Source organism: Carassius gibelio, chromosome A17, assembly GCF_023724105.1.
Source record: "Carassius gibelio isolate Cgi1373 ecotype wild population from Czech Republic chromosome A17, carGib1.2-hapl.c, whole genome shotgun sequence".
Taxonomy (NCBI): domain Eukaryota; kingdom Metazoa; phylum Chordata; class Actinopteri; order Cypriniformes; family Cyprinidae; genus Carassius; species Carassius gibelio.
This window is the reverse complement of record NC_068387.1, coordinates 9,303,877-9,368,512: the sequence shown is the minus strand read 5'-3', so window position 1 is coordinate 9,368,512 and position 64,636 is coordinate 9,303,877. Positions and strand designations below refer to the sequence as shown.

Sequence of the window (64,636 nt, the reverse complement as noted above, 5' to 3'; positions counted from 1 at the left end):
CATCATCCATTCATCTATCCATCTATCCATCAAGCTAGTCATCATTTTGTCTATCCATCCATCCATTCCTACAGGAGGACCTGAATTCTTCTTAAATCTCCCTGCTCTTCACCACCAGCTGTCTGCTCCGAAGCCCCATCTGCACAGGAACCCATCCTCCTGAAGCAGAACTCTTCTGTTGTGCCCGAAGAGGAGGAAAGCCCCGTCCCAGATGAGGACAAAACTCCTGCAGACATGATCCCTGGCTGTCGCGATCTAACCCTCACTCCAGACGGAGCCACAGAGGTGCTGTCCATCAACAGTCTGAGCAGGGAAAGTGTGGGTGAGACTGTTGACTGCTAAATCAAAATGTTTTTTAGTCATGATTCTGTAATATGGAGCCTGTTTTTGTCAAGGGATTAAATGTTTAAAGGTAACTAAGAAACGTTATTCCATAATTGAGATTAAAAAGAAACTCAGAAATCTGACATGTTTTTCCTCACAAAACCCTCTTTTTTTTTTCCTCACAAAAAAAGTTTACATTACACATTTTTTTTTACAATTCTGAAACTACATTGAGCAATTCTTTTTTTTTGTCTCTAAATTAATCAGTTTACATCTCATAATTGTCTTTTTTTCTCACAATTCTGTGTGACTGTTCTCCCAATCTACATCTACTTCTTTAAATTCTGAGTTTAGATCATGCAATTCGGACTTTCTTCTCTAAGTTCATGCCGTTCTGACTTTTTATCTCGCAATTCTCGGTTTAGATAATGCAATTGTCTTTTCTTCCTGCAATTCTTTAGTTTAAATCAAACAATTCTTATTTTTTTATATAAATTATTTACATCCTGTAATTCAGACTTTTTTTCTCACAATTTACTGTACATCTCGCAATTCTGACTGTTCTCGCAATTTATGTAAGGCAATTCTGCTTTTTTTTTCTTTTACAACCGCAATTCTGTGTTTTTATGTCTATAACATAATATCAAAAATTAATTGTGAGTTTTGCAGTCTTCTTTCTCGCAATTGCGTGTTTATATCTCACAATTCCGACTTCTTAGAATTAAATGTATACAGTATCTCTCAGTTGCAATTTAACATCTTTCAGTTCTCAGATTATATCTTGCAAGATAGAGAAAAAGACAGAGCTGTGAGATAAAAAGTGTATATCTTACAATTCAGAATTGAGTAGGTTTTTTTTTATTTTTTTTTATCTTGTGGTGGAAACAGCCTTCTATGGTGTTATGATGCTCAACATTAATAACACATCTTTTATAAAGTTATAGAGAAGATTTTCCCTAGTGTGGAAGCTGGAGTCATCTCACGCTCAGTAGAAGCTCCACATGCAGAGAAGAGGTGAGCCACTATTCATCTGACAGCAAACTCTCTGAAAACAAGCTCTCTGTTTTTATAGAACCCGAGCAGATGGATTTCTAAACAAATATATACATTATCTTGAATGAAATGTTGTCACTGGCGATAAAAATGTTACATGTGAAATTTTACATGATAGCTAAAATGGTCAGAAAATCATAATAGATATTCATTTTGTCATTCTGTCATGTTGGGATGATTTCATGTTACTAGATTTCTCATTCAAAAAATGATTTTTAGAATCAGGCTGAGGGTTTTGATGATGATGTGTTATCTTGCCGTCTTAGACTCTTAAGCACACTTAACATTCACCCTAACTGCTACAGTAATGACGACAATCAGTCAGTGTGCTCACTTCCCGAGATCCCGGCGGAGAGTCATAACTTTTTATCACCCAGTCATGGTAAATCAATAACATTTATGACTGTTAGTTTTCTAATTAGTGGAGTTTTTCATCATAATTTAGAATCTAGTTAAAGGACAGTTTAATCACAGTAGAGATAACTCTTGATGATTTCTGCATTCACAGCAGTGAGATTAAAATTGAGAGCAAATGGAGACTTTTTCTTCTTCAGAATCTGAGATTTTTCTCCTTTTTTTTAAAAAAAAACACCCCCACTAACCTCTTCTGTATGACATGCTACAGTATGAAAGAACAACATCGAAGCAGGACAACTGTCCTCTAGGATTGTTTACTAGAAGTGCCTCATTGAGCATGTGGAATGACACTGATCACTATTTTTTCTTCCCCCAAAGAGAAATTTACTTACAATAAAACTGTGGATGATGCTTTTAGCATTAAACCCAGGAATCTGACTGAGACTGAAGAGTGGATCATTTCACTCAATCAGCTATCTGTCTGTCTGTCTATCTATATACTTACTGTAAATAACTAAACACATGTAAACAAAGCCTTTGACGGTTGTTCTTGTGTCAAGCGGGCGTTGTCTCCCTCACAGGTGGAGGAATGCCAGTAAGATTTCTTCCATAACCCTGAAGATGCCGTTGACCAGCCAGAAATCCTCACTTCCTGCACCATCACGGATACCATGCACAACCTCTTGGCTCATCTCCAACATGCCGACGTGTTATTAGATGATCGAGAACCATACCAGGCCTCTTCCTTAAGTGCCCTTAAAAGCTCCATCGTGGATATGGATCTCAGCTTCATCCATGTCTCCCAGCGATCCCGTCAGCTCCAGAATCCTCCTGGCTCCCAATCCTGCCCCGTCCACACCCAGCAGCTCAGTCTCTCTCAGCAGTCCAGACACCGGTCCTCCAGTGAGTCCAGGATCACCTGCACAAAAGAAGCGGTGTGTTTCCGGACCACCTCAGACCGGGTGGGTCACTGTAAGCTGGGCAGCTGGTGGAACTGGAAACAGCGCTGGAAATTCGAAGGGCTTCAACCGGGCTGCTTCCTGCTTTAGAGCAGGTTTCTCCTGTCACACAAGGTATAATCTACTGTGGCCTGAAAAAGAGAAACTTTAAAGAATCAAGTATCTACTTTTATTTACTGTAAAGAATCTATTTCTCTTTCTCTCTTTCTCTCTTTCTCTCTTTCTCTCTCTCTCTCTCACACACACACACACACAAACAAATCAATAAAACATTTTATAAAAAGTTTGTTTGGTTTTTTAAATAATTAAACATTGCATATGCTGTAAAAAAAAAAAAAAAAAAAAAAAAAAGACAAAAAGTATTTAGACACGTTTAGTTGCCAAATTTAATGGAACATTCCACTAAATGTAAAACAAGTTATTGTGATGAACAAGTGCCACAAAAAATAAGATGAAGGAATATATATATATATATATATATATATATATATATATATATATATATATATATATATATATATATATATATATATATATATATATATATATAAATATATATATATATATATATATATATATATATATATATATATATATATATATATACAAACAAACAAAAAGTTATATACAAGTTTAATAATTTATACAACATATAATAAATCATTATTAATGGAATTTTTTTTCTAAATAATAAATGAACACTTTAAAGCATTATTTTGCTTTATTATTTGAATGATTTTAAACATAATATGTTTGTTTGAATGTATTAAATTTATGAATTAATTCAATTTTTTAATTGACAGTTGATTCCTCCTTTTATTTTTTAAGTGGTACTCATTCCTTGTCCTTGATATTATCTGACATGTGTGCCTAAATAAAACCACTTATTTAATAACCAACCCTACTAGCTTCCTCTACAGAAAAACGGACATCCCCTGTCCTACAACATCCCCGACATCATGGGCTTGGACGCTTCTTAGATTCTCCATCCAATCCAAGAGTGGAAAAAGAGAGGTCAAACAGGAATGACATGCTCATTTACCTCTGATTTGTATAACAGGCATTTCATTGAATTTACAGAAGATGTCCCAGACTTCTGACCACACAGTGGCAGTATAACATCAAGAAAGTGAGCTGATCTTTGCATCGCAGGTATGCATTTCATAAACATTCAACACCATCAATTGATTTCTAAAAGCTGCCCCTTTGTAATTTAGACCGCTAAAAATGTAGAGGCTTTTCATATAAACTTGGTCTAAATGGTTTGCCACTACACAGTGATAGTTGGTGAGAGTTTTACCAATCAGTTTCACAATCTCATTTTATGAAGATTAATTGGTGATACATTCTATTCTCTATGGTTACGATGCAACTTCCAACATGCTCTCAGTTTCTGTTAGAGTCGATATTTTATTCTATATAATCTGTCCACAAAGCAGCTTTTTTTTTAATACAGTGTATAACTTTTCAGTATTTCAGTGACCATACAATGATTCCATCATTAATCGTGGCCAAGCCAGCACTTATATCTGATTTATTAATGGACAGTGATTATTATTCTAGGAACTGCATGTACAGTATGAAAGTTATGCCAAATGATAAATAACTTTTTTCTTCCAACTGGACCATTTCCTGAAAATGCATTCTTCGCCTTTATCTCTGTGTGTGTTTTCCCCCTATTAGAGCATGCACCGATTAAGGCATGAAGATATTGGTTCTCTCATTTTATTCACATAAACTCAAAGGAAATTAAGAGAAACAGGATAACAGCCCCATTTGATTTAATTAGATGCTGTTTGGTGTTCAGACAGTGAAAGATGAGGTAACAGGCCGGAGAGGATCTCTTAAAGTGACCATTGATCAGATTGATCATGGAGCAACCTCACATCAAGCCATCTAAAAAATGAGGAAACAAATCAAAAGAGCTTAAATCATAATAATAAATAAATAAATAAATAACAAATGCCATTTGCATATGTAGGAGAGAGAATGAGTGTTGTAACATGGTGAGTTGTAATCATCAGTTCAACATATTATACATTAATTAAAGGGGTGAACTCTTTGTCATATGTAAAAATTTAGTTGATCAAAAAATCACAATAAAGTCATTTAAAAAACTTAAACTGATGGGGGGGGGGGGGGGTATATACTTGCATAATAGCATAAATGGACCCACATACTGTAATTTCCTCAGCTTGTTGCTGTTCCGCAAGAATGGTTTCTTGGCTGCTCTGCGCCTTACAAAACCAATTCATAAAAGATAGCTGGAGCGTGTAGAGTAGGCTATGTGGTGCGAGTGACTTCCAAATGCTGAGAAAGCAGCTGAGTGGATTTCCTTTTGCACTTTAGAAAGCTTTATGTACAGTATGTACTGTTACGCAGTACATTATTCATGCCTTGGATAAGATATTACACTTATTGTTATTATTATTATTATTATTGTTGTTGTTGTTGTTAAACCATAGCATAGGCTGCATTTTCTGACAACATAACAATTAAATAAGTGAAGTGAATTGGTGCCGTCAGAATGAGATTCCAAACAGCTGATAAAAACAAACCAATAATCCACAATCAATCCACACAACTCCAGTGCATCAATTTAACATCCTGTAAAGTGAAAATCTGCATGCTTGTAAGACACAAATCCATCATTACGGTGTTTTTAACCTCAAACCGTTGCTTTTGGCTATAATACGAGTCCTGTCTTTCGACAATTGATATTTATAGAAATAGTAAAGCTGATTATCAATAATTTTGTATTTTTGATTAACATAGAAGCAAGAAGTGTACTATTAGCAGAGTTTGTCATGTCAAAAGGAACATCTGCACTAACAAACAGGTCTTTGGAGAGTGCATAGCTTGAATTTTGGTCTGTTGGTGTGTAGATTATTTTTTTTATATACTTTTTTATTTTTGTAGTATTATATTGTATATTTTTGTCGTAGTATTTCATTGTTATTTTTGAAAAGTCAATTTTATTATTCAATGTATTAAACAATTAAAATGTTTATTCAATTTTTATTATTACTGCAAAGCTGTAAAACATCCGTAGGCCTAAAAGCCCTACGCAAAAATAAATCAAACTTGACTATATTCTCCCCATTGCACTGATGTTTTAATGTTTGCTAATGAACTGTATTAAAAGTGTTACTCGCTTTCGCGCATTTCTGTGAATTAGCCCTCCATAAAACGAACAAAGAAGTGTTATGGGGTTCTGATGAGGATACATTGAGCTGTATGCTGCTCTGCTGCAAAGTGCGAGTGCGCAGCTGCAGCGCGCGCGACAGCTCGAACCGCGCTGACAGCACAGCTCTGACCAAAATGCCCATGGATAATTTCATATTCGCGCAATGCATCCTTTATTTTTTAGCCTTCGTCTTTAGCTTCATAGTTATAGTACCTCTGTCGGAGAACACGGAGGATTTTCGCGGGAAATGTCTGCTTTTCACGCGGGGGATGTGGCAGAACGAGAACATCACGGTGTCTAAGCAGCGCTTCATCATTGAGGAATGGGGACCACAGTCTTCCTGCAGCTTCATCACCGCCGTCGGCATCGCGTCGCTCGTCCTGTCCGCCGTGCAAGCCTGGAGGCTGCTGTGCTTCATCTGCAAAGGCCACGATGAGTGAGTGATTGTTGCTTTCATCGAATTGCTTGTGAATTTGATGTCTCATCTGTACTTGACCCGTGCCAGAGAGCTGTGGCTGGGATGCACTGACGCAGTTATGTCACATAGCAAGCACAGAGGAGCTACATTCGTATCATATTTCATTTTAAATACGATCTTATGCGAAACATGTTTAGTAACAATAAACTGACACATTTGTGATAGTTGCATTGTTTTAAAGAAGAATGTGTGGCCTGACATAAAGATCAAAAGCTGGTATAATGGTTATACTGTGGCCTCAAGTCATGAGATTGATTAGTGATAATTGCTATATGATTCCAGTCTGAAACCAAAAGGTCAGTTTACATTTAATAGACATAAACACTAGATATTCTTCTTTTTTAATATTTTGAATATAAATAAACAACACATAATTCTCAGGTTAAGTCACTACAAAAATAATCATAAGCAGTTATTATTTTGTTACTTCTGTTATAAAACTACTTTTATTTTTCCCCCCAATAAAATGAAAATTCCATACAATGAAAAAAGTTACATACATGGTAAATAAATAAATACATACATAGAAATACTCTATGCATGCCAAAATATTAAAGTTGTAAAGTTATAGTAAATTAAGGTTTCACTTAACCCAGCCTTTCAGGGTATAAACAGTATGTGAATCACTGTCACATTTAATGGAAAAGAGCAGCTCAGCATTCTCCAAAATATCTTCCACTGAAGAAAAACAATAGGATGGGTTTTGAATAGAATACATCTCTCTTTTACCTTCCTTTACACAGCTCGATCTTCAGTGCCTTCCTGAACCTGCTCATCAGCACGTTCGTAGTGTTTGCTGTGTTCCTGTCCAGTACAATAGTCAGTGTGGGATTCAATCTATGGTGTGATGCCATCACAGAAGGAGGCAGTATGCCCAGCAGGTAAGCATGACGCTCAGGTAACCCACTATGTTCTGCTTCTGCAATGTTTAAATGAACACTACGATGTATATAAAACATGTAAAAATGACTGCCTTTATAGCTTGAAAAGAGCCAGATTGAGATTAGCTCAGTTCAGTCACGTTTTCGTGTCCACATTGAATGTAAACCTTGAATGTGTCATACAAGCAGCTTTGTTCTTCAAGTTTTTATGTGCAATGTTTATTTGATAAATGTCGATTCTTCAAGTGTTTGTGAATCATTTCTAACACTGACTACTGTTCATTTCTAGCTGTGAGGATCTACAGGACACTGATCTTGAACTAGGGTTGGACAACTCTGCTTTTTATGACCAGTTTGCCATTGCACAGGTTGGTCAGTTAAAAAAAAAAAAATTAACTGTGTATGATAACCACACGAGTGCTTTATATAAATAAGGGGTCATTATGTTGGCAGTTCAACCAAAAAATGAAAATTCTGTCATCATTTATTCACTCTCTTGCTCACACTTAAGCTCACACAGAAGAAATAAATTCATACAGGTTTAAAGTGAGTAAATATAATATTCATTTTTGAGTGAACTATCCTTTTAACAAAATTAAGTTTGAGAATATTAGTAAATATTCACCCTAGCAACTAATTAAGACTCCTTTCAAAACTGAGATTTCTTCTTAGATCAGACTGTTTAGATATTCTAACTAACCTTCACAAATCTCAAAGAGTGCTGTAGTGATCAATCTGAAGGTTAGCATCACGCTTGTTCCCTCGACAAAACCCCAAAGTGTTCTTCCATTGGCTCTTGCATTATCGCAGAAAATAAGCTCTTGTGACCAACATGAGTTTAGAATTCGAACACGTTTTGTTCATCATGGTACTCTCCACAATTGAACACAACGAGCCTAAATATAATCGCCAGAATTAAAAAAAAAAGATAAATAGGCAATAAATGAACTACACCACAGTGACTACTGCCAAAAATCACAAAGTAATGTACTGATGTGTTTTATGTCTTTGAATAAAACGTAAAAATGTCTTGAGTTTTGCATTCACCACCGACCTTATTCAAGCAGTTATCCAGACACCCAATGACTTTGGGATGATGGAGTTGGAAGTACTAAAATGCTGACCTTCACATTGTTATTTATGAATCTTCACATTGCTGCAGACTTCCAGCAATCAGAATTTGTCTTGCCGACGTTTCCTTTTTTAGGTTTTCTTTCACACTGCTCATTACCAGGTTTTCTCATGAATATAACAGTCCATCCTCCTCTGCTTCCTCTAGTTTGGGTTGTGGGCGGCCTGGCTGGCTTGGCTTGGCATCACCGTCGTGGCCTTTCTGAAGGTCTATCATAACTACCGTCAAGAGGATCTGGTCGACAGCTTGATCCACGAGAGAGAGTTCTTACTCGGACGCTTGTCACGCCGGCGCTCTGATGTGGTAGATGAGAAATGTGCCATGATATGACCAGCTTTGAAATGTACTGTCAAGTAAAATGTTTTCATAAGCTTCTAAATTTGGCTCATTAGGTGTTTCGCATTTTTTGATTGACCTTAGTTGAGCTTAACTGAGCCAAATGCTTCTGAATTATATTTTATTTGACAATTGATAATGACATTAATGTGCACTCAGTGGTTCGGACAGAGGTCACACATCATTCATCACAACATTCTTTGATGTTGAGCTTGAAACACAAGACCCTGGACAAAATAAACATTGAACATCAAAAGCTTAAAGGGATAGTTCAAGAAAAGTTCACTTCTTTTATGAATTACTTCATGATATCCCAAACTTGTAAGACTTTCAATCCTCTTCAAACCACAAAATGAAGATATTTTCAATGAAACCAGAGAGATTTCCACGGAAACCTGTTTCCACCACAGAAAAAAAAAAAAAAAAATATATCTCACAATTCAGACTTTTTTCTTACAGTTGCAAGTTTATTTCTCACAATTCAGACTTCTCAGAATTGCGAGTTTATATCTAGCAAATTCTATGACTTTTTTTCTTAGAATTTAAAAACTCATAACTCAGAAATGCGACTTTATATCTCGCAATCCAGAGTTTATAGGCTTTCTTGCATCTCTGACTTTATTTCTCACAATACTGAGTTTATATATTGCAATTCAAACTTTTTTTCTTAAAACTGCGATATAAACGCGCAATTGTGAGTTTCTGTACAAAATTGCGAGATACAAAGTCACAATTCTTTTAAAATAATATTTATTTATTTTAAACAAGCTTCCTTAGATGTATGCCCCTTCAATGAAAGTCAGTTCGACAAAAGCTTTAAAAAGTTCATACCATTGTAAATAATCCTTAAGAATGGAGCAATTTAATCCATGACTTCTGGAGAGACATGGTAACATTATATGTGAAGAAAAGACTAAAATACATCTGCTCATACAGACATTGATCAATGCAGAGAGCACTTTAAATATGATAACCATGCTTGAGTCCCATGCAAGAACAAAGCTCATTGGTTCTCGCGCATTAAACAAGCATTCACTTTCATTGGAGGGATAGAAATTTGGAATGGCATGAGGGTGAGTAATTGATGAAATAATATTCAACTATGTCTTTAAGGAAGTGTGCTTAAATAATGTTTCTTATAAATCCTGTGTGACATACAATCAACGTCTTATTGCCAGTTATGTTTTTACTCAACCAAATGATTCTTTCCTTCTAAAACCTATTTAAAGCAGTGCTAGAAATGAGCAGCAGTTTCTAGTCAGTCTCTATGCTCTACATTAGCTGAGGAGTTGGACTATACATGTACATACACTGTAGCTCAGGCAATTCTAGTTTTACACACTATTTGAAGTGTGTTTGATCCATGTCTGGTTTTCTTTACTAAATGATCATTCCCTTCCAGTACTGCCTCTATCCAGTATGTAAGCCATATATACTTATGTTTATGACTGTGGTAGTATCCTCCAAATGTAAAGGGATTGCTATTGAAAACATGCTTGCATGTACACATATATTAATTCAGACAGATGAAGAGGAAGTCTAGGCTCTTTAAAGCTATTGAAGTGACAAATCTTCAAGTCTTCAGGAAATGACATCATAATTTGATGAGATATGTGCTATTTGGAGGGATAGTTTAATGATTTGCTATATCTACAAAGTTTGTGTAATTACACTCTATGTTTTGAAATATTGTCGCGCATGTTGCAATACAATTTAATGTATGCCTGTTTTGGTTTGAGCATCTTTTGATAACAAGTTCTCCTGACTCTATTTCAGTTTTGCTAGTTTATGAGCATGAGTCGTGATTCCCCATAACTCTGTAACACACTCAGGCCCATGTTTCCGAGTATAAAACATTATGCATAGATTGTTTTGTGCATTATATTATTTATTGTGTGATAGTGTGAAAGCATCTCTGTATCCTTTAACAGTCCATATTTGTTTCAGGGCTTTTATTTAATAAAAGCAGTAATAGCAGTATGATGATGAAAATACAAAGCAATTGTTGATTTTTTCTGATCATGAAATAAATAAAATTCAGTCTTTAAGCTTGTGACAATTTAGAGCTCTTTTTTGGTATTCAATATTTTAAACAAAAGAAATGCAGTGAATATACTGCCATAAAGCACCTCTATTGAAAAACACATTACAGAAAGACTAAAAATAGAGATTGTGTACTTGACCTGGGGCGACTGTATTGCTTCAGCGATCTGAATTCCCCTGAAATGGGTATACAGTAGGAACCAAGTGTGCTACTTAAATGGTGCATACATGTAATATGTTAACATACAGTGCACAAATTATCTAACATTTTTGTGTCAGACATTTTCAGATATTTCTATCTTGTAACTCACAGTGATTTGATGCAGGTCACAGTAGTTTTGTAAATTATTTGCGCACCTTTAACTCATTTCTCTTAATCAGTTGTATTGATGGGGATTAATCCAATTGCATTATTAGTAAATATTAAAAATTTGGGGTCGGTATGATTTTTAAAAAAAGCTCTTATACTAACCAAAACTGCATTTATTTGTAAAAAAAAAAAAAAAAAAAAAAAGGTAAAATATTATATATATATTACAACTATTTATAATATCAGTTTTAAATGTTAATATATGTTAACATAAATTTTATGCTGAATTTTCAGCATCATTACTCCAGTCTTCAGTGTCACATGATTCTTTATTCTCTTCTCTTCATTATAATATACTGATTTGCTGCTCAAGAAATACTTCTTATTATCAAGAAAAAAGATGTGTTGCTTGAAATATTTTTTTTCAGAATTCTTTAATGAATAAATGTTAAAAAAAACACCATTAATTTGAAATAGAAATCTGTTGTAACATTAATAATGCCTTCACTGTTACTTTTGATCAATTGAAATAATAAAAAAAAGAAGAAAATAAATACAAATAAATTTTACTGACCCCAAACTTTTGAACAGGTGCATGTGTGTATGTAATATTTCTTCAGTTTTGGGTGTCCTGTCCCCTCCATTCAAGCAATACAAGTCAAGTTGTGTACTAATGGAGAAAATAAGCAATATCGTCGACACTAGAAACTAAAGACTGATATAATTTGATAGAAAATGCTTTCCCAAAAACTAGAAAAATAGATACTGAACTGCTGCTGATGTAAAGGAAAGAAAATTTTATAAAACATAGTTAAACAAATGAATGCACCGTTATAAGGCATAAGCCAAGATGCTGGTACAGGTTTATGTAAAATATAAAAGTAACATCATATAGCATTTAGCTATATAAAATGGCATTCTTTCATTTGCCAGTTAAATCTGGCAGTGCATGACACTAACCTACGACAGTCTTATATGTCTGAATTAGTTTCAGATGAAAATGTTTGTGCTTAACAGAACAGCTCTGCCCTTCGTTTCTCATGAAGTAGATAAATGCTAAAAGTGTTGTCATTGTGCCAGTTCTTTTTTCTCATTTACATTAAAATATATTCGTTAACAATAATAAGTGTCATATACATGTTCATATACATATAGATTTATATTCTAAACCTATTTGATTATTAGTAAAATAAATAGCATTGTCTTGCATTCCACAGACACATTCAACCACATTACTGTATGTACAGCAAGTGCATTCAAAGTAAAAGCACTGAATAAATGAAATGTTCTCTGACATTAAAAAGCTCATATAATGTGATACATTGGTTCATAAAGAATACAGTGTGCACATTCTGTAGAGCCCAACTGATTTTGGGTCTGATCTTATAATGAGTGAGTCAATGACATAAGAGTGTTCACGAGATATATATATATATATATATATATATATATATATATATATATATATATATATATATATATATATATATATATATATATATATATATATTTAAATATATAAATATAATTAATTTAAAATGTGTCAAGTTCTTAGAAATGTAACATTCGAAATTCATATTTCCAACTTAATCCTGTCTTTATTTTTGTTTTATTTGATTCAGAAAGTCCTTATATTGCTATTTATATCATAAGACAAAACAGTACTTTAGAAATGATTTTCTTTTTTTTTTTTGGTGCAAAACTTTGAGCTAAATATTATACGAGGCAAAGAACACACAACATAGCACTAGCAGGAAATGATAAAGCCATGCCTTTAATCATTCTAGAAGCACATGCGATATGTGTGTGTCTAAGTGTTCTCAGGCACTGAAATGTAACTATTTGTGACAGTGCACATGGCATTATGCATGTGCTCACCGTTACACCTGGCTCTTTTCCATAATTCTTACGAAAGACCAATAAAGGGATTCAGTATCTTGCATGCCTAATTTGACTGATGATACTGACCTACAAATATATCAGTCGGGCTCTACTTGTGGACGGAATTCATTCATTCATTTTCTGTATCGACAGTCCTGCATAATTTCAAGTGCGAAAAGTTTTAATTAATATTGCTGCACAAGTATTCTTTGGAAAAGGATCAAAAGATGCTTTAAAGAAACAGTTCAGCATAAAATAAAATAAAATAAAATTGAGTTTTTTTCTTCATCTGAACAGTTTTGGAGAAATGTAACATTGCATCACTTGCCCAACCGGGGATCCTCCAACAGTGAATGTTTGCCGTAAAACATGAGAGTCCAAACAGATGATAAAAATGCCACATTAATTCACAAGCAAAATGACAAAAAAAAGTTTCTCACAGACACAGAGCTTTTTTGCTTCACAGAACATTAACTGATGGACTGGAGTCATGTGAATTACAATGTATTAATCAACTGTTTGGACTCTCATTCTGACGGCACCCATTTACTACAGAGGATCCACTGGCTGAGCCAAAATCTTGGATGGCCTGAGGAGGTGTCCATTTTTTTGAAAATGTTCATCTAATGTTCAACTACTTCTTCAAAAAAATATCACCCAGGACCACTGCAAGAGGAAAAAGAGCTATATACAGAAATCTAAATATATATGGCTCATTATAATATGGATGTGTCATTAGCTACTGTATGCCACCATAAAGGGCAAAAAAGCACACCATCCCTTAATGGTGTGGAAAAGCACAAGGCCTTCAATCAACCACAAAATAAAAGAGTTGGATGTTGAACATCCTCACAGACTTCGACTGGTGGCCAGTCTGATTAAAACAGTGAAAATTAAAGCAATAAAAAAAAAAAAACAAGAGGACCTTTATCTTTTTTTTTTTTTTCTTACACAGTCCTTCAAAAAACATCCTGACCTTTTATGTTTTTTTTTTTCTGCCCCCTGTGGTCAGCTATGCCATAGTCATTGCATGGTCAGCCAGATCCAGCAGGCCCAAACGATCTTTTTTAACTGAAGCAGGTACACAGCCAGCGCCGTCTGCAGCTCTTCGCAGGCGCGCTGGGGTCTCCGGCGGTCCGTGCAGTACAGTGCCAGACCCAGCGCAGACAGAAGCAGGAACAGGCAGGTGAGCAGGGCCAGGTGCAAATGACTCTGGGGGGTGTCGTAGACTGGAACACAACATCCAGAAAGATTTGAGTTGACATGCTAAACGTGTTGGCTGCGCAACAGTCGAAAACAGAGCCACACGACATGCAGACAAATACATGGCCACAAATAAAAAATGAGATGTTTTAATAATGTGTTTCTTAATCGTATTAATTAATTCATGGCTACGATTTACTATTCGTTCCTTTGTTTTTTAGTTAAATCATGGCCACAGATTAAAAATGAGTTCTCACAACTTATTAATCCGTTGTATAGTATTTGTGATTGTGGCCATGGTGTACTAATTCTTTCCCTCATTTTGATTTATTAAAACAAGGGAATTAATTAGTACAACGTTGCCATGATTTACTAAGGAGACGTTTATACAACACCATTTTCAACTAAAAACAGAAAGCTTCTTGTGTATTTTGGCCAATCATTTACATGAAAACAGTGTTTTTTTTGTACATGTCATGTGTGGGGCTCAATAGTAACTTTAAATGTGCTCTAAGCATTTTCTTTTATGTTTTTATTACTTTTATCATTTCAATAATTTTGCACATTGACAGGCCATCTTATACACTATACAGAGAAAAAGCTAACTGTGAGCATGCTAGTTAGCTGTTAGCTTGTCTTGTGAGAGGCTATTTTGTGAATGTTGCTTTAGATAACACTGATATTAAGTATGAAAATAATCATTTGATGCATAATATATGTATTTTAGACAGCAAAAACAACCTTTATTTGACCAAAATTCCATAATTGTTAGCTGACAATCTAGATTAATGTATTGTTTATATGGTTTTCTAAGAAAGGGACACTGCTTTTTATTCAAATGAATACTGACTAAATATTTTTCATACATTTTGGCTTTAATAAGATGCCGTAAACTCCCAAACTCATAGTTATGGACTTACACAAGTGGGAAGAATGAAATTTCCAATATCACACGAAAGTAGCATTATTAACTGGATAAGTCTAGGGGAACTCCACAAGGGCTAAAACTGCTAACTGCACTTTTAACCAAAATAAATAAATAAATAAATAACATATAATAATAATATAAAGGTCACTCTCTTTTGTTTGTACATGCATCATATACCTCACTAAAATATTTCAAATAAGCAAAATGCAAATAAATTGTAGCTCAATTCATGTAAACTTATAAAACCACAGCAAAGGGCTACTTTATAAAAGCTCAGGCTGTTCTGAGTCCCAGATTTCATGCAAGAAAAGCATGCATCTTTTCATGCATTTTTGAGATCCACCACACCACAACATATTTCTTTATCTACTTACCTCCTAAACATTCATAGTACGGAATGTCTAGAAAGCCAACATAAAAGGTTTAAGTTAGTAAAAATCTTTGTAAAACCCATAACCATTCATTACAACTAAAGGTGCAGGCACATTTACCGCTCCAGAAAATCCAGGCATTTTAATAGAAATCCACACAATCTGGAATTTCGCACGAGGGCAAAATATTTCCCTTGTGCAAATTGGTCACACCTATTCAAATTGGTCGCAATTTGCCACATTGAAAAACAGAATGCTGCTTGGTTCATACATCACTACAACACTGACAACTGACAAAGGACCTGTGCTTGTGAAATTTCACTAATGTGACCACACTTAAATCTTTGGAGACACGGAAGCATTTGGCCTTCATTCATACTGGGTTTTGCCATAAGCTCTTGAGAGAAAGGCATTACATTACATTTATGCTTTTACCAGATGCTTTCTTCCAAAGCGACTCAGGCTAAAAATTATTTTAATTTTTTTTACCAGTATGTCTGTTCTCTGGGATTCGAACCAACGACCTTTTGCACTGCTAACGCAATGCTCTATTACTGAGCCACAAGAACAAGAAAGACAAGCTGTGCATCTTAACAAACTACACTGGTGCCCTGAATTATGATCCTCCTTAATTCCTTAAATTAAATTCCTAGCTTCATTAACATAACAGTGTTGTTGGCACAGACTGCACACTAACTAATTTGCATGTATAATAAATCTAAAAAGTAAATCACTTAGGTTTGTGCGTCCCTTTTTTTCTTTTTTCAAACCGAGTTGATTCATTAACCGCAGACCTCAACGAGAACAATCTTTCACAACCCACTTCAACATGTTCCATTTACTTTACTATTATCAAGTGCCAGCTCTTAATATTTCAGAGAACCACTTTAAATGGAGGTTTTAGGGACTTCGAGAGAAGGTTTGTTTGGACTCCCTCACCATGAACAGTGATCTCCGGCTCTCTGAAGCGAACCCGCCTCTCGCTTTTTCGCTTGCGGGATGAGTCTGGCTCCACATGGGACCTTTTCAGAATAGAGGTGGGCAGTTTTTCATTTATGACCTGAAATCAGAAAAGACAAAACTATTGACTTCCAGAATGTTTGACTGAGGCAATATAAAGACATTTGATTGCGGCAGTAGATTAATATAACGTTACCTCTGATTCCTGAAGACATTTTTACATTAACGCACATTTCACATGACAAAATTGTTTGCAATAAAATGTCAAAAACATCAAAGTTAAACCATTCTTTCATATTAAACCAACATGAATGCAAAGAGTAAATTTCAAAAAAATTCAAAAATACTGGTGTCAGTAATACCTTGGTTTTAGGAGTTTCCTGTTGTATGTATGGCTCTTTTCTGTGTCGCAGCTCAGCGTGTCTGTCCTTATGGCTCTGAGAGATGCTACTCAGAGCGTCGCTGAATGACTCGGTGGCCGAGAACCTTTTGGAAAGAGTCGACACACACTCTCCCAATGATTCTGTAACATAAAAAGAACAGTTTGCATCATGAAAATAGTTTAGAAGAGAATAAATTAGCATTGCAACTGTGACACAGTGGCCCGCAGGTGATATGTTGTGACGAAAGCATTTTCTCTCAGAGTTTGATATTCATGACACAATGCTGCCCAATACAATACATTCATCATCCTTCAGGAAAAAGGCATTAGGGAAGACACAGAACGAGCCGTCCCTCCAGAAAACTAGCTAAACATTCATGCTTACAAAAATGCCCTGGCCTCAAACTGTCAAAGACACAACATGGCTTTTCTTCCCGAGATCTAAAACGCCATCAGCTGCAGACAGAAAGTGCATGCTTGGAATAAAAGTTTACTCATTCAGGCGATTTAGCTCTGCAGTTTTATTGCACAGAAATGTGTACAGTATACTTCCTTGCTTCCTCACTAAGTGGAAGGAGTAAATGGCTCTATATGAGTAACATTCTTAAAAGGGCTTTCACTAGAAGCTGCTTCCAAGCTACTGCTGTGACAATCAGAACACTTTACTAAGAATATGAAAGGCTGTCAGGTTGTACGGGCCTAGAATGTACAGTAAAAAGTGCTTAAATAAGCTTTTTACAGATTTATCATAAAGCAAATTACTGTGGTAACTTGGTCTGGAAATAGCCACTAATGTCATAAGGAAAATAATCAATTACAAATAAATTCAATTCAATTACAGAAATCGAATGTTTAAAAAGGTAATAACCAAAAATTAGCATTTGCTAAAAAAAATTTCGGTCACACTTTATTTTAGGGTCCAATTCTCACTATTAACTAACCATTAACTAAGACTTTTGCCTCAATTAACAACTTATTTGCTGCTTATTAATAGTTTATAAGGTAGTTGTTAAGTTTAGGGTATTTGTTAGGATTATGGATGTCATGCATTATATGTACTTTATAAGCACTAATAAACAGCCAATATGTTAATAATAGACATGCTAATAAGCAACTAGTTATTAGTGTGAATTGGAACCTATACTGAATTGTTACCAAAATGTCCATTCAAAATTTAGATTAGTTTAGGTTTTTCATTGTTTTTCCAATGGATCCTTTGCAGTGAATGGGTTCCGTCAGAATTAGAGTCTAAACAGCTGATAAAAAAAACATCACAATAATCCACAAGTAATCAACATGAATCCAGTCCATCAACTAACGTCTTTTAAAGACAGTATCAAGTTTAAAACGTCTTAATGTGTTTGTTTCTTATTTACAAGCCATTCACTGACAGACTGAAGTTGTGTGGATTACTTGGGATCTCGTTCTGACGGCACCCATTCACTGTAGAGGATCCACTGGTGAGCAAATGATACATTTCTTCAATAATCAGTAATAATAAACTTCAGTAATGATACATTTCTTCAAATCTGTTCAGATGAAAAAAAAAAAAAAAACCTCATCTATATCTAGGATGGCCTGATGATAAGTAAATTTTCAGCATTCTTTTAAGCATTTAGAGAAGAATCCAAAATATTTAATTATGAATTTACAACATTAACTATTCTTGTAGTAAATATGAAGGATTTTGCCAGAAAATATGCTTATGTTACATTTTTATAAGGACAATTAGCCTTCTGTAATTGATTTAATGTTTTCAAAACCCCGTTTTAGCTCCAGTTTGATAAATTTTCCTTGGTTACGTTACTTGTGTATTCTGTCTTGCCGATCTCAGCATAGACAGTGGCCAGCAGCTCCAGGCTCCGGGCTGTGATGGGGTGATCGTTACCAAAAGCCCTCTGGTGGATTTTAGTGGCCTAAATGGGAATCAAATGGAGAAAATACAATTACTTTGACATTTCTTCAGACTTTTCCTCTTTTAAAGCCTTCCGTCATATTGCATATAAACTATAAACTAAACACAGTGTACATACCTTGCCACTGTATTCTAAAGCAAGATGGGGTCTGAAAGCAATGGAGAGTGACACAAACATTAGAAATTATGGTCCAAAACGGATATTTTGAATGTGTTAAATTGCTCTTGACATCAAAATCAAGAACCAATTTTATTTTAAAAAGAGAAAAATCACAACTGTTATTATTTCTAGCTCCTCTATGACATTAGAAAACAGCAGTCAAATGCATTGCATTGTGTGATACAAAATTCCTTTGAGGTTGTTTCATGCATACGCAGTGTGTTTCATCAATCAGCAAATCTATATCATTGATTACACCTTCAGGACTTGGTTGACCTTTTTCTCTTACTGCAGTCGTAAATAGTGAGAGAATAAGAGTTTATTTGCAAAGAAGCTCCAGTATAATATCACATATTTCAATACAATTAACAGAAAAAACATTAATATTGATGTATTCTGTGAGTAACAGCAATGACAGTCTAATGCAATACTGTATATAAGAGGAGATCAAAGCAAAGACCATAATACTTCCTGTACATGAGTATGAGTCTTTACAGTCTATATAAGCATGTTAAGATATAACTATCACCTTGATATCAGGTTTATTTTTTTTGTCACAGCAGGTCAGTATTTATAAAAGGAAGTGTGAATGAGAGAGAGAGAGACTTTCATGCAAACACTTGACATTCACTGGATCTCACACCTGCTATAAAACTGAAAATAACTGTCTTTACATACACATCTTAAACAGTCATATGACATGCTAAAAAGAATGTTATTTTGTGTATTTGGTGTAAAGCAATGTGTTTATGCGGTTTATGGTTAAAAAAAAACACATTCATTTCCACCTAATGTTCATTATTGTTTCTCCTCTATGCCCTGCCTTTCTGAAACGCATTGATTTTTACAAAGCTCATCGTTCTGAAAAGCGAGGTGTGCTCTGATTGGCCAGCTATGTAGTGTGCTGTGATTGGCTGAATACCTCAAGCATGTGTAGAAAAATTTTATGCCCCTTACCATTCTTTCTTTCTTTCTTAAGCACAGTTAATTGATTTGAGAGTATTTCCAATAAAACACATGATAAAAATCCTGTCACCTTCAAACTTAAATAAAAATCAAATTTTGTGTAAAAAAATATATATCTTAATCATAATGGAAATGGAAGGGCAGGATGCATATGTTGCATTGTGGGATACAGTATACAGCATGATCTTGTACATACTTCAAAACTTACTTAATGTTGCATACTATACCCTTTTTGTGTATCGTTTTGAACATGCCCTTGTAGTGTAATGAAGAAAAAAACAATTTACTTATTGTATTTTCCGGACTATAAGTCGCACTTTTTTTCATAGTTTGGCTGGTCCTGCGACTTATAGTCAGGTGCAACTTATTTATCAAAATTAATTTGACATGAACCAAGAGAAATGAACTAAGAGACATGAACCAAGAGAAAACGCCCTCTCGTGGCTGGAGACGGTAATGTTTTCTCCTGGTTCTTGGTTCTAAATAAATGCGACTTATAGTCCAGTGCGACTTATAAATGTTTTTTTTCCTCACCACGACGTATTTCGGTCTGATGCGACTTATACTCAGGTGCGACTTATAGTCCGAAAAATACGGTATTTATTATGCCACTTAAAATAGAGTATAAAGAGAGCATACTTTTTTTTTTTTTTTTTTTTTATAAAGTTAAAAAAATTACTCTGTAATGTCTAAATCTTTTTCTAAACTTACTGCACAAAAATCATGTTTTACTAATCTTTTCTTGTACACTTTTTTTTGTGTTGACATATTAAAACACACCTACTTGATTTTTTTATTCCATTTTAACATCTATAATTTAATTTTATATTATATGCAAAATATTTTATGTACTAAATTTCAACTTCACCATTGCAAACGTATAATAACAAATATATTTAAATGCATGACATACAAGTTTCAATATAAATTACATTAAAGTATAGTTTACCAAAAATGCTTGTCAACAAATTCTGCAGTACACTTTAACCATTTTTTTAATATAACCAATTATAAATCCTTTTCAACAAGGTTTTGCATCCAGAAGATTCACATACAGTATACATGAACGCATACTGCATAAATAGCATAAGGGGTGAATAAGCCCCTCCTCCTGTAAGTCATCACATGGTAAACACATGACTCATAGTGTTCAGTACATATGAACAGAAGCCCTAGGCTATGTATAAAACAAACACAGACAGATTTAAATAACAAAGACATGCATGATGAACAAGCCGGGAACAGTTTTGCATCCTTTCTATAAATCCTCTGTGACTCAGAGTCTATACCATATCTTATCCATATAGATTCTGTTCTGCTAACTCTACTTTTTACCACAACTACAAATAGTATAGGGAAGCTGTTGTAAAAAAAAAAAAAAAAAATCAAAAGCAGGTCAGAGCATATAGGCATAAAGCTCTATTTGAGCCCATTGACCTGCATCTTTGCTTTGAGCGCAGATACAGAAAGCCACAGCACAGTCCGGCTCGCCGAAGCATGCGGATGCATTACAGCACCCGTCACAACAAATCCGGGCACACGTTCACTGTGATTCCTACCGGAGCTAGTGGAAATGTGCCAGAGATATGGCACGCTCTTCTTTTTGGCTGGAACTCCTGGCATGTGTGTGAAGAACGGTGCTATTTGGATGGGCGACAGTTCGTCCTCAGGGTGTACATTGAGAAATCTCCTAGGGATTTCGGATGGAAGTTTTTCCTCATGTGATCATTTAGCACCACATGGTCCTTACTGCAGCACTATTGTTTGATAAAATGACTTGTACTGTACTTTAATCAGTTATTAATTTTGTTTTGGATATAGGTCAGGAATTAAATATTGATTCCTTTTCATATTCTTAAAGTTCTGCATGTCATGTTTTTATACTCTTCGATACTTCTATCTTGAATGTACAGCATGTTTTTTTTAAAGCCAATACATATGTCAGCATGGTTATTATGGTCCTATGTTAATTAATAATGACTAGGTGTTGGTTTGCACTGTTTTAGATTGTCCTCAGGGGACATCTGATCGGACACAACATGGCAAAGCTCTCAGCTACAAGAGCCCTTCCTGCCCTGACACTGAAAGATTCAAGAGGCTGAACACTTCCTCTTCACTCCGTAGGGCTCGAGCTACAGTTTGTGTCAGAACTATCAGACCTTTAAAAGTAAATGTTTTGGTTACCTTAAAATTAAATACAACCACATTTTGGGTTATTGGGAAAAAAATTTAAATAAATAAATAAATAAATGGACATTAAATATTGATTTAAGAGTCAATGATATTAGTGTTCACTGTTCACGATAAATAAAAATAAGTATACAATTCTAGTTTGTTTTCAAAGGCCTTAGAAATGTACTTTTTCAATCTTGAAAAAAAAAAAAAAAAAAAAAAAAAAAACGTTATGCCATTTTAATGTTAATAAATGTCTAAAAATAAATGTCTTAAAGTTAATAATGTCTAAAATGTCATGTGGTGTAACCACCAAGTAAAAAGAAGTAACATATTTTGATATTGCAAGTTGATACACCTCTTAATATTAATTAAATATTTGGGTAGTCAAACCACATGACATTTTATCACCTGAACTAACCTGGTCTTGTCTTAAAATTGTAATACTTCATATTTTAATAATATCTTTAGAGACTTACTGACCTTTGATATAAGTAATGAGGGTTAATAGTCTTCATATCTTTGGTATCATTTCCTATTGCATGAATGTTTTCATGTATCTATGTATTTATTTACCAATACCAATGACTTTTTGGTTGCCCCATACTACATTTTTCTTTCATTCTTTTTAATCATTCTAAGAAAAAAAATATTCTATTATGCCAAAATACTTCATAAGGTTTTCTGATCAAGAATTTAATTCTATAAATCATTTATTTCATATTAAATCATATATTTTTTTTTTCATTATGATATCAGAAGAGTTGATCAGAACTGTTTTTCAGGACACATTTAGCTCTATGCTTCCCAAAATATCAATAAGATTTCTTACTAACAAAGTCATGCGGTCCAACTAACACTCATAAAATGACCTTTGACTCTTGAGATGATACGGTTTCAATAATTGGAGACATAATGAGATTGTATGATCTACAGATCTTGAATATCTGCCCTGCTCAGGTTTCAACAGTTACTTGACCCAAAGAGTTTAAGGGATTACAAACAAATGGTGTGGACACCCCTATACAGTTGATTGTCCTGTGAAACACCATCTAATTGGGGAAGCAATAAAACAGTCTCGTTCTCATTTAATTTTAATGTTATCCTCTCTCCTGTGCCACCAGCAAGCCGTCTCCTTTAATGAGACAATCAGGTTAAATGCTTAAAGTCCCCAACCAGCGCCAACTGTGGGTCATAAATGTCCTCAAATGTATAGTGACCTTACAAAAGAGCGCCTCATCATGTTAAGCCCCCGGAGGAAAGCAGACACCTCACTCAAAGTGTCCCAGTAACATTTGAAACCTTGAGAGTCACATAACACAAGTCACCTTTCTCTCTCTCTCTCTCTCTGTCTCTCTCTCATTTTTTTAAGTAAAATCAGGCAGCATGTGCTTATAACTGAGATAATGGAATGTTATTTGAATGTTATGTTGTCAAACTGTATATACTTATACATAATGTAAATAAAATAAAGTAAAATATACACACCCAGACAACAAAACATTCAAATAATTCAATATATAATAATCCATATTTCAAATAAGTTATATTACATTTAAAATGTATTATAGCTACATTATTTATATTATAATTTTTGCATTAAAAAAGTATTTTAAAGAACAAATCAGTTAGAAATTATGCTTATAAATAAACTATTTAAAACATTTCACAATAATAAAATTGGTTATGGTAAATGTTATCATATGAAACAATTCACTCTCCAAATTTTTTTTCGTATTTGTTTATATTTAATGAAAAGTAACTACAGCAGTAGTCACATTTTTCACGAATGAGACTAAGTGTGTAATTCTGTGCCAAATTGTGTAGGACAAGTTGAATGCATCTCCCTTAATTTTGTATCTAGACTTTTAGCGCCCATTAAATGCCCTCTATCATGGAAATTACTCTTACTTACTATATCTGGCATGCCGGTTTTGTCAAAATCAGTCTGCATGCTGGATATATGCAGTATCATTTTCAGTCTCCTACCTTTTGCTCATGATGCAGAGCTGAGCCAGTCTCTCAAGATCCTGGGCTTGTGAAGTCTGTTCTGATAACTCCTCTTGAGACAGACATCCCGGCGTTCCCAGTATTCCGTCTTCCTGAGACCCTGATTCACACAAAGTCTGTCAGAAACCTCACAGCACTCACAGAGACTCACATGTACAGAGACAACAAGACTGTGACAGGAGTGAAAAAGACAGAGAGGGAGGGAGGGTGTGAGAGGAGAGATGCCACCACACCCACAGATTCAAATGCTCTTACAAGGAAATGAGACGTATGAAAAACAGAAGACTAAGAAGACCAGCTGGAACAACCAGCTCGGATCATTCAAAGAAGACAATACAACTGTCTGCCTGGCTTCCAATGAAGACCTGTTTCTGAAATCCAGCTTAATAAAGAGAAATTCCTTTCTCGTTTTCTTTTTCCCAAACTTTCACAACATTTTTTCCACAAAACATGACTTTTTTTTTATTTATTTTTTTTTATATACTGAGCACTCTTAAAATGTTAAAATTCTTTAAAGTTACAAAACTAAATGCAAACTCCGAATCTTCTGAAGGCAAACTATCATTTTGTGTGAGGAAGAGGCTGAATTTGAAGGCGCTGTCACGGAAATCGCGACATCCGCTAGTTCTCCCTGGCACATTCATGAGTGCCAGAAATAGTGATGTCTCGGGCGGAAATGAATGGTTCTTCTGTCTGAGTCATATCTTCAGAGTAAGAGTCAAAAAAAGAAAAAAAAAAGAAAAGAAAAAGTCACAGGTTTGGAATGACACGAAGGCAAGTAAATCATTATTTTTGGGGGGTGTACTAACATATTATTAATGAAATTAAATGCATTTTAACGTGTAATAAAATCAGCAAGAAACCTTTCTGTGCAAATGCATATAAGTATCCAACTCCTGACATGCAAACTAGTATCAGTTTTGCACAATATGCAGAACAATGCCAGAAAGAGACCTTTATGAAACTCTCCGTCTTTTCTTTACTCTTTAGACTTTCATTGTAATGTCCAACATTTGACTGTAATTTTAACTGGAATCTGGAATAATCGTTATCAATCCCATGAACTGGAAGAGAGCAATATTCTGAATCCAATTAACATCTCAGAACTGCACAGTAAAATAATGCTGAAGTAAACTTAATTTTTAAGTTTACAATAAGGAATGCGTATGCTGAGCATGATACAAATTCTGTCTTTAACACAGTATTTGTGCACTGTGCTGATGATGAAAGTTGAGTCGCATTCACTATACGCATACCCTAGCGTATGCATTAGAACAGAATTACACTTTTGACACCACTTCATACTGCAAAAGTTGACAGACATGAGCTTATGCATGTTTACATAGAAGCTAGTGCATGCTTACGTAGAAAAACAATAGTGCACAAACATGTGTCTGTGTGAACGGCCCCTAAGAACCACACTTATGTATTCGAACCCAACTTTATTAAAAAGGATCTACACATCACATCTGTTGAATGCAGCAGACACCATATCACTATATATACAAAGACATTCTCTGTTTATCCCGTGTATCCCGAGGGCATGATGGGAACTGAAGGAGGTTTGGGCCAGAGGGAGGAAATCACGCATCATTCGCCCAAACCGCTGAATCAGGCAGCGGTTCCAGGACACTCAACAGCTCTTTAATGAGGTAATGTATAGGCTGGTCATATATCTCCCTAGCCTCCTGTATCTCTGCCCATGCTAGAGATATATGCTGTCTCATCAGCCTGCAGACAGCTGGAGGAATGGCAGATGTGCACCATGGGAGGAGATCGATGGGTCTCCTTCATCTCAAGGCAAATAAAGATGGACCTCTGTTAAATATATTACTGCTCTCCCACGGGACCTTGGGGACAGTTTTGTTGCTATTTATTTGCTGCAAACTTGTGGTTAATCTGTGGCACATTTGTGCCAAGGAACTAAGGTTTGGAATGGACAGAGACGCTGATTTAATTAATTTTATCAAAAGTATGCTGGATACATTGCTATGCCAGTTAAGTGACTAGGTCTCATCACTAATAATTGTGTGTAGTATTTAGTATTTGTATGCATAGGGGAACTTGCATACACATGCTAATAAAAAATCTTGCATTATTAAACACACATGCGCAAGTACATACATTTGTTCTTAGCCTTGTTCTAATGATAATGAATTTGGAGCATTACAGATGAGCCTGATGAAAGTATAATTTATGCTATAATTCATATCATTTCTACTATAATTTATATGAAGCATGCCCAAACCATCTCAATATCAGGGCTTTCTTGCAAAACATTTTTGTCACTTTCATTACATGTAGCAAACTACCAAATTGTTGTCCTCAAAACCATTTCAAACACAAAATACAGAGCTCTCATTAGCCAACTGTACAAACATGTATCTGATAATGATGCTTTCCTTATGCTTTCACTGTATATGATGACATTTATTTGCTATTTATTATTATTTTAAAGCAATTTTATACAATTTGCATTGCCCTTTGAACTGAACGTTTACATTCCCTTCTAACTGGAATATTGCTTAAAATGGCAGATTACCCTATAAAGACCTAAAATCCTATAAAGAAGGGTTCGAGTGGAACGTACCTACTATCTTTATGAGTAAGCCATCGAATCATTCACTGAACCGATTTGTTGATAAACACAGACTCTTTCTGCAATGAAAGACCAGCACTGTCTACTTGGTTGACTTCGCTTTGGATTAGTTTGGAACTTGACAGAGGAAAATTACACAAAGTAACTCGCAATATTATTGTGTCTGTAATGTAAGTTACTCTCTATTAACTTCTTGTTTGTTGAACAACTCTATAAAGTAGATGTATAAAACACACTCTGAATCAAGCTGCTGTTCAGAATGTCTTGTTTGTGTGTGGTATTGCCTAAATACATTATTGAGCACAGCTATGATGAAAATGTCTAATATATTATGATACATGCTGAACAAAGAGTCACTTGTCCACTCAACAGTGCCATAAAAGAAGCATTGAAGTAAATCCATAAAAAGTGGACCTGCCTGTGCTGGCCTGCAGCGAGGTGAGCTCGATCAATGCCACTTCGTAGAACATCTTCTCCGCCTGAATGAACTGCAGAGCTTTCCCATCTGATTTTATACGGGTGAAGGATTAGACATGCTTGTCATCAGGAATAATCTCTTGTTATGATCGCACACGTCACACAGTTACTCAAGCTCAGTGAAATCCTGATTCGTTCAGATGCTAGCCTCACAACACTGGTGTACACTGAACCATTAATGTATCACCTTAAAAAAAACAGTCAAACAAAAAAAATCACTATTCTAGCTCAAGGCCTGTGTGATATTTTGATTGGCTGATGCTTGTGTCACTTTCTCTTCTTAGCTTTATAGAAAGACACGAAGCTTGTGGCCGTTCTATAAATAGTTACTAAAGAGTTCGTTCAGTGTTTTCAAAGGCATGCCATTACAATCTCAGTGTAAGAAGAAAATGTTTGCTCTTAACAAGTGTCATTACGCAAACCTGACCAGCAAGGAAAGAGTTCTTAAAATAGCCGTGAATGACCTAGATAATGGCAGGATTTGTTATTTGTACGTGCGGGAACTTGCTGGTGTTTCTATTTTGGTCTCATAAAGCACAGCTGGACCTCTTGTTAGAATGTGAAAAGTGACAAATATGCTTTAGCTACTAAATTTATTGAACAAATTAATAAACAAAAAAGTATGGTTATATATCCTACCATTTGGTATAGAGTCAGATGTATTTATTTTATTATTTATTTTTGAAAGAAATGCATACTTTTATTTAGAAAGGATGCATTTAATGTATTAAAAGCAACAGTAAAGACATTTAAATTTAGTCATTTACAGTAGCAGACGCTTTTATCCAAAGTGACTTAAAATAAGGACAATAAAAGCAATCAAGAAAAAAAAGAGCAATATCTAAGATATTAATATATAAGCAATTATATATATATATATATATATATATATATATATATATATATATATAATAAATAAAAAGAAAACAAGTCGAATGAATAGAAAAAGAATAGAGAATGCTAGTATTAGAGGGTTTTTTTCAGTTGCTAGGGTTTTCAGAGTTGTTTTTAGTGATTTCCTGTATGGTTTCTAAGGTATTCTGTGTGATTGTTTAGTCTCTAATCATGGCTCTGTGAGTTTTCACCCATTTTAAAAAGCGTAAATCACTTCGAAAAGTAGAAGCACACTGGTATCACTTATGCCAGTGCCACAATCTTAGCACGATGAATAGCATACCTAACTTTACTACAATATGAAAAACACTGATATTTTTATTTTATCTCTTTCATGTGTTTTACAGTATGTTATATAGAGTGTGATTGCGATGTTTGATCTGCTGTGCATCTCACTGTAAACAATGCTAAGTAACAGAATGATGCCCTTATTAATTTGATCTTTTCCACGAATGAGCAGCATATTCCCAGGTGTCCCAAGTACATTTTTAGAACCCAGCTGGCTGAGGAACATCTGAATTTGCTGGCTAACAGCATGAGGATCAGTTTGAAAGTGATAAATCTATTTGTGGTTCATGTGAATGCTAACCCCTGAATTAGCTGTGGAGGACAGACCAGGAACTAATGTATTCTGCATTGATTTTGTAATCATGTATGCTATTCAGTTAGCATTGCCTTTCGCTCCATCTGATTAAAAGCCTGTGTCCTAACACTTCATTTTGTAGAAATACTGCTTAATACACAGTTTGTATTCAGTCAGCACCAGAGGCTATTATACATGTTTATTATTATATATATATATATATATATATATATATATATATATATATATATATATATATATATATATATATATATATATATATATAGTAAGAATTGTATATGTAGATTCAAGTGAGTTTTATATATGAAATGTAATATTATATATTAAATTATACATTAAACCCTCTCTGGGCTTTTTTGTTTTTTTTAACCAGCTGGTCCCAAGGTGATTTTTATTTAATATATGAAGTCAGTTCACTTAAATATTTAATTATCTAACAATGACTCGCATTTAATTTTGGCTGACATATATATATATATATATAATTCTCTGTGTACAGTACAGTATGACTCAAAAGAGGTGAATACTAGGTGTGAGAACTCTAAGTTTATATCTGTCAATTATATAACTTCAAATCTCAGATATGCAGAACAGCAATTTTAAAGAGCAGCAGCTAAAAATAAGTTGTGAATGCTAGGAATACAGAGTGCTCTGACATTTTTCTTAATGCACTGCAATGCCAAAGCAGATATGTGCATTAATAATCACTAAACCAGCTCTGGTGCTTTAGAGGAAATATGGATGCAGCACTTTATCAACAGAGAAATATAGCTGTCCTTCTGCTTGGCATGTATATTTCTCAGCATGACTATGGAAGAAATTTCTACATTTGTATTTCTTGTTGATCTTGCCGACTCAGAAGTGTCAATCACAGCATGATCAGAATTAAAAAAAAAAAATCACAGCATGATCAGAACCAAAAAAAATATATATTTTATTTTTTTATTTTTTTAAATAAAGCTGAATTTTTAAGTAGCAATCACTCCATCATAACCACAATCCATATTTTGCAGTATTTACAGTGTATGTCTTGAACCCATTTAAACTCTATGCTTTAGTAATTGAGAGGCCATGGGTTTAAGAGGGAATGTATGTCACGTAACACTAGCCTGCTGTTAATGACAGTCCATAGATGAATAATGACAGTGGCGCTCGTGCTGGCTCTATGCAGGTTAATTAGCTGTGATGCTCTTTCAGATGACATATGATAAGTGCCCACGAATCCTCTTAGGAAAAAAGACCACACTCAAGAACTCCAGCTGGAAAAGCACTGCGATAAGACAATATGTAATGTCAAACTGAAGTTTCACTACATGCATATTTGTGCAGATTAAAAGGATTTATTATTTTGTTCATTACACAATTTGGAGTGAAAGCTGATGCTTTATTGAAAAGGATACAATTCTTGTCGTCAATGTAGAGTTCAGCAATCTGTACGGAGGAAAACAAGAGAGAATGTTGTCTAAAAAAATGCAAACCTCAAGTGCTTCACTAAATAAAAGACAATCTCATACAAATGTCATGGAGATAATGATTAATCACAAAAAAAGGTAAATAAATTAAAGTAAAAAGAAAATGATACAAATTAAAAAAGAAATAAATACCTAAATGGAACTCAGGTGTTTCACAAAGATAAAACCTCATAAAAACATGTTCAGGAAATTTTACCCCCATAAAATAATAATAATAATAATAATTCTTAAAAGACCATTATAATGGAAGATTTTTCACATCTTGACAGTATCTCTCTCTCTCTCTCTCTCTCTCTCTCTCTCTCTATATATATATATATATATATATATATATGCATTTTTTTGCATTACAATAATGCATGTTTAAGCACTTAAGCACAAAAATTTAGAAATGTAGAATGTGCTTGCTTAACATGAAAATTATTGAACAAAAAAAAAAAAAAAAATTCCTGAAATTAAAATAATTGAAAAATGTATTTTCTTTAAGCACAACATAGTTTTATTTTTCATTCTTTATTTGGGCTGAAATATGACCTACAGTAAATATGTTTTTAACTGTGGTTGCTCACGCAGATTCTCTCGAAAAGTAACATTCTGTTTCTTATAACTTTCTCAGATAATGCTAGTGATAAATATTAGCAAATTCTGATTATGTTCTTTTATTTTATTTTGTAAGGTCAGGAGCAACTCTGTCTGGCCAATGTCATACCACACATTCCAGTACTCTTGTGTAAGAGCCACTGTTTATATTCTGGACACTGCCTGGGACCCTTGTGAATTTCTGAGAGTTTAAAGGGGTCATATGATGCGATTCAAATTTTTCCTTTCTCTTTGGAGTGTTACAAGCTCTTGGTGCATAAACAAGATCTGTAAAGTTTCAAAGACTAAAGTTCCTTCATCGAATCCAGCGATCGCGCCATTCTCAAGCCCACCGGTCGCCACTCACTCAAGTCCATTCCTCAGTTTGCTAGGGCAGTATGGTACTTCTGACTCACAGCCTGCAAGTACGTTTTTTATATTTAAAAAAATTGTCATTGATGATTCAAACACAAGTTTTGAGCGGCATAGAATAACGCTTGTCGTTTGTCATTTCTCCAGACATGGTTTTATGTTTACGCAGTGTGATATGCAACACAACGCATAAAAAGACGATATAACTCATTATAATCAGTAATTATGTCCCCACTGGATGCAACAAATGCCCCGTTTATAATGGGTTTTTGTTGTTTTTGTTTTTTCACTCCGGTTCAGGGGCGCAACATTTCCTGCCACATGCTCGGGTTATTCAGCCAATCACAAGGCACTGGATAGCTGGCCAATCAGCGCACACCTCGCTTTTCAGAATGATTAGCTTTGTCAAAATCAAAGCATTTCAGAAAGGTGGGGCATAGAGGAACAACAATAATATACATTATATGGAAAATAATGTGTGTGTGTTTTTTTTTTTTTTTTTTTTTACCTTAAACTGCATAAACACATTGCATTACACCAAACAAACAACATACTAATATTCTTTTTAGCAACGCTATCTGACCCCTTTAACAGGGTAACCCAGGACGAGTAAGCAGGGCTGAGGGTTTTATCTGATGGACTGTCACCGAATCGAGTCCATGATTAGACAAAAGTAGTGCACACATAAGAAAAAGAAACATCAGCGGACATAGGATAAACTGCACTGGTTATTCATGTAAACACATGATGGAAACCAAATGGTTATTGCAACACAGCTATAAACAAGCTTGCATAAGAATATCTCAAGCACGTATCATGCTGTGCACAGGAAACCAAATGTGAACGAACACTCTTTGCAAAGGTTGGTGTGCCATCAAATCATTAATCCACATGCGCAACCAAGAGAATGAGTTTTGCATGCAACGAAATGCATTACTTGTACATGCTGTCATTTAATCTACCTATTCAATTTGCATGTAAATGACCCTATCTTAAATGTAAAGCCAATTTGAATAGGTTGGATCCCATAATGCAGCGCTCGATCCTGCAGGGCTCACCTGATGCAGGCAGTTGGGAAGCGAGTGGAAGCTCTGCACGTGCGTGAGTCCCAGCAGGCAGCTCAAAAAGCAGTGCAGAGCAGCTTGGGAGTCTCCCTCCTGCTGGAGCTGCCTGCCCAGTTCAAACAAACCCTCACGGCTCCCGTTCAGCATCCCGTGCTTGGGATGGCCCGCCAGAGAGACCTGCCGCGCGCGTTCACGTGCCAGACAGCAGCTGCTGCACTTACTTCTCCCATCTGAGCTGCGGCACGAGCATGAAGAACCAGTCCGGAGGGATACACACAGTTGTTGGGCAGAGATATCGGTCGCTGCGACCTCAAAACAGGAACAGAATACGGCTTCTACTCTCCCTCCTCTTACGATCCGTAAGAGTCAAGAGCAGCAGGAGGGTGCGTGGGAGGGATTGTGGAGACGGGACCGCGCATCGCAAAGAGCAGAGGAGGCGGTCAGGACTCAGGACTTGAGAGGATTTGGATTTGTCGGTTGAGTGACGTTTCCCGCAGCCAATTGTTGTACAGCAGTACAGATGGTGGACTTTTTTTCCAGGTTTTCAAGGAAATTCAATTAGTCACTTCACACTGCAAGTGGTGACACTAAAGAGGACGTATTTGCAGATGTTATTTTGGGAGATTAAAGGGATAGTGCAGCAAAAAAAAAAATAAAAACAAAATGAAAAAAAACCTTTATAAGTTAAAGTCCGATCATTGTTTATTCAGTGATGTCATCGTCCAACTTCAACTTCAGTTCTCTTCAGATAGTGTCAGTTTATTTCCATGAAATTGTATCCCCAACTTAGCAAGCCAAAGTTGTTCTCCTCTGGCCAGTAGAACAGTAAAAAAGATTTTAAGCTGAAACCGTGGTCCTTGGTGATTCATTAAATGCATATCAGCAGCTACCAGGACTTAAAGAGTAAAAAAAAAAACTCAACTCATAAAATGAATACAGTGGCTCCTGATGATGGTCTGTGCAATGGGTCTGTGCAAGAAGCTGATCATTATGAAGTCCTACCCCATCATTACCTGTAATCTGCAGCCTCAGTTGTTTCAGTTAACTGGTTCATTAACTGATTTAGAATTCATTTACATAATCACACAATAATATTAATACAATTTATTTTCTACAGTGCCTTTAAAAAGTAGCATCTGAAAAGTGCTTTACAAGAATTAGATTAATACAATTATACAAAAAAAAAAAAAAAAAAAACCTTTAAGGGAAGATTTACAAAGAGTAAAGGACTCAGCTTGCCCCTTGCACCCCCCGGCTTTTTTTATGCCACCTGATTTTTTAAAATCCTTAAAGTGTCTCAATTCATAATCTGCCAGATGCCAAGCTGAAATAATGTCCCAAAGGGTTCTTTTTTAACCCTTTGCTGCACCCAACCGGAACCCGAAAAATCTAAAAGTGAAATAGAAAGTGGCATAACATTAGAAGTAAACAACATACAGAGACAATTGAACACATTTTCCCATACAATTCTGACCCCAGGAATTTAATGGAATGGTTATTTTTGACATTTGACAACATATTGACCTTATTTCTGGACAAAAATTGCAAAAAATGGCCAAAGATGTGTAGAGGATCAACTATTTTTTTTTTTTTTCATTTTCTCAAGCGCATAGGGTGATTTTTTTCCACAACCTGTTATTTCTTTATCATTCAAGTGTCTATTTTAAGATTTAATTGGGTACCAAGCTGAAATAATGTCCAAAATGCTTAATTTTTTAACCCTTTGCACCAAACCCGAAAAATCTAAACATGATATAAAGTGGCATCACTTTTGATTTAACTAACAGAGACAAATGGACACATTTTTCAATACAATTCTGACCTCAGAAATTGTTATTTGTCATGTTTTACAACATCTTGACCATCTGTGGTCAAAAAGAGCAAAACAAGTTCATTTGACAGTGTTTTTATTATACTTAGCAGCCTGAAATAGGGTTTATTTTAACCTTTTACTTCACCTATCCTGAACCTGAAGATATTTAGAATAGTTTTACTTTTGAAGTTAACAAAACAAAGCAAACTAACTTAAATAAATAAATACAAATAATAATAAAATAAATAAAAAACTACAGAAAAAATCCAAAAAGGTTCAAAAAGTTGACTGAGCATAAACTGCATGTTTTTTATTTTGGGGGCTTTGCAGTTGTCAGTTTGTGGTCGTCGGTTCATACCTGCAGATCGCCATCTCCCACTGCTCTCTCTTTTGGAAAAATTTCAGTAAATATTTGAAACTATAATTAATATATACCTTTGTAGTCATAACTTAAAGTGATTTTTCAACAGTGTTTACTATAATCACAGGCTTTCGGAAATCGAATCTGTATTCTTGACTAGCAGTGGTGGTAGCTTAGTTGGGTGGGGGATATGAGGTATGAGACTCTGTAAAGACGTCAGTTCACCAGAACACATGAGGAATATTTGTGAACAGATTCCATTGAAATTAGAGGACTTGTCTTTGGATACAATTGGCTATCACCAATATTGCTATAAAAGCTTTACAGGGAAAATAAATTGTTTACAAGGTGTCAAAGGCTTCTACATCTGGTGAATCATTATCATTGAAAAGGGACTCTCTGCGCCATGTCAAATCATGGTCAGTTCAGTCTGAAGGAGATCCAAGAAGTTGCTCCTTCTTGTTTCCCAATCAGTGCATTTTCTTTGACAAAGCAAACTCCAAGTTCAAGGGCAAGACTGAAGAGCTTACAAAGTTTCAGAGTTGGAAACACAAGGAACCAGGCTGGAAAGTTATTGAACCTAGGGCACAGGAATTAAAGAAAGAGGCTCTTTATCGCAAGGTGCAGGGCAAGGACCTATTTGTAATGGAAGCTAAGTATCATCGATCATGCACAAACAACTTCAACACAGAGTACCAAACCCATGAGCGTGGAAGGGAGAGAGTAGAAAAGGCAGCAGACAACACTGACAGCCTGCAGGCCCAGAAGATAGCAGCACATAACAAGTCATATTGTGTGGTTAAGGATTACATTCTTAGGAATGTGATGAATGCAAAGAGGTTGTCCAGCTAAGATCCATGTGCAACTTGTACATGAATACATTGGAAAATCAAGGTTTTCCTAATCCTGAATACCGCAGTGAGAAATTGGTAAGACAGTTACAGGGAGACAAAGACATCTCTCATGAACTCACATTCTCCAAGGTGCAACAACATGAGTGTATTAAGTCGAACCTCATATACAGCTCTAGCTTTACTGTAGATGAAGCAGTTGGATGTGCATACAAACTTGGAACAGCTGACCAACTTCAAGAAGCAGCACTCACCCTCCATTCTCACATCATAAAGGCATTCAAAGAGCCAAAGGAGCTACCATGGCCCCCGACTTAATACACTCATAATGTTGCAGCTTGGAGAATGTGAGTTCATGAGAGATGTCTTTGTCTCCCTATAACCAATGTTTAATTTTCCCCTTGGTAAGTATGTATGAAGTATTGAGCCTGAAAAAAAAATTAAAAAAAATAAGTAAAAATTTAGCTAGTAGCTACCAACTAAGCTACCACCACTGCTAGTCAAGAATACAGATTCGATTTCCGAAAGCCTGTGATTATAGTAAAAACTGTTGAAAAATCACTTTAAGTTATGACTACAAAGGTATATCTTAATTCTAGTTTCAAATATTTACTGAAATCTTTCCTAAAGAGAGAGCAGTGGGAGATGGCGATCTGCAGGTATGAACCGACGACCACCAACTGACAACTGCAAAGCCCCCCAAAATAAAAAAAAACTTGCAGTTTATGCTCAGTCAACTTTTTGGACCTTTTTGGAGATTTTCTGTATTTATTTATTTATTTATTTATTAAAATGTAAGTTAATTTGCTTTGTTTTGTTTATTTCAAAAGTAAAACTATTTTAAATATCTTTAGGTTCAGGATAGGTGAAGTAAACTGTTAAAATAAATCCTATTTCAGGCTGCTAAGTATAAAAAAAAACGCTGTCAAATGAACTTTTTTTTTTTTTTGCTCTTTTTAACCACAGATGGTCAAGATGTTATAAAAAACGACAAATAACAATTTCTGGGGTCAGATTGTATTGAAAAATGTGTCCATTTGTCTCTGTTACTTGTTTACATGAAAAGTTATGCCACTTTAAATCATATTTAGATTTTTCGGGTTTGGTGCAAAGGGTTAAAAAAGAACTCTTTGGGACATTATTTCAGCTTGGTACACAATTTAATCCTAAAATATACACTTGAATGATGAAGAAATAATATGTTGTGGAAAAAAATCACCTTATGTGCTTGAGAAAACGAAAAAATAGTTGATCCTCTACACATCTTTGGCCATTTTTTGCTATTTTTGTCCAGAAATAAGGTCAATGTGTTGTCAAATGTCAAAAATAACCATTCCATTAAATTCCTGGGGTCAGAATTGTATGGGAAAATGTGTTCATTTGTCTCTATATGTTGTTTACTTCTAATGTTATGCCACTTTCTATATCACTTTTAGATTTTTCGGGTTCCGGTCGGGTGCAGCAAAGGGTTAAAAAATAACCCTTTGGGACATTATTTCAGCTTGGCACCTGGCAGATTATGAAAATAGACACTTTAAGGATTGTAAAAAATCAGGTGGCATAAAAAAAGCCGGGGGGTGCGCGTGGACCCCTATTTCCATCTAGACTACTAGGAGCAGAGATCACCCACTGGTGTGTAGGGGACTAAAAACATTATCTCATAGGGATAATGGGGAATCAAACCATGCAAAGCCTTAAAAGCATGAGAATTTATAATTCTACACAAAATCAGACAGGAGTGCTGTGATCCTTTGTCCTGTTTTCAGATAGGATTCATGCAGCTGAATTTTGATCCAGCTGTAATTTAATTAGGATAGCTTTTAAAAACCCAGCCAGCAAAGCATTGCAATAATCAACGAGAGACAGTACAAAGATGATGATTAACTTTTCAGCCACCAGGAGTGACCACATATAGGATGCAATCTAGCAATATTTCTAAGATGAAAAAAAATAAGTCATGACGGGAACAAATGTCAAATGAGCACCAAATATCACCCCCCAATTTTTACATATAATTTTTTTTTTTTTTTTTTTTTGTGAAATTCCAGTGTAGAGCCATTTAGACTTTAAATGTTATAGACCCAGCCTTATGTGAGCATTAACTCCGTCTTATCACTGTTTAAACAAAGTTTCTAGACATCCACATACAATTGATTTATAATGTTTATAAAGACAAACTTTAAAATGCATTTTGCATGCAAGCTTCATAGAACATGTTTGAAAACAAAAAGTTGAAAATGAAAAAGCATAAACCAAGAAATGTATAAAATAACCATAAAAATTTAGCATAATTATAAAAAGGCACACGACATGACATGTGTATTTATGTGTGTGTGTGTGTGTGTGTGTGTACTGTGTTGTAGGTGACAGAGTCTTTTACTGTCTAAACAAGGACATCTAATATTTATTTACACGGGTGGGGTGACTTCAGTGTTTACTGTTCTCTCCCAGTCTGGTTATAAAGGTTGAGCTTCAGTCATTATGTCCTCTAGAACTATATGCAGATGATAGTCTTGTGTCCATAAACTATAATCGCTTCCTATCTAACAGAAACAGGAGCAGTCAATGACATCACCCGGATTACTCATCTACCGGACTCATCTGCTATTTAAGAAAAACAAACAAACCTTTCTCTGATTGATATTTTGTATTTGTATATTCTACCATGGCAATCATCTCTCTGAAATGAAGTTTTAGTCCAGTTCTGCTGGACTTTAAATGACTTGTCCTGTTTGTTATATCCATCTGTCTGAACAGTTTGTTCTTCAAATCAACAGTCTCTCACATTTACTCTGTAAAACAGACATTTCTGACATTTCCATTAACCCTAATACACAACCCAATGCAGTGCAAAATACAGGTACACACACACACACACACACACACACACACACACACACACACACACACACACACACACACACACACACACACACACACACACACACACCTATATAGTCATAAAAACAACAATTATATTGTCTTCGACAGAAATCGACTCTATAAACTAAAGTTTGCTCTTTTCCTGCACTCTGGCATCCTCTGGTGGGACGTTTAAAAATCACACTTAAATAAACGAGGTGAGGAGTAAAAAGAAACAAACCTAAAATACGTAAGTATGTATGTATTTATTTATTTGTTTGTTGGTGCAGTTTTTATGTGGTTGCTTACAGGCCCAAATAATAATAATAAAGTTAGATCGCTTAGAAAAATAATGAGCAATAAAAATGATGCTTGCTTGAAATATTAATTAAACTGAGTTTAAAACAGATGTTTTACTAAATGTACTGAATATAAAAAAGCTTCAAATAATAATCCTATAATGCAGGAATTCACCCTCTATAGGTAATATTTGATAGGAATATGTTTGGAAGCAGTAAAACTATTTTTAAGTATGTTTCTTTCAGTATTGAATGGTGCCATGCTGATTTTTTTTGGCAATTTCAGTTTCTGAGGTCAATCAAGGAGGCGTGGGATTTGACTGGGCCACTAATGGATGTTAACCTCTTCAATTTTAAGCCACTCTGTACTCTCTTTAGCTGTATGTGTCTGCTCTCAAAAGAGGAAACATTTTCTATCTATCTATCTATCTATCTATCTATCTATCTATCTATCTATCTATCTATCTATCTATCTATCTATCTATCTATCTATCTATCTATCTATCTATCTATCTATCTATCTGTCTGCACTTGATTCTTTCTTTAAATTTTAGTCAATAAACTATAAAAAAAAAAAGTACACAATGATCATCATGCTTTCAACTAAGAAATCTTGTAGAGACCCTGTTTGAGGCTTTAAATAAATAAACTAAATTACCCCAGCCTACATTTTCACTTCATAGGTGAATCCTTTATTGAAGGCAAATTATACATAACTTTAAAACAACTCTCTGAAGTGGCTGATGCATTGAAAGTCTTGCGATTGTAGCGGGAATTAACTCTCATTGCAATCGGATTGTAATAATGATTTTTTAGCTTGAGGGAAATTTCTTAGTCTTACTGTATGAAATTCTAGCAATCTCATTTTAATCAAAACGACCCACCTTCCTACTCAATTATCATTAATCAGAATCAACAAAATTACGTTTCTGAACCTTATCCCATGTTACATTCTTTCCACGGAAAATAAAAATCCTCTAATCATAATGCATTTGAAATCACCCGCTGATGCTAAAACCTTTGTAACAACTCAACAAGGCAAACGTAGTAGGCAAAGACTGTAGTATGAGCTGAAATATCACGCTATAAATTTTCATGAGGTCTCATCATTTGCTTTCCGCTCTCTTTTTTTATTATGTCTCAGTCTTTTTTCTCACATGAGGATGAATGGATGTTAAATTTAATTGAGCAGGAAATTTGGTCAGTGCTTCCTTCATCATAAACGGCTCTTTTGGATTTAACAACCTAGAAACAGTCTCACTCATTATACATGTGAGTGGTTTAGCACTGTCCTACAGGACAGCTCTCAGCAGATGAGCGAACAGTGGCAAACAATATGTTTATTGATCCTGCAGGCTTTGCCATTTAATTTCCTTCCACCTTTTATATGGTTTGGAACACATTAGATGCAAATTTTATAGAACGGCTTCATGGAAAAGTCATCAGGCCAAAAAAATTGTGCTGCTAAAGCAGTATATGCATTATTTATTACCTTACTTAATAATATACTGTATTTGACATTCTGTTGTATAGATTAGCATTATAATATGAAATTTGTTTGTTTCATTCTCATGTCTTCCTTTTAATTCATATAAACAAGTTGTTTTCTTGTATACTCTTTACTGACATTTTCCGGCAATTATCAGTAACATAATGGAAATGCTTTAGCAAGACCTCACGGTGATACCGTTCATCTTTATGTTCATTCTGCAATTCGGTTGTACAAGAAAAAGCTGCCAGAGCCCCCAACAGCTGCCTGACGTCTGCCGGCTAACAGTTAATGGGTAGTTGATGTGGCAGGTCTCTTAATTATGGCTAAATTAGATTCAAGAGTTATGCCTAGGCCCACTGATCAGGTCTGATCTTAATAAAAACCAGTGTTGAAAGAATACACTTGGGAAAATGGTCACGTGGACATAGATTATTAAAAAAAAAACTAAATGAGAAGATGTTTGGCTGGACTATGGGTCAGGAGTTGATCTGGCGAGATCATCCACTGGGCAGATGGTGAGTGGCAATCCGTTTCTCGCCAGAGTCCACTCCATGAAGGCGGTGAAATCCTTTCGAGGACCATTTTCAAATGGCAGTGCTCTGCTTGCGGTGTTCAGGCTTACATCATAAAATGAGCAGAGCTTGTTGTCCGGGTTCCAGCTGGTGTTAGCTAGCAAGAGGAACAGTCTGGTATGGTCCTTGAGAGATAGACCCCCCTGATACAGCAGGAGGAGGAGGAATTTGGGCCGGATGAGGGGATCCATGGGGCACAATGAAAAAAAAAAAAAAGACACTGTGAGAAAACAAAAAAACAGAGGGGAAACACGCAATCTGTGTTAATGTTAGTTAATAAAAAAACAATTGTTCAGTGTTTGTTCATGTTTTTGTTGCTGTTACATGAAGTTGCGGTGACTGACTAGGGACTGTCGAACAAAAAATTGAAAATTTGATCCACTCTGGGACCCGTTTAAGAAAAATATCGGTTTCAATCTTCCAAAACACTGGATCTGTGTGGACGAAATGCCTATCCGATAAAAAATGTGCGCATATTCACAGAAACGCATCTCCGTGTGGACGAGGCTGAAGACAGACTGCACAGACTAGGACTTCATCAGGGCAATCAGGGGAACACGGGTGAACAGAATGACTAGTTAACTAAACTAGGACACAAAGAAACTGACACAGAACAGTCCAGGATCCTGACATGTCAAATGCCATAGTGTCAAGGGCAAGCATTTAATTAATGTCTTCCTTTACAATTTTTTCCCTTTTATATATTTGATTTTATCCAAACTGAATGACATTGCATTCAAAGTATACATGTTATCAGTTACCTGGGGATCAATAGTGTTGTTAATGCCAAGCTCAACGGTTTGAACTACAGGAACAAACCTATTGCTGCAAACTTTGCACTGACCTTAAACTTCTATTCTCGTCAGCCTGTCAACCTCCCTTCAGCATTTTCCCCTTCAGAATTTCAGTAACAAGAAACTCTGTCTCTGTCTATTATGACAAACACTGCACAGATCCCCGTGGAAATATAGTGCTCTGAGTGGTGAAGGTCCAGGACATAAACCGTTGACAGATGAGGCTAAATTTAGTTTTTCTGAGGTTATACATCTTTCCTGGTCGATAAACTTCCACTTCTGAATACTGGTCATGTTTGACGTTAATTAGAAATGAAAAATAGTAACATGTTGAACAGTTTGTGCTTACTTCGTTTTCATAATTTTTGCCCACTGATATGAGGTACTCTCTCCATGTAATGCTTTTTTTCTTTTGACTTTTCCCATATAATTTTCATCACTATCTAGTTAATAAAAACAACAACAACACATTATCATTCACTGACAACTAAAAATTTGCTCTGTATTCTCATGAAATTAAAACTAATTTTAAAACATATTTTATGTTTAATTTCTCATAAGAATATATATTTTATATACTGTATATTATATTTAAGATACTGATACTGATATATTAGATACTGATATATATTCCCACGAGACGAGACACGAAACCTTGGTTCACGAGAATGAGACGAGACGAGATTTTTTTTACTTTTTTGAAAAAATCCTCAATGGTGAAATATATATTATATTCAACCGAAAAACACAAAATGCCAAAAATGTAGGTGTATTTTGAAATCAGCTTGTACTTTATGGCAATAAACATCAATTTTTATAAATTTAATGCTGTAATAAACAACATGTATACACTGCAAAATGTTTAATAGCACAGAAATTATAATTAGTATAACTAATAAACATTTAAATTTATGCATTTAGCAGACGCTTTTATCCAAGCAAAATGCTTGTTTCATTTTAGTAGTAGCAGAAGTAGTAGTAGGCTATTGTATGTACATTCTACTGAAAAATGGTTATAGGCACAATGACTTCAAAATCAAATCAGACTTTTATGTTGACGGGTTGCCGTGAATACCTTTACAGTTTGAAATATGATGCTAGTTTTACTCAAATCAAACAGCAAAATATATGTAATATACACACACACAGAAAAACAAGTAGATAGAATATAAACAATTTATAGCTAATTTTTTATTTTGCATAAAATTAAAAAATAGAATTAAAAAATATATAAAGTGCTAGAGTAAGAGGCTCAAATAAAGATGAAACAGGTGTGTTTTTAGTCATTTCTTAAAGTTGGCTAAGATGCTCAGACTGAGTTGGTCAGGTCATTCCATCAGGAGAGAACAGTTAATGAAAAAGTCTGTGAAAGTGATTTTGTGCCTCTTTGAGATGGCCTAATAATGCATCATTTACTTTGCAGAATTCAAGCTTCTAGAGGGCACATAACTCTGAAGTAAATAATTTAGGTAAAGGGGTGCAGAGCCAGTGATGGTTTTGTATTCAAACATTATTGCCCTGAATTTTGTGCGAGGAGCTACTTGTAGCTAGTGCAGATTGATGAAGAGAGGTGTGATGTGGGTTATTTTCAGCTCATTAAAGATTATTCTTGCAGCTGCATTTTGGATTAATTGTAGAGGTTTGATAGAAGTGGCAGGAAGACCAGCCAAGAGAGCACTGCAATAGTCCAGCCTGGATAGAACTACAGCTTGAACTTGAACCAGGAGTTGTGTTGCATGTTCTGAAAGAAAGGCCCTGATATTCCTAATGTTGTATAAAGTAAATCTGCAGGACCGGGCAGTTTAAGCAAGGTGGTCTGAAAAAATTCAGCTTATCATCAATCAAAATCCCAAGGTATCTAGCTGTTTTTGAAGGAGTTATCGTTGATGAGCCTAACTGGATGGTGAAATTTTGATAAAGTTATGGGTTGGTTGAAACCACAAGCAGTTCTGTATTAGCCAGGATGAGTTGAAGGTGATGGCCCGTCATCCAACAAGAAATGTATGTAAGACATGCTGAGATGCGAGCAGCTATCATCAAATCATCAGGATGGAATGATAGGTAGAGTTGAGTGTCATCAGCATAGCAGTGATAGGAAAAACCATGTTTTTGAATGACAGAACCTAGTGATGCCATGTAGACAGAGAAGAGAAGTGGTCCAAGCACTGAGCCCTGATTCACCCCAGTAGCTAGATGTTGCAACTTGGACACCTTACCTCTCCAAGATATGTTGAAGTGCCTATCTGAGAGGTAAGATTTAAACCACTTGCGTGCAGATCCTGAGATGCCATTTTCCAATAGGGTTGACAGGAGAATCTGGTGGTTCACTGTATCAAAAGCAGAGGACAGATCCAGCAAGATAAACATAGACAATTTGGAAGCCGCTCTTGCAAGTCTTTTGGCTTTAACAACTGAGAACAAGACAGTCTCGGTCAAATGTCATACTTTTACTTTGTACTGTAATACAAGTGCATTGTAAACTCCTAACAGGCAGCTAGTATACTTTTATTAGGGCCCGAACACCGATGTTGTGAGGACCCTATTGTATCTGCTCCGTTTATTATTATTGTTCCGCTTCTTCTTCTTCTTCTTCTTCTTCTTCTTCTTCTTCTTCTTCTTCTTCTTCTTCTTCTTCTCCCGAATGAATCTCATTTTTGAGGGCTTAAATATGTTCAAAAAGTCATGCAACTTATGTTAAATGTTAAATGTTAAATTGTGGAGATCTTGAGTTTTTGTTAAAGGGCGTGTCCATGGCGCTGTGACAAAATATTGATGTCTCGCCATGGGAATAGAAGTTGTTGTAACTTAGGCATAAAATGTTCGATATTTGGAAAGAGTCATAGCCTGAAGACATGTAAAGGCCAGTATTCAGTTATAATCATAGTGCCACCTGTTGGCAATAGGACACACCATGCAGGAAGATTGGCAGATTTAAATCACTTTGACATATTTCACTTATATTTACAACTTCAAATGCATATTTCTCGCCATTCACTTTTTTACTAAAGCCATTTGCTTGTCTATTTTGTAATACGACTACTTGCTTGTAATACGACTAATGTGATGGTCAATGTAATAAAAAATAACCATAATAATAGATCATGCCTCTGCGGAAATTATCATCGACGACATCTATCATCCTCGCACATCTGTTGCCATAAATTTGGTGTTCAAATTGAATTTGAAATGCATGTGATCTTAGAAATAAATTGGACCACCTTTTACCATTTAACAAATTCTATCTATACAGTTCAAAATTTCCAGAGTTTAGAGATTTTCCTTCAGCAATGAGGTAAATCCCTTTTCTATCATCCTACTAGAATATATATATATATATATATATATATATATATATATATATATATATATATATATATATATATATATATATATATATATATCCAAAAGGAAAAATCAGCTCACTTCAATGCCTGCCACTTTTGAATCCTGTCTGAATCTGTTTTCCCTGTCCATTCTTGCATTTCTGCTCATGCATTCAATGTTATATGACCAAATTCTCTAACTATAAAACTGGGTGATTGTTTCAATCCTCCTTTTGTAGAGGCCAATTTCACTGTGAGCTAATAAAAAATCAAATTCAATCTGTAGAAAAGCTGACAGATTCCCCTTTGAGACAAATTTTCTCAGCATGCTGTAAAAATCCATGATAATTATCTTGCAATATTAGCTTTAGCACTGGAGGACACTCCAGGAAGCTTGTACTGTGTGCTATTCTAATTTCAGGGCAATGCTTCTTTGTAGTCTTGAGGGAGCAAATACATATGGTGAATGAAATGAAAATGCATGAAATAGCAAACAAAAGGGAGTGAGTTTAGGTGGTGATGGGCTCAGACAAACAATTTTCAGCAAAACCAATTTAATACAATGCACCATTTCCTCCAAGCAAACCTCCAGTGAATTATTGGAGCTACTGATATCAACTTCACTGAAACTTCTTTTTTTTCCTAACTGCTGACTGAAAGGAAGCTGCATGGATTTGTGGAGAGTAAGAAAACACAAGGAAACTGAAAGGAAGCTGAAGAGGAGTGAAGAAACTGAGGGACAAAATGTAAGCTGAAGGGACAAAAGCAATTTCAGATGTAAACAGTGGGTAGGCTGGGATGTAAGGAAGATGAAAGAATGAAAGGATGATAAAAGCACATTGGAAACTAATGGAACTGTAAAAAGGTGAGAAAAATTTATAAACTGAAGGGACAGGGGATCTAAGGGACGTGAAGATGAGATGATATTATTAAGCTTTAACAACATAAGGAATGATTTAGGGGACATGAAAAACTTAAATGGACATAATGAAGATTAATGGACATAAGGAAGCTGAGTGGACACAATAAAGCTTGCAGATCTTGTCACTGTTTTCGCTGGCTAGTCTGGCTTCCTTTTCTTGCTTTCAAAATGTTTCTTTGAGGGAACTCTGTGATTTGGTCAATAAGATGAAGACAACCTCTTCACTTAATGTAATTCTTTCTGAGATTATTAAGGACTCTTTTTTCTGAAATTGGTACTTTCATTCAGTCATTGATTTGTCCCTAAATGCTGGGGTAGTTACGAAATGTCTTAAGCATGCTGTAGTTCAACCTTTGCTTAAGAAACAGGGTTTGGAGTAAAATTGCCTTTATAATTATCGGCCTGTCTCTAAGCTTTCATTTTTATCAAAACTTTTGGAAAAAGTTGTATATTCACAATTGATTTCCTTTCTGAATGCAGCTAAATTAACAAAACCTCTCCAATCCTGTTTCTCTGCCCATCATAGCACTGAAAGTGTTCACTGACATTTTGCTTGCAGTGGATAGTGGTAAAAATACAGTTCTGCTGCTTCTTGATCTTACAGCTGCTTTTGATACAGTTGATCATAATATTCTTCTCTACCGGTTAGAATGTTTGTTTGGTATTGCTTTGCAGGGGTTTAATTAATATCTTTGAGACAGGTCTTTTTCTGTTGAGTTAGGTAAGTTCTCTTCATCTGTTGCTCCTGTTATCTGTGAAGTGCCTCAAGGTTCCATTTTAGGGCCACTTAATTTTAATTTATACATGCGACCTTTGGGAGATATTATTAGGAGACATAATGTTTCATTTCATTTATATGCTGATGATACCCAGATTTACATACCATTGACAGCTGGTGATACCACTGAACCCTTATTGGGGGTTGAACCCTGCCTTGGGGACATCAAGAAATAGCTGTCCAATAGCTTTCTTTGACTAAATGAGGATAAAACATAAGTAATCGTCTTTGGTGTTTTTTTGGGGGGAAAAAACACTTGATAAACAATCTATCAACTCCACATTACCAGTTTTCCAACATAAACAGCCTCTCATATTTCATCAAAGTATGTCAGACCAGGAAAAAAGGGGTCACCATATTTATATTTTCAACCTACTTTCACCAATCCATTTATATCAGGCTCTTTTTTTCTTACTTCCAATTCAGGAGCTCTCTGTCTACATCCCCTCTCAACCCACTTTTTGTTGATGAACACCTGTCACATGTTTTTGAACATCTAAAAACTAACTCTCGTTCAATCAGGCATACCCACAGAAAGATTCTCCAGCCACTACTTCCGCAACCACAGCAGCTCAAAAGGCCTCTAACAGCAGCAGATCCAAGCTCTCAGTCGATGGTCATCAGATGACTCCAAGGGTTAGGTACCAATCAGGACAAATCACAACAAAACTAACAGAAAAAAAAAAAAGTTTGTAATTATTGGACTAAAAACATCTGTATGAAACAACCTAAAACACCGTCTAACGCTTGATGGGTGCTATGCTAAATCATCATCTGTCAGGAACCTAGGTGTGCTATTTGATAGTAATCTTTCCTTTAACCAAGTTTCTAGCATTTGTAAAACGGAATTTTTCCAACTTAAAAATAAGTAAATTTCAGCGTATACTCTAAATTTCAAACACAGAAAAATTAATTAATGTGTCCATGACCTCAAGGATAGATTATTGTATTGTTTATTGGGTGGTTGCTCTGTGCTCTTAATTTACAATCTACAGCTGGTCCAAAATGCAGCAGCTACAGTTCTTACTAGAACCAGGAAGCATGATCATATTAGCCCATTTCTGTCAACTCTGCACTGGCTTCCTAATGAACAACAAATACATTTTAAAATCTTACTAATAACAATTAGGAGGGAATAAAAATCTTTAAATCTTTAGCTTTAGGATTTAGCTGAGGGAAGCTGAGGCAAAATTTAATTTAGTTTTTGAATATATATATATATATATATATATATATATATATATATATATATTTTTCTTCTTTTTTAGAAAATTTCAAAATCAGGTTTATGATTCTTATATCAGTAAAATAAAAAGTTAATGGTGATTTTAATACTCAAAGACCTAAGCAGTACAGTAAAATGAAAGAACATACAGTATATAGGCTACACTTAAAGGAACACTCCGACTTTTTGGGACTTTAGCTTATTCACAGTATCCCCCAGAGTTAGATAAGTCCATACATACCTTTTTCATTTCTGTGCATTCTGTAAGTGTTATTTGAGGCACCCCCCGCTAGCCTAGCTTAGCACAAAGACTTGATGTAAATGGATACTGTTAGCATAGTAAACCCAATAAGTGACAAAATAATGCAAACATTTTCCTATTTACATGTTGTGATCTGTATAGTCACAGCGTGTAAAAATAACAAGGCTATATGAGACAGAGACCATTTTTAATCGTATAAATAGGAGCACAGCTAACGTTACTTGGGCGGAGTGACTACTTGGGCGGAGTGATTAGCGCAGCACACGAGAGGCGCGCCGTGGTGATGAGCAGAGTGTTCGCTCAGAGCTGGAGTAATAGAGTCAGCAATTACTATATAGTACATTTATAGTGTACAATCATGGGTGTTTGCTGTATTGTAAAGAGCTGCAACAATAAACAGGGGAAACAAGGTAATACTATGATGTTTCATAAAATTCCAGCCCAAAACGCTGACCTGATGAATTGATGGCTACTTGCTCTGGAAATAGATCCAAACACACCTGTAAACACCATCACAAAGTATTTCGTTTGCTCTGAACATTTTACTGTGGACGACTATTTTGGAAAAATGCAAGTTGCCACAACGGACCATGAAACGTGTGCTAAAGGATACAGCCATCCAATCGATAATAAAGATAGGACAAATTGGATCACCTGTTGCTGCGGTAACGTTAAGTGTTCCGTTATGTTTTGAGATGACTAACATTAGCCATACTGTAACAGTGCCATGCTAATGAAATATAACCTTCGTAGTGACACTATTACGTGAATAAGGGCTTCGTGTATCCCCTTTATTGTTATTATTGTGTTGTCATAAACACACTGCTCGTGATCATTATGACAAAAACTTGGTGGACAGCTGACCATTATGTTCACTCGGCATGGGGCGTTTCTTCCAGTTGATCTTGTCACAATGGGGAAAAAAAAGCGACAACTGCCGGGTGTATTAGGGCAGAGAAATCTTCCATGGTAGTGACGCAAATATTTTGATTGTCATCAAGCCTTGACATTGATGGCAATACCCGGTCCCATTCATTACAACAAAGGCACTCGGTTCTGTCGGCATAGGTTGGCATGTTCCACATTTACAGCACCAGTCTGTGTTCGTTCTGATTCTCCCTTCGACTTCTTGTCTTACAGCTTCCAAAGTTTGTAACTCCTCGTCTGTGTATTCTGGCTCAAAACTATATGGTTCTGGATCTTGGTTTGATACACAGTAAAATTCCTCTGAGTCTGACAATTCCTCAGAGTCAGCCATGATCACGAGTCACGTCTAGCTAGTCACTTGTTTTGTTTACGGAACTATCAACAATGCGTCTCTGGTGCTGCACTAATCACTCTGCCCAAGTAGTCACTCCGCCCAAGTAACGTTAGCTGTGCTCCTGCGCCTAGTGAGAATATAGTTCCCAGTATTTATACGATTAAAAATGGCCTCAGTCTCATATAGCCTTGTTATTTATACACGCTGTGACTATACAGATCACAACATGTAAATAGGAAAATGTTTGCATTATTTTTTCACTTATTCGGATTACTATGCTAACAGTATCCATTTACATCCAGTCTTTGTGCTAAGCTAGGCTAGCCGTGGGTGCGTCAAATAACACTTACAGAAATGAAAAAGGTATGAATGGACTTGTCTAACTCTGGAGGATACTGTGAATAAGCTAAAGTCCCAAAAAGTCGGAGTGTTCCTTTAACCTCATGCAGAGCATGAAGGACAGAGAGAGCCTTCGGGAACAATAAAGGGTTACCGCTCTCCTATAAATTAATTCCTCCTCTAAGGTCACCTGAGGCTATCAACTACTGGGTGGAATGTGCATTAACCTTTAAAAAAAAAAAAAAAAAAAAAAGCTATTAATGTGGGTTTCTGGAAATACAGATACATACAACTTTCAGCCATGAAATATCATGTGCACTAGCAACCACACTATTTTCTTGAAAATTGCTCTTTAGGTAGAAGGCAGGTGGTGGAAATGTCCAGCTATGTTTTCAGCCATATCTGTCTGTAATGGCACAGTGGAAAATATGTAGACTGGTGCCATTCTTGCTGAGTCAGAGAATGCCAGGAACTCATTTGAGTCTTTAAATTCCTATTTTTAACAGAATAGTAATGGCATTGAGCTTGATTGACAGGGTGGTATGGGGAAGAATGAAACAAATCAAAACTAGTACAGCTAGTACTTGGCAGAAGAGATCAAAGTTGTGGATCCTAAAGGCCTTCAACCGAACTGAAGTGAAATTTTTCCACATAACATTATGTTCTACATAACTCACTCTCTGAATTAACTGGACATGTGCTCTTCTTAGTTGCATTATAATGGAATGCGACTGTCACATAACCTTTAGCTGAAATTGATTTTCTTTGAGCACCTCTAATATTGCCATATCAGTCCTGAAGAGGGCAGAAGAGGATTCATTTGAGGACTCGCGCTTTTAAGCAGTACCATGATGTGGTCTGAACCCTGATAGAGACCAGATCAACAGTTTCAATCAGTTCATATTCTCAGTGGTGGTATTTAGAAAATGGCCTGAACCTCAAAACCCTCAAAAGGAACATTATGTAGAAAAAACTCTGATCTCGCCTCACAGCAAAAAGTACCCAGTCCCAGTAGAGTCCTGAAACCTGTCTGTGTGGAGTTTGCATTGTCTTCAAGTGTTCTTAGGTGCTCTGGTTTCCATCCACAATCCAAACACATGCAGCATAGGTGAACTGAATACTCTAAACTGACCAGTGAGACTCGAAATGTATTAAGGGCAAGTGGTTTAGAAAGAAAATAACAAAATAAATGTAGTATTTGCATTATATGTACTTGGAAACACAAATGGTTTAGTATTCAAATGATAAATAGCTATTGTGCTTGTATGGGTAATACAGGTTTGATTCTGGCATGCATCATATCCTGTTCCCATTCCTTTTTCTCAAGAGCCCAAGATAAACAAACAAACAAATAATATATTGTAATTATATTGCTGACTATTTTGAAAAATGTTTGCACTCATATGGATACCAGATTTATGTCAGTAAGGGACATACAGTATGTGAAAACTCATCTTGATCATTTATTTGCACTTCTCTGTTTCTGCATGGTTGCTTTTATAATCCAGTACAGCCTTGACAAGAGAGACATTTTATGCTACATATGATAAACATACCATTGCATTTCTGAAAGCTTGTCATGTCTGGACAATTCACAATGGCAGTAATGCTCTGACAACACCCTAAAAAGCATTCCCAGCAGGCAGCAATAATGAGCTGGAATAGGACTGTATGTCAAAATGACATAGGACATAAAAGTTCTCCAACCATTCATGTTTAGTTCTGAATAGAGTAATCAAGCACAGGCCTGTTTTGAATAGAAGTCTGTGCAGTAAAACGGAAGACAGTCTCATCATCAGTTATGCTGGTACAGTACATACAGCCCATGGTATTTCAGTCTGAATGCATTTCTCTTTTTTCTATTTATATATAAGAGACCAACAGAAAGTTTCCATAGCCTCTAGCATCCCTTCAATCCTAAATTGTACAAGCAGTTGGGAGAATGGATGGAAGGTGGGATATGTTTCCAAATTAGTCATCCAATAATACAAATTCTGTCATTATTTAATTGTCCATGTTGTTCCAAACCTACATGCTGTCATTCTGTATTTTAAACACGAAAGAGTAATTTCTTTCAAACAATTGTTTTCTTTACAAACTAGCAGTGATGGGAACGTTACTTTAAAAAAGTAATTAGTTATAGTTACTCACTACTTGTTCCAAATAGTAACTGAATTACTCTATAATAAAAGTAACTAGTTACCAGGGAAAGTAACTATTTGCGTTACTGTAATAAAAGTAACTTGTTACCAGGGAAAGTAACTATTTGCGTTACTGTAAAAAAAAAAAAAAAAAAAAAAAAAAAAGTTGCTACATGTCAGAGAATCTGACTCGCCATCTCTGCTGTGAATCTCTGTGTCAATAGTATGTTCCTGCACAACCGGAGGCTGCAGTTTCAGGACCGCAGATCTGGGCCGCAGCTCTAGGACCCTAGTTTTTCCTGACAGCGCCACCTACCATGCTGGACGATATAGCGATGGCTGCAGTTTCAGGACCGCAGTTCTATTACCCTGTTGGTTTAGTTTGCAGTCATGTTACTTTGTATATAGCATCAATATATTAATCTCAGTAGCATTTGTTTTTAAATGTGATTTTTGATTCAAAATGCAGCAGAGGTTAATTACTAAGTGTGCTTTGAGTCACAGTTTTAAATTTAAACATGAATTTACACAAAATATAAATGAAATATCAATTTTGTAAAATTTATGTATATCAATTTTAAAACAATTGTAAAAAATTAAGAACCTTAAAAGTCTTAGTCTCTTGAATTATACAGTATATTGATCGATCTCCTTAAGGTGAATTAGCTCATTATCAGGTAAGTTAAAGTTGGAATCAGCGTATGGAGTCACTAAATTACTGCCAATATTTTAAAAGTTGTTGAGAGGCAAGACAAGACACATGAATAATTCAAGAATGTTTATTTATAAACACACACACACACACAACAGACCAAAAGTTTGGACACACCTCCTCGTTCAAAGAGTTTTCTTTATTTTGATGACTATGAAAATTGTAGAGTCCCACTGAAGGCATCAAGGGGCTATCTGACCAAGAAGGAGAGTGATGGGGTGCTGCGCCAGATGACCTGGCCTCCACAGTCACCGGACCAGAACCCAATTGAGATGGTTTAGGGGTGAGCTGGACCGCAGACAGAAGGAAAAAGGGCCAACACATGCTAAGCATCTCTCGGGGAACTCCTTCAAGACTGTTGGAAGACCATTTCAGGTGACTACCTCTTGAAGCTCATCAAGAGAATGCCAAGAGTGTACAAAGCAGTAATCAAAGCTGCCTACTTTGAAGAACCTAGAATATTACATATTTTTAGTTGTTTCACACTTTTTTGTTATGTATATAATTCCATATATAATTTTACATGTGTTAATTCATAGTTTTGATGCCTTCAGTGTGAATCTACAATTTTCATAGTCATGAAAATAAAGAAAACTCTTTGAATGAGAAGGTGTGTCCAAACTTTTGGTCTGTACTGTAATATATATGTCATTTTTGCGACAACATCACAACAGCACCAAAGTGAACCCCTTTTCCATCAGTTTCTGCATGGATAGAATGGCTGTAGGCTTCAACTCTAGAGAAAGAGAGAGCGAGAGACAGAGAGAGATAAATAAGAAACATTTGTTTAACATATTCAACTGGAATATATATATATATATATATATATATGAAAAGTGAAAGTCCTTGCAGCATGTGGTTCATCTCTTCAATTCGGGCAGGGATCTCCCTTTTTGGATTGTTATATGTATCTTGAAAAAGAGAGAGTGTACTTGTTAGAATATTTTGAGATCATGAAAATATCCCTAATGCCTTTTTTAATCATCTGTCCTACATTGAGCCTAATCAAATCCATAAAATCACTTAATATTGGCCATGCAGAACATGACAGAAACTATAGAAATGTATAACTGTATGTGGAGTAGACCTGCAGATCAGGCCAAATTTTATTAAGCCAGTATTCACACTAATACATTAAGCTGCAGGTAAATCTTACAAACCTTACATCAACCATGCTCTTGTCATCTGATAAGTTTAATTAATGTGCAGGCTAGATTCACTTATAATACTTCGTAATTAAAACACAACAAGGATTTATGAAATCATGGCCACAAATTAACGTCGTAGTAATTAATAAAACTAGCTCACAAATTCTTAATTTGGTGGGAATTAACTATTAATTCATAGGTAGCAGTTCTCACTATGCAAACTTTGCACCATTTAAACGTTATAAAATAAAACTTAATTAAATATCGGTACTCACCGTCTGATTGCTGTCCACGTCGTCCATCTTTTATTAGTGTTGATCCAGTACAGTAGGTGGCGCTATCACAAAAATACTAGGGTCCTAAAGCTGCTGTCCCAGAATTGCGGTCCTGAAACTGCAGCCTCCGGTTGTACAGGAATACCCTTCTCCTCTGTGTAGCTGTTGCGTGTGTGTGTGTGTGTGTGTGTTTGGCGCCGCTGGCGCTGCCACGTGTGCCGGCATGTGTGTAAAAAAACTGGCTCTGATTGGCTACCATGAAACACATGACTCTGCCTTAGCCAATCACAACCGCTTATCTCGTCATTAACCCACCTGCTCACTCGCTGTGTGAGCCAGGGGTCCGGTCGTATTGCATAGTTTATTTATTTTTTTTGTTAACAACTGTTTATTGAATTTTATTTTGTTTACAACAGCAGAAAACAAAAAGCAACTGAGCAAATGTAGAACCCATCCCAACACATCCCACCCCCTGGTAGACTAAAGAGTAGAGAAGAAAAATAATAAATAAATACATAAAGTAAAATAAACAATAATATAAATAAATTAAGTAATATTAATTAAAATATAATAAAATAATACTTACAAAGATTTTAGAAAAGATGAAACGACATTAAAAGATGAATGCCATAAATTAACAGTTTTCACATTAGATCCATGTATACGAGAAGTTGAGAGTTCCATTGAGATAATATCTAACAAATAAACTGCCCAGGTTCTTCTGTCCATTGTGTGAGGAGGATTCCAACTTGGAATCGATTGACTAGCAACTTTTTTGCTGCATTGAGAGCAGCTAACAGTAAACATCTTTGTTGGACAGACAAGGTGAGGTCCCAAAAGTCATTCATGAAAAAATGACGTGGAGACAAACATATCTCAGTACCCAACAAATATGGAAGGTCCTGTGAGAGCTGAATCCAAAAAGGAGAGAGAGGGGCACTCCCAAAAAAAATGCAAAAATGTGCCTAAAAGTCCTTGCGGACAGAGAACACACTTAGGAGAAGATGACAGATTCATATGATAACGTTTCAGTGGGGTCAAGTAAACCCTATGCAGCAATTTCCAATGAATAATTTGGTGGTTTGGGTTTTTAGAAGACAGTTTAAACATTCCCCATATCTGATCTGAGAATAAAACCTGCACATCCTCATTAAGATCCTTAGCCCAAACAGTTGTAATAGATAGAGGTTTGTAAGAATGCTCAAGAAGAAAAAGATAGATGACTGAAGCAGAGGAAGGAGATTCCTCAGAGGGAAGGATTAGTTTGCGCAAAGGGTGAATAGGCAATTGAGAATTCCAGGGCACCCCATATGCCCGCAGGGCCGACCTAATGCGCAAATACATAAAAAAGGAAGTGCCTGGCAGATTATATTAAGTTTTGAGATTCTGGAAGGATTGTAAACCATTATCATCATAAATATCTCCCTCGTATTGCATAGTTTATTAAATCAATGCATAGTAACGCACCGCATTTAACGTTCAGTAACGTTAACGGCGTTGTAACGACGGGAAAAGTAATTAGTTAGATTACCGCGTTACTGAAAAAACAACGTTGTGACCTAACGCCGTTCTTTTAAATGTCCGTTATTCCAAACACTGAAAACTAGGCACCAAAAATAGCACCAACATAATGTACATTCAAACAATCAATCAATCCATCAATCAATCAATAGTATTACAAACATGGATAACTGTAGACAACAACAACAAACTGCATATTGGTTTGACAACATTATGGAAGTTCATGTTTTGAAAACCAGTTCTATCCTCTACAACCAAACAAGATTTTGAAATATACCTTGGTTGTTATCTGTGGTGGTATTCATCCTTATAACCTCCTCCTAATCCTCGAAGGACATGTCTTGGAATGTGAAGATGCAAAAACATAAATTCTCTCTTATGTTCCATATATAGCAGTGAAATACTAGCCAGGTAATGAAGACTGTATACTGGGCCAGTTTAGTTTAGTCATAAGAAGACAGAATTAGTATGCTTACACCAGAGGTCAAGGACCCCTTTGGTGAATAAAAAACCCTTTTTAAATCATGGCAAATCTCTGAATCATTAATCCCATCGCTGATCTAGAGAGGTGGAGCTGGCGAGGTGGAGAACCTCATTAGCTGCAGAATCAGAAGAAGCAACTCAGTGTATAAACAGATATTATTGCTAGCAGATTGTAGACTGACTGAACTATGCATTTAAATCATAACAATTCTATAATTTTAGCACCTTAAACATGGACTTGCTACTGCCAATAAATGCAATAAAATACAACAGATATATGCCTGTGGTGAAATCGCTCAAACTTACGTTGTTAATAAAGCACACTGTGTGTCTGTAACTAAAATGTTATGTTTCAAGCTGACAAAATAGGATAAAATAATCTGTTTTATTTATTTAGTTTCATTTGTTTAGTTAACTTAACAGTGTTTTTAAGAAGACATGTTTACTCAATGCAAACAACCAACAAACCACAAGGTAACATGTAAACTGCACATTCTGTCTCAGAAATATCACTTTCTAGATATAATTGTTGTGCTTTTCCTCCCAAAACACAATTTGCTTACTAGAGATTGTAATTTTGCATGCAAAAGCACATTTAATGCTTTTATTGCTCAAATAGCTAAAATGCTGTATGAATCTGGTTGCTTTCTCCATTAGCTTGAGTCTGATGCCAGTTTTGCGAGCAAATGATTACAGTGTTTGAATGTACACTGTAAAAAATTTCTTGTTGTTTTTACAAAAACTTTTTGGCAGCTGTGGTTGCCAGAATAATTTTGTAAAAATACAGAAAACTGTAAACACATTTACGTCAAAAACTGTTAATTTTACAATATAAAGCTGTAATTTACAAACAAGAAAATGTGAATATAAACCAGTAAATTCAACAACACACAAAATTAAATCTGTTTTGTACCTTGAAAATACGGACAACCACCATAATAATAAAGATGGTACTGTATAAGAGAAAGCCACATGAAGTATCAAAGCTCATCACAAGTAGCTTCACCACAAGCAGAAGTATATATTAACATATAGAAGGTGCACATTTATGGAAACACAAAACACCATCATGGTAACACACGTGATACTTAAATAATGCAAAAAACTTTCATTAAGCAACAGAAGATGTAACATTAAGCTCAAGTGTACATAACTGATAACAAGAACTATTTAAAAACATGATTATTTAAACAAAATACTTTCAAACGTGGAGTGTCACGCAGGGAATTCTGGGAATATCTGTTTACAGTTTTAGACTGTAAATTATACATTGATTTGTTCTTTTTTTTACTTCTAAAAGCTGTATAATTAACAGAATTTTACTGTAAATTTACATTAAATGCTTTGTTAGATCTTTTACAGTTTTTCCCTGTATATAGTACGGGAACTTACTGTTAACCTATTATCAGTTTTTTTCCGTAGCGTTTTTACAAAATTTTACAGTTAAAATTACACTTATTTTTTACAGTGTATCCTTAAAGCAAAGTTGTCTTCCTACCACTGCTGTTATTGACTCAAAAAACTTTTGTTTTTGAATCAGTGGTTCAGAGGATGTATCAAAAGTCATAATCGTGATTTCAACAGACAGGGTTTCATTAAATCATACTGTTTCGAAACATTAGAATTTTGTGATGGTGTTCCACTAGATGCTGGTGATCTGGTGAACCCTTGAGTAAGTTTTATTATGTAGGTTAATTTGTAATTAATTTAATGAATTTTGATACTTATGCATGCATAATATAAAACAAGGAGAATGATAATTAAACGTTTCTAATGTACCTAGTTTGCCCTGCCTATTAACACACAAAACAAAGACTATCTTCATATTTAATGGAATTGTATTATATTTGATGACACTTAACATGTTACACTTTAATTAAAACATTTGCAATTGCTTTGCAAACGATTATATATTTGCGAAAAACATTTTACATGGTTGGTTTGAGTTGTCATTGCATTGCATTGCAACCAGCAGTTGTCATCAGTTTGCAATATTTTAATTTACAATTGCTTCAGTTGATTCAGAACTTTTAAAAATGTGTTTCTTCCATCAGTACATATTTTGAGGTTTAAAATAATAATAGAGTGTTTACTTATCTTGGATGCTAAATTTGAAACAAACTTAATGCTTAATGCAAACTCTAAAAACACTGAACCAAACTATATAAATGCTGAGTGAGCCAACATTAAGTTTTGTTAGGTTTATACAATGCTAATACTCACATAGTACTCACCTTGAACTGTGGGGGAAGAGATGTTTTATTTTTGTAATTTTCTGAAGAATCTGAGTGGATACACTCCTTCTCCTCACAAATGGCCCATAAACCTCTTCTCAATTATCCTTTACATTGAAGCATCATCATATCTCTCACATTTTTCTTGAGCAGTGAATATGATGTCTCCTTACCTGGCATCCATCTTTTGATTCATTTCCTCCCGCCCAGCCTGAATGCACCAGTAAAGACCCAGTGAAGATATCAGTGCATTCAAATTCTTCACAAGAATCCATTATATTAGAAACCTTCATTCCCTCCTACAGCCATTTTTTTAACTGCACAAATCCTGACCACATAACAGATAATACTGAATAAAATGTTGTATCATGACATGGTGGGCTTATATTATATTATGGGTAATTCTATCTACACTAATGTGGCTGGAGGAAGGTGAGACTCACATGAAAATGTACCACATGGCCATTTATCATTACAAACCTTTTATTTTATTTGCAGACAAGGGCATCTCAATGACAATAACCCACTTTCAGCAGGATTTTTGAAGGGTGCCTAAACCCATATTGCATTGTATATAAACTTGCAAGTTTTGCGAATGTACATATCTGTACATATATTCTTCTCAGAAAACGTTCAAATTGGCATTCATTAGCTGTGCCCAACAGAAATGTGATGATCATCATGCCAAGCCATTGAAGCCATTGATTTTGCAAACATCATCTTTCATGGTGAGGCGATGTTTTAATAATGAAAAAAATGTCATATCGTCTGTGTACATGGAGTGATTTAGATTAAGCTTGCTTAACCTTGAGCTGTTGTTTTGTTTCAGAAATTGATCACATGTATGGCAGCCAGAAGTGTGTCACTTTGTCACAACAGACTGAAATGCTACTCTTTTATTTTAAAATAAATACAGAATGAGCAAACTTTTGTGCAAAAAGATTTATCATTCTTTTAAATGGAAATTAATTGGAAATGTAGCGTTTCAATGTAACACATTAACATTTTGTCATTTGTGAACCAATAAAAAATGTAATCAATGTTCATAAAAAAAAGTATTTACAGGTTTAATGTGTGACATAACTGACAAAAAAAATCAGAAATGCTAAACTCTGCATTCTCCTATCATAAGGTTCTGCTTGAGATTTCATTTTGAGAAGCACTGCAGCCAATTAATGTATTATTACATGAGTAGAATGTACATGCAATTTAAGGCAAAAAGAGTTTCCATCCTTACACAATTGATTTCAAGTTTTTAATTCAATTTTATTTGTAGAGCGCTTTTTATGATACAAATCCTTGCAAAGCAAAGTTTCTGTAATATTTAGTAGTACTGTAGTTTATCAGTGGAGATTGTCAGTTTATGTGCATATGGCAGAAATGTACAGAAAAATAATTTAAAGACAAAATAAAAAAGACGATGAACATTATTAACAGCAAGTAGTAAATGATGCAATCAAACTTTTAGCAAAACTAGGTAGTTCTGTATATAGTTTTAGGGTTAGCATCATCTGAAGTCCTCTGAGGGGTTGGCATCATCTCTTCTCAGGTGTTCTGGATCCAGACTGGAGCTTGAGTAAATCCCAATTGCCATGGGATGTAAATCATGTGGCAAGACAGAGAAACAAATAGAGACATAATTAGCATAGTTGCTCTTACAACCGAATAAAATTAATTAGTTTAACCCAAGCTAAAGATTAATAATGCACATTCGATCAGTTACAACTGCAGTCCAAAATTATGAGATGCATTGTTTGAATGCTTGGCCAAAGAGATGTGTTTTTAATCTAGATTTAAACAGAGAGAGTGTGTCTGAAACCCGAAACATTATCAGGAAGGCTATTCCAGAGTTTGGGAGCCAAATGTGAAATGTGAATCAAGAACATGTGTTCTTGATCAGGAGCAGTTAAGTAATCATAATGACACCACACAATAGAGGATTTTTTTTTGTACAAAAAATAGTTTGCTACAAGCCTCAAATCGGGCCAAGCCCTCAAATCTTTCAGAAATGCAAATCAGATTAAAATCGGCCTTAGAATCATCTAGTGTGCAGCTAGCATTAATTAGACAGGCAGAGGGCATCTGTGTGTGTGTGAGTGACAGGAAGTGGGTTGATGGGCAGTAATGTGATAGGAACTGACAATAATTTGATTCCAGCTGTCTTTGGCATCATGACCTGGAATCTTGCTGATCACATTAGGAAAAGGACACTAGAAAACACTGAAAATCCATGACTTCATCTCTCTGTGGGAAGGACATCTACGTTAGTCATTGCGGTAAAGTAACAGAAGACATCCTCTCTCCTCACTTTCTCTTTAGTCCAGCTCAGGCTCTTAAATACATGACACTGGCTATATTTTAGCAAAACTGCAAAACCATACCTATACATTTTCCGGCAGTTTCCAGCTGAAAAAAACAATAGAGGTAGTAAAACACAATAATAAAATTTTTGCATTGACCCTTAAAACACTTACCATAGAGCATTATTTATAACCGAATACATTTTGATGTATCCATCACATAGTTCATTCCACATGTATAGCTTTTCTGAGGCAGTAAATTTACTTGCCAGTTCACTTGATACAGCATTGCACTTGTGATACACTAATCATGATAAAAGAGTTTAAACACTCATAAAAGCAAGCTATTATTAGCCTACTGGCTTCAGCAAATAATTTTTATATCTTTTTATATCTTGTTTTCCAGCCATGTCGTTCTGCGTTGACTGCCGTTGTTTAGTGTCCAGCAGCAGCTGAACAGTTCTGCATTCAAATACACGCAATAGGCTTAAGGTTCCAGCAAAGCATCTGCAAAAGTAATTACCATAAACGTGTCGGGGGGAAATAGTAAGGAGATATTTGAATTATTTACTAATAAACTAGTGTTTTATGAGGCTGTGTCACAAGGATGGATTTGCTGAGCCTGACTCCTCATTAGACGCGCCTTTAGAGAGAAGTGCATCTTTACAGACTATGATTATATAATGAAAGAGTTTTTGATTTGTTTTATTTTGTTAAGTATTCATTTAAAGCTTTCTATAGATATATTTATCATGTCTGTGAGGCATGTTTTTCATGTGTCGGTTCATTTTTGTCCTCCTGTTAAAGACAAGATGGCAGAAAGTGTCTCATGTTTATTTTTCCTCATTCTACGGTAGCCGAGAGAGCTAGCTGCAACTTAAGAAAACACATGCAAATTGAAAAAAACACCAGCAAATGAATAAAACATCTTCATCAGTTTGACAACACAAGCATGTCACAACTCGCTCGCCATCTCCTCTTGTGGAGTCACAAGCATCTGAGGTCGCTTCGTGCCATTCACATTCCTGGCAGGCTCAATCGTGCAACAGACGAGCTCTCACAGCAGCAGTCCCTGGGAATGGAGACTCCTCCCCCAGCTTCGGAGACGTTCAGGTAGACCTGTTTGCCTCTACAGAAAATTCCCACTGCCAGTTGTTTTACTCCCTGACCAAGGGCACTCTCGGCATGGACGCCCTGGCAAACAGCGGGCCGCTGGGCTTGCGAAAGTATGCGTTTCCCCCAGTGAGCCTTCTTGCACAGACGTTGTGCAAGATCAGGGAGGATGAGGAGCAGGTCCTCATGGTTGCGCCTTTCCGGCCCAACCGGACCTGGTTCCCCGAACTTGTACTCCTTGCGACAGCCCCTCCCTGGCCAATCCCTCTGAGGAAGGACCTTTTTCTCAGAGATGGGACACCCACGTCCCGATTTGTGGAACCTACATGTGTGGGATCTGGACGGGTCAAGGAAAGGTTTAGGTACCTTGCCACCACAAGTGGTAGCTACCATCACTTCAGCTAGAGCCGTGAATGCCAGTTGCTCACGTTGCTCCTTATATACCCGCTCTGCGGGGCGGAGCTCGTGATGCAAATCCCACAGACCAAGGTACTTTGTGTACCTTTGGCTCATTTTTTACCACTCAAAGGTGATTGGGCTCTCAGGTGAGATCACAAACATCGGTTTCAGGCAATGATAAAGGTCCAGCAGGAGGACCGCAAGCTGTTTCGGAGCTTGCTGGACCGGGAGGTTTGAATGAGGTCAGCTTCCCCCAGTTCCAGCCCCACCGCTCACATGCCTCTTACGGAGATGGGGCAAACAGATGATCCAGAAGCATTTTTCGACCTGTCTGAGAGGATGGCCGAGGCGTGTGGGTGGCCAACAGCCAGAAGGCTGCTCAACAACTGCCTGTCAAGAACCTCCTGGTATATGCAGACTTAAAAAGAGCAGTGCTCCAAAGGGTCGGCCCCAGTCCCGAGCAACACCGTCAGTGCTTCCGGTCATTGGAACTGACTGAAGCGGGCCGGCCCTTTGTCTTAGCCCAGCAGCTCCGGGACTCGTGCCGCAAATGGCTGTTGGCCTGAGGAAGAGACACCTACCCCACGTCAATTACCTGACCCACTTCCGGCACTAGGGCAGCAGGGAGGCCTGGGCCAGCCTGCTGGTGTTGCGGGGATCTGGGCAATTCCTTGGATCGGTGCCCGGTCATGGAGATGGGGACATTGGTCCGGATCTCGGACGACCCACAGGCTGCCCCCGATCAAGCCGGGTTGTACCATATACCCGTGAGTATTAAAGGGAGTACCTATAAGGCTTTGGTGGAACCAGACCTCCATCCATCAAAGCCTGATACAATCTGTATACGGGCCGCATGGTTAAGGTGAGGTGTGTGCACGGGGATATAGTGGAATACTCCGTAAAAGCCATAGCCATCAAATTTAGAGGACAAAAGCATTATGTGGAGGTGGCCGTTAGTCCGCACCTCGGCATACACTAAAATTTGGAACCAATTGGCAAGCTTTCGAACAATTATTGGGGTGTTTAACAGTGGATGCCTTTGGGAAGAAGACTTGCCGAGGCTAAACCTTTCCAGTCGCAATGACTTTCCCCTGGAGCAGTCCCAGGATGAGACCCTCAAACAGGCATTTGAGCAGGTCCATTCCATTGATGGGCAGGTCCTCCATCCTGACCGCGCACTCTCATATCCATATTTTGCCGTTATTAAGGACCAGTTGTATCGAGTGACCCACGACTCTCAGACAAAGGAAGATACAACCCAATTATCAGTACCTCGGAGCCGTCAGGAAATGCTTTTCCAGACGGCACATTGTAATCAAATGGCAGGGCATTTAGGTATGATAGTGACCTTAAATTGTCTAATGACCCGATTTTTTTGGCCGGGCATTCACGAGAACGTGCGCAGATGGTCCGCGTCTTGTCGGGAATGTCAGTTGGTGAACACGTTCAAAACAATGATTTGTAAATTCATGCAAGAAGACGCGAAAAATTGGGACAGATGTCTAGAACCCCTCTTATTCGCTGTGCGCGAGGTCCCAGAAGCCTCCACAGGGTTTTCCCCCTTCGAGCTTTTTTATGGACGCCAGTCCCGTGTGCATTAGCGGACTTAGCCAGGATCCCGAATCTTGAGGTCATGTGACCTGCCGTCTCCTAAAGGGAGACATCCCAGTCACCAACTTATCGTGTAGCAGTTTGTCGGACACACAGTCTCTTTTGACGCCTAAAGGAAGTAGTAGGGTCATTAAACTTTTCCACCCACGTGTGAGGACAGTGACAATACACAGATTGTGTACCTGGGTCAATAAGAGTTATCTAAGCCTTGTCCAAGAAGTTACTATGTACTATGTATATACCCATTCAAATAGGTGGAAAGTGGGATTTTCCTAGAAGGGCCCCAGGGGGCCCAAATTGGCATCGTAGGGTCACAGAACTTTGTACGGCATTCAATGGGATTCCTAAGAGTCACCAACAGCGAATTTGGGTCAATCTGAACTTTCTAAGCTATGTCAGCAAAGTGTGCAGGCATGCCCAAATTTGACGGGGGTGTCCGTGTACACCCTGGAGTGCTGTACAGAAAGTGCACAACGATTGGAGGACCTTTGCTCGGATGTCACAAACCAGCCAAAGGGGGCATTGGTGAGGGTCAGAGGGTCGCTGGTGTGTGCCAAGTAGCTTTTTCAGGCAAAAAAAAAAGGACCTGAAATTGACAAATAGCAGCCCTGTGGACAACTAGGGGTCACTCCGCCATCATCAAAATAGCATAGACCCTATCTGGACCTTTAGAAGGTGCTGTTCGCAAGTTTAGTAGGGAAGCAGACAAAGAGTAGGTAAGCGGGACTGTAAGAATGGATTGCCATCAGGCAGGATTTGGCCCAGAAGCTAATATCAAATGAGGTTGATTAGACCATCCTCCAGTCCAGAGCTCCCTGAATTAGGGAAACTGTATGCACTGAAGTGGATTCCATCTCCCTAGCTTGCAAGTACTTTCGTCTCCCCTCGCCCCTGGGGGTCAAGGCTCAGTCCATGTCACTCCAACACAACTGTCGGCTTTTCCTATGCAGAATATCTGCAACACTGTGGGCTGGTCCAACAGCTCTTACTTCATTCTACCAGAAGCTGCCGCTGTATCCACTGAAAATGCTTTTATACTTTCTGGTCTGTACATGACCCCACCTGTGATGTTTCGCCCATCCATTGGACTGATTTCACACGTGATTCAGAGCATGGTCAGGCTGAATGCATTCCAAAAGCATGTCAACGCAGCATCTCATTCCTTTTAGTAAACATGGTTACATGCGTAACCTAGAGAAGTAACTTGTTATGCTTCTTAAATTTGCTAATTATTTTAGGAACATGTTATAAGTGTGTCAAAAGATGAATACAATTCTCATATTTACAATAACACATTACATTATATTGTTAAAGTGTGTGAATAAATCATGGATCATATAACTCTGTTCTGGCAAGTGTGTATTTTCTATTTCTCTGTGAGATCAATGGGGTTCTGAGTTGGTCATTTAAATCACCTGAGCTTGTGTTCTTGAGTAAACAGTGTGCTGAGAGACAAAGGCTAAGGGATTTTATAGC

General features: G+C 36.2%; 2 protein-coding genes across 3 annotated transcripts; one reads left to right on the top strand and one right to left on the bottom strand.

Annotated features, from left to right (window-relative positions):
- The first annotated feature begins 5,916 nt into the window (after positions 1 to 5,916).
- Positions 5,917 to 10,766, top strand: LOC127933443 (transmembrane protein 179-like). Its single transcript, XM_052530459.1, has 4 exons — positions 5,917 to 6,316; positions 7,102 to 7,239; positions 7,529 to 7,607; positions 8,519 to 10,766. The coding sequence occupies exons 1-4, from the start codon at positions 5,931 to 5,933 to the stop codon at positions 8,699 to 8,701; spliced, it is 786 nt and encodes a 261-aa protein (XP_052386419.1). The 5' UTR covers positions 5,917 to 5,930; the 3' UTR covers positions 8,702 to 10,766.
- Positions 10,767 to 12,552: 1,786 nt separating this feature from the next.
- On the bottom strand, positions 12,553 to 32,698 carry LOC127933441 (uncharacterized). Of its 2 annotated transcripts, XM_052530455.1 has the most exons (10): positions 32,064 to 32,698; positions 29,983 to 30,013; positions 27,026 to 27,112; positions 23,988 to 24,108; positions 18,819 to 18,849; positions 18,593 to 18,701; positions 16,766 to 16,926; positions 16,383 to 16,503; positions 15,447 to 15,473; positions 12,553 to 14,170 (listed from the first exon to the last, which is right to left on the bottom strand). In XM_052530455.1, the coding sequence occupies exons 1-10, from the start codon at positions 32,214 to 32,216 to the stop codon at positions 13,965 to 13,967; spliced, it is 1,047 nt and encodes a 348-aa protein (XP_052386415.1). In that variant the 5' UTR covers positions 32,217 to 32,698; the 3' UTR covers positions 12,553 to 13,964. The 2 variants fall into 2 exon arrangements, with proteins under 2 accessions (XP_052386415.1, XP_052386417.1); XM_052530457.1 differs by lacking the exon at positions 15,447 to 15,473 and having other exon boundaries at positions 32,064 to 32,695.
- Positions 32,699 to 64,636: the final 31,938 nt, after the last annotated feature.

Excerpts from the sequence above, each read along its gene's own strand:
- LOC127933441 (XM_052530455.1), bottom strand. The coding sequence starts at position 32,216 with ATGCTGAACGGGAGCCGTGAGGGTTTGTTTGAACTGGGCAGGCAGCTC. Across the intron at positions 15,474-16,382 it reads GCCGGAGATCACTGTTCATG|ACATTCCGTACTATGAATGT; the intron begins GTGAGGGAGTCC and ends TTGGCTTTCTAG. Across the intron at positions 14,171-15,446 it reads GTACTATGAATGTTTAGGAG|TCTACGACACCCCCCAGAGT; the intron begins GTAAGTAGATAA and ends GTTGTGTTCCAG.
- LOC127933443 (XM_052530459.1), top strand. The coding sequence starts at position 5,931 with ATGCTGCTCTGCTGCAAAGTGCGAGTGCGCAGCTGCAGCGCGCGCGAC. Across the intron at positions 6,317-7,101 it reads ATCTGCAAAGGCCACGATGA|CTCGATCTTCAGTGCCTTCC; the intron begins GTGAGTGATTGT and ends TCCTTTACACAG. Across the intron at positions 7,240-7,528 it reads GGAGGCAGTATGCCCAGCAG|CTGTGAGGATCTACAGGACA; the intron begins GTAAGCATGACG and ends GTTCATTTCTAG.